Source organism: Leuciscus leuciscus (genome assembly GCF_965113295.1).
Source record: "Leuciscus leuciscus genome assembly, chromosome: 18".
NCBI lineage: Eukaryota > Metazoa > Chordata > Actinopteri > Cypriniformes > Leuciscidae > Leuciscus > Leuciscus leuciscus.
The window spans coordinates 38,329,731-38,401,819 of NC_138742.1; the positions used below are offsets into that span (position 1 = coordinate 38,329,731).

At 38.6% G+C, this 72,089-nt stretch overlaps 2 protein-coding genes and 1 long non-coding RNA gene across 4 annotated transcripts; 1 reads left to right on the forward strand and 2 right to left on the reverse strand.

Annotated features, from left to right (window-relative positions):
- Positions 1-21,711: 21,711 nt before the first annotated feature.
- On the reverse strand, positions 21,712-23,344 carry LOC309480395. Of its 2 annotated transcripts, XR_014199622.1 has the most exons (5): positions 23,198-23,344; positions 22,815-22,998; positions 22,518-22,682; positions 22,165-22,406; positions 21,713-21,935 (listed from the first exon to the last, which is right to left on the reverse strand). It is a non-coding gene; the product is annotated as an uncharacterized lncRNA (long non-coding RNA). The 2 variants fall into 2 exon arrangements; XR_014199621.1 differs by lacking the exon at positions 23,198-23,344 and having other exon boundaries at positions 21,712-21,935; positions 22,815-23,191.
- Positions 23,345-23,348: 4 nt separating this feature from the next.
- On the reverse strand, positions 23,349-43,104 carry LOC309480249 (uncharacterized protein; the record flags this gene model as incomplete). Its single annotated transcript, XM_082144661.1, has 8 exons — positions 43,001-43,104; positions 42,671-42,733; positions 24,815-24,883; positions 24,380-24,728; positions 24,000-24,285; positions 23,826-23,849; positions 23,509-23,718; positions 23,349-23,425 (listed from the first exon to the last, which is right to left on the reverse strand). The coding sequence occupies exons 4-8, from the start codon at positions 24,662-24,664 to the stop codon at positions 23,349-23,351; spliced, it is 882 nt and encodes a 293-aa protein (XP_082000787.1). The 5' UTR covers positions 24,665-24,728; positions 24,815-24,883; positions 42,671-42,733; positions 43,001-43,104.
- Positions 43,105-48,062: 4,958 nt separating this feature from the next.
- On the forward strand, positions 48,063-52,437 carry LOC309481290 (uncharacterized protein; the record flags this gene model as incomplete). Its single annotated transcript, XM_082146159.1, has 7 exons — positions 48,063-48,354; positions 48,464-48,541; positions 49,979-50,035; positions 50,143-50,193; positions 50,343-50,399; positions 50,825-50,881; positions 52,394-52,437. The coding sequence occupies exons 1-7, from the start codon at positions 48,159-48,161 to the stop codon at positions 52,435-52,437; spliced, it is 540 nt and encodes a 179-aa protein (XP_082002285.1). The 5' UTR covers positions 48,063-48,158.
- Positions 52,438-72,089: the final 19,652 nt, after the last annotated feature.

A 72,089-nucleotide genomic window follows, 5' to 3' on the forward strand; every position in this document is an offset into this window, starting at 1 on the left:
ACAAATTAAGCTAAGTACTTTATCGTCAGCCCCAAACTGCTACCAAATACTTGATGTAGAACTCAGTGGCTCTGCTACCCTCAAATGTTAGTCTGAAGCCATGTGAACTTAACACTCTGACGTTTTTCATTTGGGGTTGACACTAGCGATCTTTGGGGTCTCCAGAGTCCCCAGGCAACAACATGTAATTTTATAACAGAATAATAGTTTTTTGTTTTTTTTAACAAAAAGTCATTTGATTCTGTTTATTAATGTTTTTACTCCAAATTTGTGCAGTTTTGGAGGATCTATGATATATATTATATATAAATATTTAAAAATGCCTTTTTAAATAGGTTTTTATATAAAAACAGTTTATGTAAAATTCACTTTATAAAAGACCCAAATTTCAAAATTTCATTTATGTGGATAACATGGATAATTACACGGTTTTACAACAGATATGTACAGTTATATTATATATTGAGAACAAAAACATGACATGAACATCAAAATGCAATGAACTGAACAGCAATACAAATGAGCAAATAAAGGAGTAAGTGAGTGTGTGTGAGTGTGTGTGTGTGTGTGTGTGTGTGTGTGTGTGTGTGTGTGTGTGTGTTGAGTGTGAGTGTGAGTGTGTGTGTGTGTGTGTCTGTGTGTGTGTGTGTGTGTGTGTGTGAGTGTGTGTGAGAGAGTGTTCACATCGTCGATGTGTCAGCGTCACCAAATTTGGAAGATGTTCCTGGCTGGCATGTTCACTCTTTCCAGTATTGTACCTCACCTTCAAAATCTAAAGGACCCTGGTAATTTGCCATGATGCAAACAGCAGGACCACATCTGATTCACTGTGCCTGCCAAGGTGAGAGGAATTGGGCAATCCCAAATGTGGTACTCTTTTACTCGCCTTATTACCCGTTCCACAAGGATGCGGAGTCTGGCTATGGCCTGGGTTCTCTCTGTTTCCTCTCTGCTGAACTGGTCTCTGTGCTTGAAAGGGGGAATGATTAGTTTTGCCCCAACAACCTCCAATAGCTTTCCAATGAGGAAGCCCTTGTCTGCCATAACCTCATCACCTGGCTCCAGCAAGTTCAAGATTCCTGACTGCCTTGTCAACTCTTTATCAGATATAGAGCCAGTAAACAACTTTGATGCAAATGTGATTGCACCACAGGGTGCAACTCCAATCAAAGCTTTGAAGGTGGTATGGCTCTTGTAGGTTGAGAATGTTTCAGAGTGAAGGGTAATTGCCTCTGGGCTCTCACATCTGAACTCTGTGCAGTCAATAATTACCCTCACATTTGGGCAGTACTGCTGAAATTTCACAGGCATTGTTCGCGTCACCTGTTCACGGGTCATCCATATTTGAATGGATCCCAACACAAGGTATAAGTAGTTTGCCCATGTGATGATAATGCGACTCACAGTAGAAGTGCTCACTCCAAATAGCTCAGCTAAAACTCTCTCTCTAAAGGCCAATTTATACTTCTGCGTCGAGTGTACGCCGTAGTGTACGTCGTAGGGTACGCACGTAGGCGACGCCGTCGTGAGCATTTATACTTCTGCGAATGTCTGTGTTGCTCTGCAGTTACACCGCCGAAACGCTAGTTGGCGCGGGTGGGTTTTAATGTTCCAGTTCCACTGTGTTTACATTCCTCGCGGCTGTTTTGAGTTTAGGTTTCTACGAGCAATGGCGACTGAAGGAGTCATACAGATGGCTGTATTTCCGCACTTCTTCAAGCAATCTCTCGGTCACTTGGTCTGTTTCCATGGCTCTTCACTGATCTTCGGAATTTAAAAATGGCGGGCGGGCGGTGCAGAGTGCAGAAGATCATTCCGGAAATGCGTAGGAGGAAACGCGATGCTATCCAGCCGACCAATCACAGATCTTGCGGTCCGCGTCGCCGCGACGCGTAGTTACATTTTTGAGGAGGTGCGCGTCAGGGTACGGCGAAGGGTACGACGTATGGTACACGTCAATGCGTATGCTACGCCGTACCTTCTACGCGCACCCGACGCAGAAGTATAAATTGGCCTTAAGGCCGACAGCGACCCGCAAGCAAAACATGAAAAACTCATCAATGAGTTGCATCTTACGCTGGGGGCTTGGCTTCACGACCTCTTTCTCTGCAGTGGAAATTCCAATCCTCTTGGCTTTGGACCAGTACACGATCTTGGATGCAGAGGGCTCAATAGATCTCCAGAAAACCATAAATATGTTTTTGGATGAGAACCTTGTGAAATACCTGAAGTCTTCATCAGACACACACCATCTATCCAGCAAAGATCGGGAGATGGTAAGCCTTGACACCAGTTCTTCCAGCTCCTTTATTTTTCCCAGTGCCTCATCAAGAGCACCTAATTAAAGAGAACAAGAGAAAACTTATTTTTTTTGGTGTTAAACATGACACTTTATCATTAGAGAAAAAAAAAAAAAAACATATTAATTTGGTAAATTGCTATTACATGTTTATGCAATTATAGAACAGTTAGAACATCAATGTAAATTCTTTATTCACCCCAACAGCCTCACATACCATTATTTATTTATTTTTTAGGTCCGTTTAATCAATTGATCATATGGTCTTCATTTTTGCACATTTATTAATAACTAGAATTTTCTTTGCTCATGTATGTTCCCTGTCAATGTGCATAAGTGTTCCTGGTGGGGTGTTCCCCAATTCTGCACATTTTGCATGACTCATTAATTAAACACACGATGAGCTCATAGTCACGACTTCAGAAGAGGGAAGTAAGTTAGGATGTTTCCGATAGCACGTAAAGGCAGCATAAAATTACCAGTAAGTTAATAGCTATATTTTAAATCGTGGTATTGGGTTGCACTCCGCAGCAGACCCTGCAAATAATTACATACAACACATTCATCTTACTAACATGCTGCACTGTTAGCATAACTTGTACTATATGCTACAATAATTTTATAAATCTAATCTAACATATTGTATTGGATAACAACATGTTACACTCACCCGGGGGAGGGCGACTGTCGTAATCGTGCTCCTGCACCAGCAGCGCGGCATCAGCACTCTCCATTTCTGCTTCCTCCTGTACACAACAGACACCTCTTTTTGCCGTCCGTGTCTGGCGTAATTGAACTTCTCCCCAGTTGTTCCAAGCAAATCGGGAAGGCACGGCCTGCGGTGTAAGATAATTACGACCGGACTCTCTAACACGGACTTCATCCTCCGTGAAGTGCTTAGAACACAAAAAAGTGCTGCCTTTCCTGACTGTAAACGTCGGCCCCTCCTCTCTTCGTATAGCCCAAATCCAACGCCTTTTAAACATATCATCGCAAGGAAAGCTGTGGAACGATAAATACGGTTGTTTCTTTTTAGAGTTGCAACATAAAGGTGCGCAACAAGTCTGACTGCTTTTAGTCTCCGCCATTGTTCTCCGACTGCTACTGCTAGCGCTTTCACCGGAAATGAGTTTACCCTACTTCCGGTCTCGGCGGCCATTTTTGTGAAATAGGCCTATAATACTCCATATATGGAACATGAAGAAGAGACATAATCATGTGACCTTCAAGGACGTCACTGATAGCAGCTACACACAAAGCTAACACAGAGATCGCTGTAATATGCAGATACAGACGTTTTGAAGACAATAAACATGATTGCAAATGATATTTGATATTTGAGTGTTCTTCAAGCAATGCCAGGTATTTTTATAATAATAGATTATATTTATAATGTAATGCTAATCGATATAGACTTTATCATCGTGCATACTATAAATAATATATTTTCTTTCTGATTTTTTTTTATCTGAAGCCAAATTAGATCACAGAAGATTATTTAAAACAATCGACTTGCGTTATAAAATAAGTTTGAAGCACAAACATAGTTTTAATCTCATAAATGGTCGTGTATTGATGGTGTGCTAAGCTAACATGCTAGCTAGCTCAGGTGCACCTGTCACCTAGAAGTTATTCTTTTATGGGTTTTTTTTCTAAATAGTAATGCTTTTCTGAAATGTTTTAGTGCATTTGATACAGTTTCAAATATAAGTGAGAACTTTGATAAAATAAATTAGGGATTGAAACCCTATGAATAGCCTGTGAATAGCCAGTCGTTAGTAACTATAATGCAGACAAAAGATATGCATATTTAGATCCATAACCAGGCTGGAGAGGTGTGTGAATGTGTACTGGGGAGACTGAGACTGAATGGGGCTCGTTTGCACCACAAAACAATAGAGACAATAGACTGAATAGATGACTTAGATGATGACTAAACATCAGTAGCATTTTTAGAGTCTAATCAAAATAAAGTAATTTGACATGATCTTGAAAAACATTTAACCAAATACAGAGTTTTAGACTTATCATTTTCAGATTTTAAATATAACATGGTCACACATATGGCTTTAGCTGCAGTGCATTTCTAGATTGCTCCAGGGCCCACTTCAATTTTATTTTCATGAATATGTTTAATAAAAATAAATTTCTAATAACTTTACAAAACTTTGAAGCTATTTAAAAAATGTTTTTTTCATTATGACAATAATTAATTCTACATTTACAATAAACTACCAGGTGTCAGCTTTCAAATGAGATCATACTTGTGCTTTTAGTGCAAAGGGTTCATGAACTGTATCTGTTTCAGTTTGGGTATGTCATTTCTGGGGATTTTTCAAAAGTGGCGTTGCAGCTTAACAGGTTAAGCGTGAGAGAAGAGTGTGAGTTCCCATGAGTGTGTGAGTTCCGTCAAAGGAGAACAAACACTTAGTTCGTGGAGAGGCAGCGGATGCGAGGACGTTAGGTGCACCGGTGCGGCCTAGGAAAAATTTTAGTCGCACCCTTACAAAATTTGGTCGCACTCTAGAGCCCTGGCTTAGGAAAAGGCGCATTCAAGAGTCATCAGAGCCATTCGGACTGCCTACTAGTGTTAAACATAGGGAGACAGATTAATAACAGCAGTATTTAATCACTTAAATGCATTAATCATTTTAAAGGCAGCAACCTAGCTTCTTAGATTATCCTCAGTGAATTTAGATCACAACCATACATTCAGTGTACTGTTACTTCTGTAGCCGGAGCCATCAGCCCTGTTTTATGGTGGAGGCTAAAATGAGACAAAGTCACTGGTCCTAAAATAAACAAGTTCAAAACAGTATTATTTTAAAGACTTCTTTAAAGTCTTTCAGTTTTACTTTTAAAACATTTTAAGTACAAATTGCCCTTTGAATGGCAATGATTTCCTTTAACATCTCTGTGTCTATGATTTTCAACTGAAACACTGTGCTTTACACAGGCTCAGACAACAGCTTTCAGCTGACATTGAATGAGAGAGAGACTCTTGAGGCATTCAGGACTGATACACTGCATTCTCAAAAACTTTTAACTTCAGACTTTATCTACCATCTTAAGGCATCTTTTCCATAAATTACATGTATTGTAATTTAGACATTACAAATTTCCACCCAGAATGAGTCTCTGTTGCACTGAAACTGTGGCAGTTTCAGTCACAGCACATACCAGATTCAGATAAGCAAACCTGTTTTGGCCAATTCACAATCTTCTTTTGAACCCAAAACATCAGCTGTTAGCTCTTTTCATAGTCAACAACAAGCTTTTGTTTAATCAAATGCCTTTTTATACATTTTACATTTTGCAACTGTTAATCCTGTAACACTGCTTCTGCTTATTTTATCTTAAAGAAATAATAATATTCTAGTTCTTAATAACGTTTCAAATTTAATTTCAATTTTAGTTGTCAGGTTTTCAATTACCATAATTTAATACCTGACTTCAATGTTTTCTCTAGGAGTTTATCAATCTGCTTCTATGATTCATACTAACTTTTGAGGCTGCGCTCTCTGCTTGTCATACATTTTATGATTATCACTATAAATCATTCGTTAGATTTGTCTCTCTATATCATCTAAAACCTTATCAAAGCGTTTCATTCAAAACACAATCATCCTTTTAGTGACCGGTACTTTTAAAATATTTTGCAACTCATTTAGCTCATCTGTAATTTTACGTCAACCGGTACTTTTTATAGTTCTTTTCCTTTCAAAAGGAATTCCTTACACTTAATATCTTTCAATCTTCTTAACAACTTTCAAAAGTTTATCTATCAACTTTCTTTTCTCCCTCATTTACTTTTACAGTCATACAGTGGGCATTTTACAGTCACTGAATGACCTCGCTGACCGCAGTAAAACACTCTCTGTTATTCTACCTACAATCACTGTGATCTTTCTAACATCTCCACCCTACTTTACACCCCTGAAGCAGTGTGTTCTTATTCAGGAAATGCAAACAGAGCCACTGATAAGTTCTCTGCATTTTCCCCCACTGTCCCAGCTGCAAATTCAATTACAATAGCCGAATCATAATCTTCATCATATTAACATTGATCTACTTTCTAACCCATATCAACACAGACTTTTCTTTAAATTTGTGTTATTTTGGCACTTTCTTTGTTTGGAGCCAGTCAAGTTACTGTTTATTTTTCCAATCAGAATCAAACTTTTACAAAAACATAATCTGCAAATCTCTTTAAACTGAGAGCTTCAGAGCAGAGCTGCTTACAGCATTTGCTCTCTTTTGTATCAGGACTATTCAGTTACTCTTCATACAGTATAAAGAAATTTAGCATGTCATTAATTTCATTAACACTGGTTTGATAGCTTATTCTTCTATCAAATGGTTAGTATGCAGATTTAACTTAAAATTATCATTATTCCTCAGTCCCACTTATCTCTATTGTTTCACAGAAACCACAAAATTCCTCAAATCTTGTTCTCAGTCTCTAAATTACACAGACAGCTATCCTAGCCGCTTGCACCTTCAACTCTTGTTATAAAAAATATGGCAATCTATTCTTAAATAACCTTGTTTTCATAACATTAATACAATAAAGCATATTCACATCATTATTATTGGCAGAACATTAATTTTCATAAGCGACATGGAAAATCAAAATATTCTAAGCGGGTTTCACAAAGTTTCTGATTAACTTTAGTCACACGTGTCTAGGGAAATTATCTCCAACCCATAATAATTTCCTTTATAAATGTCCTTGTCTTTCAATGACTTAATTTCAACAAAATATCTGACTTTGTACATTATTGATTTCCAAAATCTTTGGACATAGCTGTCTTTACATCTATATAATTGTGTTATCATCAACAACACTGATTACAAATCACGTACATATTAACATCCGGAAGCTGGGTTGAACAAGCAAGCGCTGTTGCTATACTCCCAGCATAGCTGGACCCTTTAGGTTCAAAAGACAATGGTTGTCAAAATAAACATCATTTCAATAAAAATTTTATCTCTAAAATATAGAATTTATCCCGTTCTGCTTAATGAAACATTCCTTATCTTTATATCATGTTAATCCCTGTTAATCATACTCAATGCCTTATTTTTATCTAAAACTCACTTTTCATACCATTTCAACTTAATTTGACTTGATCAGGCGTTCATAAATAGTTCCATGAACTCTATCGTTCCCTACACAGTTCCTTCTGTATCTGTTCTGTTCTATCTGCAATCCAACAATTCACTGTTTGTAATTTTCATCAGGAAAAACATTCTATCTTTCCCTACATTCAAGTTCCATATCGACTCTGTTCTCCTTTATCTGCTTCTTTCCCATCCAACAATTCACTGTCCGTTCACAGTTTTACACTCATGAACAAACTACAACAACCCTTTCTGACTCTCATTCAATACCGTAGATAGTGCACACACATTTTCTTTCCAGAAAATCTAATTATTTCTGATTTGACAGAAAAATTGTATATTTTACTGTTAGATGACCCCATTTTTGGCTGAATCCCCTTTCTGGATTTAACTCTCTTGACACGTGTCTTACTAGTCCGTCAAACGTCTTCAACAGACCCGATTTTTTCACCCAAAATCGGCCAGGTTTTAGCAAATATGCTCTGTGATTATCTGTGATTATGGTTTTACTCAAAATCTTCTCATGAGCACTTTCTAGCGCTCGATTAACCCTCTGGGGACCAAGCTGTTTTTGGGGCCCTTGAGATGTTCTGACATGCTCTGACATTTGTGCTTTTTTCAGTTATTTATAAACATGTTAATGGCAAAGGTGTAAATTCACTCTATATAGCACAAACAGGCCTACCATAATATGCGAGCAACATGTATGTAGATGTTTGTATTTTTAAGAGAATAATGTTTATGCGTGGTTGTTTAAAAAAATAAAAATGAAAGTTGCTGAAATAAGACCACAAAACTCATACAAAATATGTGCCCACAAGACTTTTGACTAATGGATGTTGTCCCTTTCAGTTCTAGCTTCAAAATTATGTGAAAATAGTCTTGCTTTATCGTTCACAAAAAAAAATACATTGATTTAAATGGTGTAAAACAGGTTTTGCTTGGAAAGCCAATATGCGAGGGGGAGGAGTAGTTTACACCTTAGTCCCACCCACTCTGCATAATGACTCTGCATAATTAGCCATTCATTCAGGTGTGACACTGACTGAGCCACAATGAAAGGACAAAATATATATTTTGAAGAAGACTTATATTGACCATTTAAGATTTTGCTTACATCTATCTTGTAAATATGTTTTGCTATTTTATTAAAAAGGTTACAATTACAACAATAATTACAATTTCAGCAATATTTCTGCAAAAAAGTACTCTTTCTTTGTAAAAAAAAAAAAAAAAAGATTATAGGCCTACATTTTATCATATGTATTCATTAGTTTGAATATAGCCAACATTGGAACATCTTAGTCTATGACTTTATTTTTGACAAAATAGTATTTTATATATATGAGCAGAAAAGCTTATTTGATGTGACAGTATATTCTACAGTAAAAACTGTACCCAAATCTAGTCAACAAAATGTTGTCTTTCATACTTCGCCTGACTGTAACGCAGTAACTGTAACTGTAAAAGCAGTTTATTCTTTCACACACAGACGCGCGATTCATATTTAGGCTAAACAGTCTTTACAAATATGTACCCTTCATTCATCTCACAGAAACGCTATTCATATTATAGAAACGCGATTCATCTTTTTGTTTACATAAGCCTACAACGTTATTCCATAACGTTATTCCACATTAACACTTGAGAAAGGATAACTTAGCCTACCTCACTCCTCAGCGGGATCTGCTCCTCATATCAGCACGGAAAATTTTCTCCATAAGGTAGGCTATATTATGCCTCTTTGTTTACAGCTGATGTGGGGGCGTTTCACAGACTGAAATGGTTCTCAGAATTTGCGTTTGAATAGCACGCGCTCTCCGGGGCGTGGTCAAATTACTGTGAATCATCTCGTAATGAGCTCGACTGGAGTCGCTCTCTTTTTATACAGATTACAGAAGCTGATAATATTTGTTTTTTATATAAATTACTTCATTTAAAAGCTGCGATCTCAAGCTTTATGCCCGTGGGTCTGTTTGCCTGTTTGACTGAATTTTCGCGGAGTTATAGATAATTTTCGAACGCGTTTCAAATGGGAGTTTACTGACAGAGAGAAGGCAGAAATAGCATCATGTTAGTTTTTCTTTATTTGTCAAAAAGCAAAACACTTTATTTGTATTGTGAGTATACAGAAAAAAAATAGAAACTGAACAGGATCGATTGATGTATTACACGAAAATGAAAGATCAAAATTAACAGAGCATTTTGTGTTTATTTTTCATTGCTAAAAAAAAAAACGAGCAAAACGCGCGGGCGCGTTTTTGGTCCCCAGAGGGTTAATTCTGGTTTACAATTAATTAATCTGGTGTGGCTCTTCCGTCCACTTTTACCAGATTTTTGGGTTACAGAGATTTTGAGCAAAATTAATCAATCATCACCTGTGATTATCTGAATCACCAGTGGCACTTCCGTCCACCAACGAGCTGGGTTTGGTGGAAAACCGGTCTGAATCTGTCAGATCAGTTTCTCCCTCAAAAAACTCCCTCTGCTCGTACCAAAAGCAAACTCAGCCAACATGGTTCACGTTCACTCACAATTATCAAATTGCACCACACAAATAAAAAATAAAATAATTTAACTGTCTCTTACCCGAGATGCTTTTACTGCCTCCGAGTTCTTTCTGAATCCAGTGGGTTCCTCCTGGCCCTGATAGCAGTCTCTCAATTCGGCGAGGTAAGACTAAAGCCTTTTGTGCTTTAGGGTGATCAGTCCGTCAATCTGCTTTCTCAGGGCCAGAAGAAACCTCATGGATCCCACTTCTGACACCAATTTGTTGAGGCAAAAACAAATAACTAACAAAACAGCATCAGGCATAAGAGACATCAGGATTCAAATTGTCCTTAAAAGATATTTATTTCTTGCAAGAAATGTTCCCAGCTTCTTTATAGTGTTCTTTTTCAAAAGCTATCTCTTACAGCCCCCACTAAACAAAAGGCACAGAGGAACCCCTGTGGCTCCCCTAACCCCCTAATCTTCTCACCTCTGAGTCACACACACATCCTTGCAGCTGTACCAATATCATAAAAGAAACTCAAAATACAGCCAAAGAACGCATGGCATTCGTTTGTTAAATCATTGAAAATAAAATACAAAGAAAAGATGAATTTTTCCACAACACTATTTAACTTTACCATTGTATGGTTAGACTAGATCGAGCGCTGACTTTTTATGTTTGACTGAATTGTTTGCTTTATTTGTATAGCTTCTTGTAACTTTACCTTTTACTTATACTTTTATAATAGCTAATATTGATAAAACTGAAATTTAACAAAAAGAGACTGGGTTGAGTTTTGTCATTTTAAATTTTAATACAACGAATATGATCTGTAATGTTGTTTACTGCAACATCTGTTGTTTAGTACAAATGCACACATATTGCCTGGACCATATTAAAATGTTTAATATTTTTATATTATATTTAAAACGAAAAGAGGCAGGTTTATGTTTTATATTTCGTTTTGTTATAAATAGGCAAACGTTATGTGCAGTGAATATAATCAATACGTGTTGCCTGAACCACATTTGTGTGGCTATAATGTTTAAGATTTCTTTAAATGAAAACGAAAAGAGTTAGTGTGGTGTTTTATAACATATTTCGTTGCCTAAAATATACACAGAGATAACCGGAGTAGCAGAGCGAGCTGAGTGACGCGCGCTGCGTTAGAAGGTGGGCGGGGTTAGGATTTCCCAAGATTTTCCAAGATGGCGCCGCCCATACCCCCCATAAACGGCTTCAAACCCGTTCTTCAGAAAGTCTATTGGTGACGTCACAGACGCTTTGTCCATATTTTTTACAGTCTATGGCTCAAACATAGATATGTATAACCATAATGTTTAATATTTTGGAGCGCGCTGTGGGTTTGAATGTATCATATTTTGGAGCGCGCTGTGGGTTTGAATGTATCATATTTTGGAGCGCGCTGTGGGTTTGAATGTATCATATTTTGGAGCGCGCTGTGGGTTTGAATGTATCATATTTTGTGGCGATTGCGTTTGAAAGGAAAAATGCACCAAACATTAGGCTTTATGTTTTTACTATTATCTCATTTCATATCATCATAACGAATGGAAACATTTGAAGTAACATAAGATAATCAATATATTTTTCTATAGCATTGTTACTGAAATCTTTTGGAAGATTTATAGGCTGCTATAGGTTATTGTTATAATTATTTTATGCAGTACTGCGCATAGCTTATGCCTACAAGGCACAACAAACATGGTGTTCATTATATTATATATTGTTGGAAACATTGTGTGTGTGTGTGTGTGTGTGTGTGTGTGTGTGTGTGTGTGTGTGTGTATTCTGTGAATTTTAAAAAGCAATTTTAACCAGAAAAATCTAAAATGTATTCCCAAAATCGTGCAGGCCTAGTTTCTCTTGATACCAGTATGTTCACTTTTTTTTTCTTTTCTTTCAGGGACCAGATGCAACTGAGTCCTGCTGACTTCAACATTCACATGAGTCTCTGTACATGAACATGGTAAAGTGAAAATCAAACACCTTGGAAATGAAAGGTATGTACAATGTTTTTAGGAATGGCACAAAGGTCTCTGTCTTTGGATCATTGTTTTCAATGTGCTCTTTTGTCATTTGTATTTTTGGATTGTGTTGTGTTGTAAATAAATCCAAACAATCTAAAAGCCATTCTTTTTTAAATCTCCTCATTCTTTGTGCAAGGTTGCTCTGAATGACAGGGCCTGATCACTCCTAATAGGGCAGTTAGGGGAGTGTCTTTGTCTTTCTCAGGTGTTAAAAGCTTACATATTCATGAGATGATCACGCCTCTTCGCATATGGCTTTGTCACACAAAACACGTCTTAGAAATTTTAAATCAATATATTGTCTTATCTGAATGAGCAGTCAGGGTGATTTTCACATAGTTTTGGAGCAAACAGTCAGGGTGATTTTCACATAGTTTTGGAGCAAATATTCTAGGCTACGTCATACAATTTTCAAAAGTCTTGTGAAGAAATAATCAGTATGGGTTTCATGGCCTTATTTCAGTGACAATTTTTTGGGGGATATTTAATTTAATTTTATCAATCAATAAATTCCTCTTGAAACAAACTTTGTTGTATTATTTTAATTTAATACTGTGAAGCTGCTTTGATACAATCTGTATTGTGAAAAGCGCTATACAAATAAACTTGACTTGACAATTTTTGGGGGTATTTTCACAAACCACGCATAAATGTCATTATCTCAAAACTACAAACTTTTACATACATGCTGCTGATATATTATTGTAGCAGAGTTTGTGCTGAATACAGTGTAATAAGACTTTAGCCATGACAATGTCACAAGTAACAGAAATAAGCACAAATGTCAGAGCATGTCAGAACACCTCCAGGGCCAGAAAACAGCTCAGACCTCAGAGGGTTAATATTGTCTAATGTCTTTGTCAAAATAGTTTGATCATCAACATGTTTTAAATAACTGCAATTATGCACTAAAGTTGTGTCCTACAACATGCGCACAACCCTGTTACTGAAATCTGTGTAGTCCTGTTGAGGAAGATAAAAAACAGTTGAGTCACATGAGGAAATTACGTCATCAAGCCATTTGCTAACACCATGGCTAGAGCAAAGGTAAGGCTTTTCTTCTATTTTTCATTTGTTTGCAATCTTTTCAGCTTTGATTGAGTGTGCCTCTCTAACCAATGCAATCCTGTTTCCCATGAGCTGGTTTGAAGCACATTGGCTGATCTCAGCCCTCAGCTGGACGTTGAACGTGAAGAAGCTCAGCTAGGTAAGAGATCTGAAAGTTAACACTAAGATTTTAAAATCCATTCTATAACAAACAGGGAGGGTTCAGTTTAGGGTTAGGGTTAACACAACCCTTCTATCCCTAACCCTCGTTAAAAACTATTAAAAGTGCTGTTTCAGTGCTCTGACCAAGTTGGAAACCAGACTAAAACTTTTCATAAACTATTTTACTCTAAAAAACGTACTCGGTTACCTAACGTAACCTCTGTTCTCTCTAGAGAGGGAACGAGTATTGCGTAAGTTTAGCTTACGCTACGGGTAAAGTCATCTTTTCTCGAGATATGAAGCAAAAAATTATCCTTAATTTTTATATCTTGTCAACGCAGTGCGGCAGCAAGCAGACCTAGAGCGGGCAGTCTAGCGTGCTCATAGGCTGCTCTGCGGCAACTGCAGCAGCCTATCACTGAGCCCTTGGCGTGACGTCACGCCCAATGAGCGCGAGCAGCGCGCCTACGCGTCACGGCCCGAGGCGGGGCGTGGCAGAGGGTATAAATATGGGCTGAGAGGCTGCTTTCACTGGTTTTTGTCGCAGAAGCGAGTGAGCTCGTGGCGCGAGCACGGCGGGTTACGCAATACTCGTTCCCTCTCTAGAGAGAACAGAGGTTACGTTAGGTAACCGAGTACGTTCTCTTACGAGAGGTTCTCTCGTATTGCGTAAGTTTAGCTTACGCTACGGGAACTCCCTTGTCAACGCCGTGCGCGCCCGGCATCCACTGAATGAGTCTCAGGGAAGCCCGGGGAACACGAGAGTGTGAGCCAGGCGGCCAATGATATGGCTAGCGCAAGTACATAAGCACATAGTAGGGGTAACAGAACGGCGCGGCCGGTCTGACTAACCAACCCTTATATTGTACAGCTCAACCAGGAGGGCTAAATCAAACAGCAGTAGCCCGCGCACAGAAGTGGGCCGGCCTACGCGAGATTTAGACTGATAAAAGTTTAGCCTGCAGGGCGGGAACTTCTAGATTGTAAAATCTAATGAATGTAGACGGGGAGGCCCAGCCCGCCGCCGTACAAATGTCGTGAATAGAAATTCCGCTAGTCCAAGCCCATGACGAGGCCATGCCTCTAGTAGAGTGGGCTCTGATGCCCAAAGGGCATTGCAGGTCTTTAGACGCATAAGCAGCTGCAATAGCGTCCACTATCCATCTGGACAGAGTGTGTTTCGAGGCGGCGAGACCCTTGGTGCGCCCACCAAACGAAACGAAAAGCTGCTCCGAGCGCCTCATGGCGGCGGAGCGCGTAATGTAATTTCTCAGCGCTCTGACAGGGCAAAGGAGATTACTGTCAACTTCGCTGCCGGTAGCCGGCAAAGCTGAGAGAGAAATGACCTGTGCTCTGAAGGGTGTGCCCAACACTTTGGGGACATAACCGTGTCTCGGTTTGAGAATGACTTTAGAGTCATTAGGTCCGAACTCGAGACATGCCGCGTTAACTGATAACGCATGCAGGTCACCCACACGTTTGACTGAAGACAGGGCTATCAGAAAAACGGTTTTGAGCGTGAGGTATTTCATATCCACAGTTTCCATGGGTTCAAAGGGATGCGCTTTCATGGCCTCTAAGACCAGGGAAAGATCCCAAATAGGAACCGAGGGGGGTCGCGGGGGGTTCATCCTCCTAGCTCCTCTAAGGAAGCGGATAATGAACTCATTCCTCCCTAATGCGCGGCCCAGCGCCGAGTCGGAAAAAGCTGATATGGCCGCAACATATACTTTGAGCGTGGAGGGGGACCTGCCCATGTCCAACAGCTCTTGGAGGAAACAAAGCACACGCGACACCTCACATGTTTGTGGATCCAGCCCTTGGGCGGTGCACCATTTATTAAACACAGACCATTTAGATGTGTAGAGCCGTCTCGTAGAGGGAGCTCTAGACTGTGTGATCGTGTTCACAACCCCTATTGGCAAGTCAACGGGTAACCGTTGACTATCCATACATGCAGAGACCAGCGCTCTGGATGAGGATGCCAGATCGAGCCGCGGGCTTGAGAGAGAAGGTCTCTTCTCACCGGTATCGGCCAGGGGGGTGTGTCCGCCAGCCGTATTAGATCTGGGAACCAAGTTTGATTCTCCCAATACGGGGCTATGAGGAGCACCGTGTGGCGCGCTTCCCTGATTCTCCCGATGACTTGTGGCAGCAAAGAGACAGGGGGAAAAGCGTAAAGCGGGCCGCTGGGCCAGGTTTGGGCCAGCGCGTCCTCGCTCTTGGAAAAGAACCGTGGGCAGTGCGCGTTGTCTTTTGACGCAAAGAGGTCGACTTCCGCTCTGCCGAAACGGCGCCACAGCAACTGGACTGTTTGGGGATGCAAAGACCACTCCCCCAGGGGAACATTGTCCCTGGACAGTCTGTCTGGACCCTCGTTCAGGAGACCCGGCACATGCGCGGCTCTCAGCGAGCGCAGTGAGTGCTGAGTCCACACAAGGAGGCGTTCCGCCAGGGCGCAGAGTGTTTTGGATCTGACACCGCCCTGACGGTTCACATAGGCTACCACTGACATGTTGTCCGTGCGGACTAGTACATGGTGGCCCTGTAGGTATGGGAGGAAGTGCTTGAGCGCTTTCTCGACCGCCAGCATCTCCAGACAGTTTATATGAAGGTGACTCTCCTGGTCTGACCAAGGGCCATAGACCGGTCTGCCCTCTAATAGCGCTCCCCAACCTAGGTTGGACGCATCTGTCGAGACAACTTTCCGGTGCGAGACAACTCCCATCGTCACTCCCGTGCGATACCATTCGGCTGCTAGCCAGGGCTGCAGGGCTGAAACACAGCCATGATCCACTCTGACTCGTAAGCGGCCGGCCGTCCAGGCTCGGTGAGGCACTCGCGCTTTCAGCCAGCGTTGAAGCGGGCGCATGCGCAGTAAGCCCAGCTGGAGCACTGCTGCAGCTGAGGCCATATGCCCCAGGACTCGCTGGAATGTCCTCAGCGGAACCTGACTGCCCGTCTGGAAAGACGCGGCGAGATGTCGAATGCGGCGCGCGCGCTGCTCTGACAATCTGGCCGTCATAGCCACCGAGTCCAGTTCTATTCCGAGAAAGGAAGTCGACTGGCGGGGCAGTAATGAGCTCTTGGTCCAGTTGACCGAGAGACCCAAGCATTCCAGATGGCTGAGAAGCGCTGTTCTGTGAGACAAAAGCTCTGCCTCTGACTGCGCGAGGACTAGCCAGTCGTCCAGATAATTCAGTATCCGCATTCCTTGTCTCCTCAGGGGAGAGAGAGCCGCGTCCATGCACTTCGTAAATGTACGGGGTGCTAAAGATAGACCGAACGGCAGGACGGTGTACTGATATACCCGACCGTCGAAGGCGAATCTCAAGAATGGCCTGTGACGGGGTATTATCTGAATCTGAAAATATGCGTCCTTTAGATCGAGAGAGATGAACCAGTCTCCCGGGCGAATTTGCACGAGGATTTGTCTGGTTGTGATCATTTTGAACGGCCGTCTCATGAGAGCTTTGTTCAAATGTCTCAGATCTAAAATAGGTCTCAGCGCTCCGTCCTTCTTGGGTACGAGGAAATAACGGCTGTAAAAGCCCGACTCGCTCTGAGAAGGATGCACCTGTTCTATAGCCCCTTTGTGCAGCAGCTTTGCTATTTCTGCCTGAAGCAGATGCGCTACTTCTGTATTCACTCTCGTCTCTGTCCGTGCTAGAAAGCGCGGGGGACGGCGAGCGAATTGAAGCGAATAGCCGTGCATTATAGTATTCAGCACCCATTCTGACACGCCCTGGATAGCTTGCCATGCTTTCGCACACATAGCTAGGGGTCGAATGATCTCTGGGTTCGGATCGCCGCGCTGGGCGGGATGGGGAACCTCTATCAGAGAGGACGGGGCGGCGCGCGCGCTGCCGGTGCTCGAATATGGGGGCTCGCGAACAATGGTGACTGGCTGTACAGCACATAACGGCTCGGTCACTGGGGACGGGCACATTTTGATGCTAGAAACCCGTGGCGCGAGAGCGGCATGAGGTTTAACGTGTTTGATAGTAAGTGCGCGCGCTCGTGAGCGGGCACAGGGCTTACATATGCAACACGGCCAGTGTAAGGGAGCTTTAGAGGATCTGCGTCCCGGGATAACTGTGTGACAGAGCGGGCAGTGGGTAGGTGTGGGCACGGAAGAGCGGGCACATTCTCTACCTTTAGCACTCGAGCGGCGCGGGCCCGCTTTATGAGAGTGCGCTCTGTGAGCGTTACCGGGGAGATCGTGTTTGTGTGTAGTGGTGAGCACTGGGGCGTGGGCACAAATTCTACACTCATGACACCTTCGGCGTGAGCCGGAAAACCCGAAACCATACTCTTTATGAGATTTCTCTGGGTCGCCGTGAAAACGGCGTTTGTGTGCAGGCGAGAGAGTTGTATTACTGGCTCGTTGGCTGCGATGTAAGCTGCTGCAGTAGCCTTTTCTAAGGGGACTGGCAGAGCTGGGCGCTTTGATGGCGGTCCGGCCGCAGCGGGACTCAGCCATCTTTTCCTCCTTGCAGCCGCTAGGAGGACTTCGCGGGCTCAGGCTTGAGCGTCACCTTGGGCCGGGGTCCCCGGGGGGGAGGCGGTTTGTGACGGCTGGTTGAGCGCGACCTAGGGCGGCCGCCCTGTCGTCGCTGCGAAGACGGAGGCTGGGCAGAGCGCTGAGAAGAGTTCCGTGCAGGAGGCTGCTGAGAGCGGCCTGCAGAAGAGCTCGAGCGGCGGGGCAGGAAGAGATTCATCGCCTGCGACGCCTTCTGCACCTCCGAGAAGCGATCGCCGATCCCGGCGACCGCTGGGCCGAACAGGCTGGTGGGAGAGAGCGGTGCGTTGAGGAACACTGAACGCTCGGATTCGCTCATATCCGCCAACGTCAACCAAAGGTGCCTTTCGGTGACGGTGAGCGAGGCCATAGATCTCCCGATGGCTTGTGCAGCGGACTTTGTGGCGCCAAGGGAGAGGTCCGTCGCGCTACGCAGGTCCGTGAGAACGGCGCGATCCGGGCCTTTCTCGTCCAGCTCTCGGAGGAGATCGGCCTGGAGGATCTGGAGCACAGCCATGGAATGCAGGGCGGAAGCAGCCTGGCCGGCGGCGGAGAAGGCGCGGCCGACGAGTGCTGATGTGGTCCTGCAGGCCTTGGACGGCAGGGCAGACTTTGAGCGCCATCTGGCGGATGGCGGGCAAAGGTGCGTTGCCACAGCATCTTCCACCGGGGGAATTTGAGTATATCCCTTCTCGGCGGCCCCGTCCACTTGGGAGAGGGTCGAGGAGACCGGTGAGCGGAGTCTAGCGGAGAATGGGGCGTTCCACGACTTAGAGAGCTCAGTGTGGAGCTCAGGCAGGAAGGGTGCTGACCTAGAGGCAGGCGCTGGGCGGCGGCTAGGCAGAAAACACCCGTCAAGTCGGTTAGGCGCGGGCGCCCTCGGTGGGGACCAGTCGAGTCCCAATTGTTCAACCGCTTTGGTGAGGAGGCGGAGCAGTTCCGCGTCGACACTGGCGCGGGACCGGCTAGACTCCTGTGCAGAGGAGGTGGAGCGGAGAGATCCAGACCACTCCTCGCTGTCCGAGGCCAGGATAGAGCAGCTGTCCGTTAAAACAGCGTCGTCCGCTTCATCCCCCGAGGCGACGGCAGTGCGGGCGAAGGCCGGCCGCTGCGCGTCGGGAAGGGGGGGAGGAGATGGAGATAGCGAGGCTCACGGGAGGGGCTCCGGCGAGCGCTCAGCTGCTGCTGCGGGTTCCGGTGGCCTCTGAGAGCGGCGCTTCTTCTTGCGCGGCCCGGTGGAGGCAGACGGTGAGACAGCTGGAGCGTCGAACAAGGCGAGTCGAGCCCGCAGGGTCGACATCGGCAGTTCTTCGCACATTTCACAGCCGCCCGCCGCGAGGGCGAGGGCGGCGTGGTCCGGTCCCAGGCAGAGAGTGCAGATAACATGGCGGTCTCTGTCGCTGAGCGGAGCTTTACATGAAATACAATGCATTATTGAAAAGGATATGTTTCGCCGGATAGCGAAGCAGGCAGGGATAGCTGAAGGCGGCGAAGGCGGCCGGCTTCCTCAGGCAGAATCCTCGGCTTGCAAAGCGCTGGTTTCAACGGCGGCTTCCTCAGAGATCAGCGATGCCTAGAGCTTCGCTGAAGAGACAAAAATCAGTGAAAGCAGCCTCTCAGCCCATATTTATACCCTCTGCCACGCCCCGCCTCGGGCCGTGACGCGTAGGCGCGCTGCTCGCGCTCATTGGGCGTGACGTCACGCCAAGGGCTCAGTGATAGGCTGCTGCAGTTGCCGCAGAGCAGCCTATGAGCACGCTAGACTGCCCGCTCTAGGTCTGCTTGCTGCCGCACTGCGTTGACAAGATATAAAAATTAAGGATAATTTTTTACTTCATATCTCGAGAAAAGATGACTTTACCCGTAGCGTAAGCTAAACTTACGCAATACGAGAGAACCTCTCGTAAGAGAACTACTTTCTCTAAGACTTCAGATAGGATAGGCAGCTATAACATAACCAGACAACAGTCACAAAACACAAGGTCCAACAGTATCAAAGCCTTCCTTAGGCTAATGAGAGGGACAAATCATGGGTCAGATGTGCTAGGGAGGAGATTGATACGGGCTCTAACTGAGGCTCATAGGAAGAACATAGGGTCATGCTCAGAGGATGTGTTTGAAGAAGATGGAAGGGCAGACATTTGTTCAACAAAGATTTTAAGAAAAGAGTCACAAATTTACAGGGGTTTGTAAAGAACCTAAGGCCTGTGACATTATTAGAAACCATGTCAAAAATAAACTCAGTACTTGCATATTTTACAGTGCTGTACATTTCAGATACACACGTTGTCTGTGAGTCCAATACTGTCCCAATAAGGCGATCCTAATCCTAAAAGAACTTTTGATTGAAGTATGCTTTAAAGAGGCTACATGCGATTTTCTGAAATTTAAACTCGCGACTGACACCTGTGGCCAAAAAACGGAACTGCTCTTCCTTTCTGCTCGCTCTCGCAGCGCGCGCTCGTACGTGCACACTTCACAAGTCATCTGCTGCAAGGAGGTCAACATTATGTTTACTGAGGTAAGAACAGTCAAATACATATATTGTTTGAGATAAGTGTTCTCTTATCAAAACGTCAAACGTGTAGCTGACAAACTACACAAAAAATGAATACATTAAATAAATAAATAAATAAATAAATAAATAAATAAACCCATTTCACCTTTGGCCTACACGCTGATGAAGGGCGCACAGCCCGAAACTTTCGTAGAATATTAAAAACACAAATCTGAGCACTGTCCTTGACCACTTATTATACACAAGTAGCTTACTATCACCAAGTATGAAAGACACATATACATAATACTATTTAGCAATATTTATTGACTACATGTTAATGTCTTATTACGTGAAATAAAATGCATCACACTTTACATCTTCATTTACCTCTTATTTTGTGTGAAGATATAGAAACAACAAACAATATAATGTAGCTTTACATGGCTATATAATAAATAATGCATCAGTTTTATATAGCGCTTTTCTAGACACCCAAAAAGACTTTACATTACTGATGCACTATTCATTCACTCACTTTCATACTTGGTGATAATAAGCTTCTTATTTGTGTGTATATGTATATGTATATATATATATATATATATATATATATATGAAATTCTAAATCTTACCTTGCTGCATCATTTCTGTGAGCAATTGTGTACTTAGCTGAATGTCATACAGAAGATGAAATGAAACTTGGCTCTAATTACTACCCCTCCCTCCCTTCATAGGACAGTTCAGAGGAGATTGACCTTCCCATGGAGGACAGCACTGATGGGAGCAACAGCGACCATGTGGAGGGTGTAGGAAGGGGGAGCGCAAGACGGGGTGCAAGAGGAAGAAGAGGGAGTGCAAGAGGAAGAGGGAGGGGAAGAGGCAGGGGAAGAGGCAGAGGTGCAAGGACAGGGAGAGCCAGGGGGAGAGGAGCGCGCGCTCTCAGTGCGGAGGACAGACAGCGGGTCGTTGAGCTCATTGCTGCCAGAAATGCTGAGATGCAGGTTTGTCATATTTTACATGTACAAAATAAACACCAAAATCAACTTGTGTGGTCCCAAAAATGTTGTGGTTCTATCTTCAGGGAAAATTACAGCAATTAACCACTGAGAAAGATGAAGTCCTTCAGCTGGTTGTAGGTCGTCTGCCAGGTGTTTTCCTTTATGTGATGGAATTCAGACATGCAACACCAGGGCCAGCAATTCCAACCGGGGGTCAGCCAGCTTGGTGCACCTGCCACAACTGTAGTTTAATGCCTACAGATGTGGAAAACAAGTGCTGTAGACAGACTCCAACAAATTGCATCAGCAGAACTGTTCACATGGACCTGTACTGTCTAGATGAGGGCATCTTGCGCTTGGCACGCCAGACGTGGAATGACATTCTTGCACTGCATGACAGCCAAGACCCTGGGGCAGATAACAGGGAATATCGATACTCTGCCTACCGTCAGTTCACTGTGTGGCAACATGGACGTCTGGGTGCAGGTAATAGAGTTGTAATACCCAGCTGCTGTGTCTGGCGGATCAGAGACAGATACCCCGACCCTTTTGGAAATTATGTTGGATATAAAGAAGCCCCCTTCAGAGCAAATTAAAAAATGTGTACAATGACAACACAGTTTTACTGTAATCAATGGTTTATTGTAAATACTATGTATAAGACTGTTCAGAATAAAACATTTCAGTTGAGCCACTTGTCCTTTTGGATAATTTCCTTCAGGTTGCTGAGGACATGTCCTAGAAGACACAGACACATACAGAGCTGTGGTATAACATCAAAATGAAGAGCAAATTAACATACTTTTTGTCTGTGGCAAATAACAAAGACATAGAAATATAGTTTTAGCTGTAACAAGTCATAAGCTTGTCATATAAATGCCTAGACTAGAAAAACTAGACTTTATTGTTGCTGCATGATACCTGAAAACACACAACGTGCAGAGCTATGGGTAAGTGTCAGACCTACCTGTCCTCTGGAGATTTGTGCCTGAGCCAACTCTGCTGTAGGTGGGGGCACAATTCCAGGGAGAAGACCGAGGTTCCGTGGATCCTCTGGCCTTAGACTCCTCCTCCTTGGGAGTCCCCCTGTCGAGTGCAGTCGATTCTTCAAGATTTTGGCCTGGAGCTGAGGGATGTAACTGTAGTCTTTTTTGGTCCTCACTGTGTGGACACTAGCGCTGGGACTTCTTGCTATAAACCCGTTTGTAACTGAAAAACAACAGACGCCACATAAGTTGCCATAGCACACACACACACACACACACACACACACACCTTAGCACACCCAATAACAATTATTCATTCCAAACAGTGACTTACGAAATGTTGCCTTTACGGTCCACATAAGCTGGCCGGCTATTGTGGTGGTTATAATCTAATGCTGCAAGAAGAGTCTGCGCTTCGTAGACTGGTGGCGAGAACGAAAACCTCTTACTAGCATACATAAGAACGTGGTTTTGAAAGGATTCCAGCTTGGAAGTTGTCCTTGGGAATACAAAGTAAAATTACAAATAATTAGATTTCTGTCTAAGAAACCACAAATAAAACAATGAAAAAACATATTATAATTTCAACTCAATCCTGCAAAGAAACATTTGAACATTTTATTCATCTTACCGAAAGGTTAAAAACTTCTCCAAATCTTTCAGCCATCTCTTGTTGAGCACAATTTGGGACAGTGCCTCGTGTGCGGGAGAAGTAGGTAGAATGACCTCTTTCCTCAAGGTGTCATGATCAAGTGGTTCATGGAGACATCTGCCAAGGGCCCACTCATGCTCTCCACAGACATGGTGTAGTACACCTCGCCAGATAAACAAAAAAAAAAAAGAAAAAAGGTAAAAAAAAAAAAACTTCTACAACATGACAGAAATTTAAATGCCATTTACATCTTAGAACAGCATGGTGAAGGATAGCATAAACAGTTGAGGATAAGTCAGTCAAAGTCATTAGGTAAACATAAAAAATACTGTAGTGTACATATTTTGCTTCAACATACTAACCATGAACTCCTCTCGGTTTCTAGCCTTCTGACAAGAAAACCAAAAGTGGTTAACTATATCCTTCATCCACACAAGGATTTGTTTTTGGCCACTGATGATTCCAGCCTATAAAAGAAAAAATGTTTAGGAGAAATTGTTACAAACCTGTACTCTAAAGGTTCTTTGCTGCATGCCATACATTCAAAGAATGGATGACACCGCGGTCCTTGTACCTCCCCCTCTCGGGATCTGCAGTGAAACAACCAAACATGAGAAAAAAGAAAGAAATATACACTCAAATTTAATAACACAAGTGAACAATTTATTCTTACGCATCAAGGCAGCAATCTGCACATGTGCATCGGTGACTATTTCTTTGATGTCAAGCTCACTCATAAGACTGTCAAAAGTCTTTATGAATGCAACCTTCTCCATGGCCACACTCTTATGATCGGTCTGCCTCTTATCAACAGTGAGGACACTGATGATGTCCATGGTTTCTTGCTCCATTGCTGAATATGTGCAGTACTGTGCACAGTGGCCTTAGGTGCAAAGCAAAAACATGATTAAATGGAGTTATGGAAATAATACATACTGCTCCAGAGCTGTATGTAAGAGTACAGAGAGGCCACCGGCTTCTGTGACTTACCTGGAGAGTCCATCCTTCCGTCAGCTGTAACAGATAAGTGGAATGTAACCATATACACCTAATACTGACAATGCTTTTCATCTTATCTGAACAATGTCATTTATTATCAATATCCCCTGACTTATAAAATGTTACCCAAATCTTATGTGGCTGTTTGTTCTGTTCAGTACTTACCAAGGGCAACAACATTATCTTTATGGCGTAATCTGTCAATAACCACATTCCTCTTCTCCTCCCAAAACTCCTTCACTGCATCTACACAATAGGCATTTTGGATAGCGTAGAAGGTGCCGGGTGCCACTATTCCAATATTCATAAACTGGAAGAGGAGGGCGACCTTGGTGTAGTTATTTCCTGACAAAAGAATGTTGGTGGCCAACATGAAGTCTCCTCCTTGCATGCCATACTTCCGTAATGGCTGGCTGTTCCACACCCAGAGTTTGTGTCCATACGAGCAATACTATATGTGGGGAAAACATTGTATAGTTTAACCAGTTTAACCAAATTCTCTGACATGTAAAGTGCTCTTTGATTATTTTGGATCACATACTTACCCACTCTAAGCTAACTGCAGTACCCCGTGAACGCAAGCTGACTCGAAATGGTGGAATCCCTTCACAATCCTGACCTGTGCTCCTATCACTATAGTTACATTTACCTATTGGCAGTTGGAGAAAACTAACAAGTTTCATCAGATTTTCATGATACGTGATGGATGCAGGCTGATTGATGAGGTCACTTTCCACTCTGACTCCATCTGGCAGAGGAAAGATGGAATGTTCCGAGTGTTCTGTAACGTCTGGGTCTGCAGTTTGCTCCTCTGAGTCAAGTATGTCCATGACAGCTTCTTCCGACCCAATAAGAGGAAGCCTGTCGATCTCTTCCTGCAACTTACTGTGAGCACTGTGTATATAAAACAAATGTAAATAAATACACAATTTCCTTCATGTATTAAAAAGTAGTGATTCTCACATCACAACAGTTCTTACCGCACATATATGGGTGGCACATAATCAACATCAGATGGTTCGGATGTGATTTTATCCTGAAGTTCTATCCTGCAACAAAAAAACAAAGGAAATGATTAATTAACAAACCCATGAGAAGGAGAGTACTTGCACACCAAAAGAGAGGAGCTTGCTACCAGTGCGTAGAATCTGGAAGAAGCATAGGTGCCACACACTCCAAGTTCAAAAAAATTTTTTTTTTATATATATATACCCTTGTGAAAAAGAAGTGTGCTTAATTGTATTGAAAGTGTATTTTTTGTGTACTTAAAATAATAAGAGTATACTTTTTCAGAAGTGCACTTGCAGATAATATAATATAATATAATATAATTAAAATTAAAGACCACTTAAGTGTACTTAAAGGGAATACACTTTAATGACACTATTTATTAACACACGTAAGTGTACTTTTTACAAATGCACTTTGTAATAATATGTAATTAATTTTAACTTATAGTAAGTACACTTTCAAAACATTATTTATAAACACACTTAAGTGCACTTTTAAAAATGCACTTTGTAATAATGACTAATTAAGCTTAACTTAAAAAAGTACACTTTCATCACAATATTTATAAACACATTTAAGTGCATTTTTAAAATTGCACTTTGTAATAATGACTAAATAAGCTTAACTTAAAGAAAGTACACTTTCATCACAATATTTATAAACACACTTAAGTGCACTTTTAAAAATGCACTTTGTATTAATGCCTAATTAAGCTTAACTTAAAGGAAGTACACTTTCATCACAATATTTATAAACACACTTAAGTGCACTTTTAAAAATGCAATTTGTAATAATGACTAATTAAGCTTAACTTAAAGAAAGTACACTTTCATCATACTATTTATAAACACACTTAAGTGCCATTTTTAAAATGCACTTTGTAATAATATCTAATTAATTTTAACTTAAAGTAAGTACACTATCATCACAATATTTCTTAACACACTTGAGTACACTTTTTAAAAATGCACTTTGTATTAATGTCTAATTAAGTTTTATTTAAAGAAAGTACACTTTCATCATAATATTTATAAACACACTTAAGTGCACTTTTTACAAATGCAATTTTTAATACTGTCAAATTAAATGTTACTCAAAAAAGTACACTTTCATGACAATATATCTATATACACTTAAATGCCCTTTTTGAAATGCAATTTGTTATAATGTCTAATTAAGTTTTACTTAAAGAAAGTACACATTCATCACAATATTTCTAAACACATTTAAATGCACTTTTTTAAAAATGTTTACTTAAGTTTTACTTAAACATACATTTTAAATAATTATGATTTTATAGTGTTTTAAATATGTAGTTATGTTTATGTATTGACAAATATACTAAATAAAATAATCATTTTAATGGAAAACATGAAAAATAATTAATCTTTATTTCAACTCAAGTGTGTTGTCCAAAATTATTTTGTTACTGTATTTAAAATGTGTTTAGTCTATAATATACTGTGTGCATTAATGCATTTGAAATGTATTTTCCCTCTAAACTGCAATACATTTGTACATTTATACAGTATACTCCAATATACGTATGGTTGACATTTTTATCACCAGCTCCTGCTCTATGAACTCAATTAAAAGTGTCAGTTTTCTACATAATATTTGACAATAAAAAGTAATTTATGAGTTCTTTATATTAATGTATTGTACTATACATCTGTGAACAGAATACTTTTAATATGCATGTTGTTCTAAGTCAATTAAACACACATTTAATTGCATTAATTGCGAGCAAAGTTAAACAAATCAAAACAAAATTAATTTACATTAAATTCAGTTAAAATACATTTAATTTAAATTAGACGAGACTATAAAAAGGATTGACTTTTAGTAAGGTGAATGAGTCAAGTTTTGTGAACTCACAGAGTCTAACAACACAATGTGTTGTATATCTGTAAACAAAATCATTTCTAAATCATAAAGCACACGGCATAGCTGGTTGATATGTAATTTATTTTAATGATCTCAGTACTTGTGTTATAATACACTTATTCCTTTATTAGTTACATTGAGTATATACAGCACAATTTTACAAAGGATTGTTATAACAATTCTATTCAGTCAAAGAAACCATTTAGCTTAAGTCTTCATTCTCACGAAAAACATGTTTCTGATTGTGTAATTTAAATCTAGTTGTATGGTATTCTCACCCAATTCAGCTGTACTCTACAAACCCTTCAGTCCCTTTCTACATTATTTGGGAGAGGTATGACAAATGTGCAGTCCTGTAATTTTACCATTACACATTTTCTTTTAAATGAGTCAGTGTTCACAGCATACACATAACTGTTTTCAGACACCTCATACACAAACTTGGATAAGATATTCAATTGAATGTCCCTACACAATGGTCTTTTTGACTTCACAAGATTCTGCACGACTACACAGCATTTTTTTCCACCATCACTGTCTGAAGCACTGGTGACAGTTTCATAAGAAACTAAGCTCAAGACTTTACACAATGTCCCATCTTTTAATTCTGCAATAGAATTATTTCTTTTCTTTAATCTGCTGTTAGCTTCTGCATGATACAGTGCCTCACCGATTATGAAACGAGTGTAGGATGTACAGTTACACACTATACCACCATTCAATTCTTCTATGGCAAAGACGTGTGATGGACTTACAGTGTCAGAATGAGGACCAAACACAGTGACATTTCCAGTCAGATTTTTCGCTTTACAACTCATGGAATTACTATTTTGCAGTTGGGAGAAGAGGTCTTTTAGTTTATCGTCTGTGTTGACTAAACATTTGTCCACCCTTTTTCGCAGACTCTTCCATCTAAGGAATGTCTTCACTATTTGACCAGGGACATGAGTAGTCCCATTGAAGTACTTTAATAAAGTACCATTAAAAGACTCAAATGAAAACGTTGATGTTGCCCACAAGGGACCCCAGTTCTTAACACTGTCTGCAAGGTGTGTCAACAGGTGTACATTGAATGACACATTCTTAATACCATACAGCACCTCAAACTGAATCACACATTTCTTCAGTGCTATTTCTGCTGCACTGACTTCACAGAGTTTCACCTGCTGTTGAAGAAGTATATGCAAAGCAAAAACTAAAAGAAACAGGTGGTTCCAAAACTTCTTCTTTAGAACACCATTTAGAATAGGCAAAGAATAAAAAAGAGGAAATGACCGCCATTCTGATGCTTTCCAGTATTTCCTGTCTTGTATTGACCTGGGTGTTCTTGTTATCTCTACCGGAGGTTTTATAGCCAGCAGTTCTTGGTCAATCATGTCTGCTTTCGTGCCTATGTCCCACTCTTCGTTGTGATTGTTGGAATCCAGCCACAGAGTTGCCAATTGTCGAGTGACACCAAGACAAACACTGTGCTGATATTCTGGTACAAAACCATTAATTATCTGAAACTTTTCTAATCTCATCAATTCCGTTGGGCCTTTTACACCCTTGACTGGCAGTTGTACAGTAGCTGCCATAGCATGGTCATAATGTTCTGTTTCAGATCGGAGAAGAGGCTCTGGTCTTCTATATGGATAAGGACCTCCACCTATATGATAACAGAAATCACACCCATATTGTCCATTGAATTGTTTTGTGTTTCTTAGGAGTGGGCGGGCAACTGAGTCAGAGCTACATATTAGTGCATACACCTTGGAAATATGCTCTACATTTTTGGAGTCTTTCCAAATTAACCCTTCCCTCTCAAGAGAACACAGCTCATTCACAAAAGGGGTTAGCAGAACAGACATGACAGGTTTCTTTTCACCAAACCAAATGCATGGCACACAGATGTTGTTTTTTCTGTCTGCTGGCCCTAGTTCTATTACCTGACACTGAATGGGCCACACCTGATCATTTGAGCTTCTGAAAATTGGAATTCCATCACAATTCCACAGTAAGCTTATGTCACAATCACCTAATTGCCCATTTTCTCTCAATTTTCTATATTCAGCTCCACATTGTATATCATTTATTACATCTTTCTCAGCTGTAGTGTGCCTTGACAAAGTTAAACTTGGATTTTCAAGAATGTCTTTGAGCTGTGATGACAAGCTCAATACTAGAAAAAAGGAGCCCTTTTTCAGATTAGCATCTGCATCAAATGCTGCCTTACAGACAGCACAATGCATTGGGCTTTTCTCTCTTGTCCCTAAGTAGTTACAACATGACACACAGTAAAAATGAGGTTCATAATGACCAAACTCACCATATGATTTGTTAAACAGGTATACGGTTTCTGGTACCAATCCTGGAAAATGTTCATAAAAATATTTAGAAGATGTTCTAAGGCAACTCCTGTTAGATTATGTCGTAACACATATGACATCAACAGCAGCAAACTCTGGCCTTTAGTAAGAGATGATCCAGGATACAGCAACTCATCACCGTTATACGGCTCCTAAAAAGGACATGCACAGATTTTTAGGTAAATTATCTCATAAAAAAAAAATATCAATGTATATATATATATATATGTTTGTGTGTTATTGTTTTTTCTGGCTTACAGATTTTAATAATTATTTTGATTTTGCTGTGGGGCAGAATGGTTTGTTCATTTGATTTATAGTTACAGAAATTATGGATTTGATCAAACAATACCTTAAAATAGCCAATAAGACAATTCCAGAATATGATTTATAGTGTGTTTTTTTTTTTTTTTTTTGACAGTGTCTCTATAATCAATGCATTTACCTGTGATTTGCTGCTTTGAAACTCTACAACTCTATCTGGTAGTCTCTGGGTGGCATCAGACAGGGTCTCCTCATAGTGAAGCTCAGTTAAGGTTGTCTGTATGATAAAAAAACAAACAAATAAAACAAATGTCTGTTATATTTTTCCATTAACATAAAAACACCTAGGAAATACTATGCATAATCTACAAGACCACAGCAGCTTTTAATGACAATAATGGCAGTCTGGTGGTCAATGCTGATTTATAGTAGACCGTATCACTTTTTTTGGTATTTCAGTACATTAAAGGAACATTACAAAAGTACTTTAAAACAAAATAATTACTCATGAGTTGCCACTGAAGACATTTACAGAATTTACAGTTTCAAGAAAACATATGCATGCGAACTCCCACACACATGTTGGTTTCACTATATAACATCCACCAGTAAACGTACCCATAATGGATACTTGCAAAACACTATTTAATTAAATTCATGTTTTGGTTGATTTAGAAGCTTTTTTAAATGGTTATGACCAGTAATATGCGCTCGCAATATTGTTTATCATCATACTTCTATATATGTAAAGACATTTGTCCCTCAAAAGTGTAGTGACACAAATACACACACACAAATGACAATCATGTCACAATATCTGCAATGTGCTAATGTTACTATTCTAGTGTGTTTTGTAAATAATTTACAACTATAAACATGCATTGATGTGTATTTGTGTCACTGTAAACTGATGTGGTCCATCACATGTGTGTAACATTACCTGTGATGTGTTGCTTTCCAACGGCTCGGGATGCTCCTGCATAGGATCAATCTGGGAGCAATTCTCCTCATAGCTTGCATCAAGTAAGGTTGTCTGTATGATCGTATATATGGAAAAGTATATAAAATGTCAATAATGGTGTCCACTCTGATAATATGCTTGTGTTTCTCTCCTGTGGGTAAAAATCCAGCCAAAAGATTATACTAAATTGCTTCTGACGTCAACACATCTACCTTCACAAACAGAGCCGGATTAACGCAAAGGCAAACTAGGCACGTGCCTAGGGCCCGATTGGCGGGATGGGGCCCAGACAGAGGGACAAAAAAAAAAAAAAAAAAAAAAATTCAAATGTCCTATCTACAATTTATTTCAATATTTATTAATTAACTAAAAATAGTGACGATGTTTATCTTAACCATAGACTGTAACATTACTGCAGTTAAACCAATTAATGTGTCCGTTACAAAGCGGGTGCCGGCTTCTGAAAGTATGTGTAACGAACGCATCCATCAGGTGCTGCGAGGCAAAAGCCTAATAAGCACACAAAGAAGCACAGCTCATAATGCAGGTGTGTGAGTTGTCGTCATCTATTTTGGAGTGATTGCAATGTATTCTAAATATAAACTTGTACTGTAGATCAGCGTCATTTCTGGAAAAATCATTCACCGCTTTATTACGAGTTTAAAAGAGCGCGAGCGTCATTAACGTGCCCAGACGCGACGCTTTGAATTTGCGCGTAGCCTACAATGAATAAAAAAGCCAACACACTACAACATTTTTAAATGTTTCAAATAAAGGATCTCATATCTATGGGTCTATCTTCTAAATTCTGCTGATGATTAGATTATACCCTGACATTACGCCAATAATATCAGTTTATATATTTTTTTCTGCTCAGTAGCGATCGTGTCTTTCTCTTCCACTTGATTTGTGTATAGCATATTTAAGGTAGCAATGCAATATAAAAGCACTTATGCTCATCTACTGAAGTGGGATTCTGGAACTGTGAATAAATTGAATAAAACAGCAAAATAACAACAACAACAATAACATCTTCATTAAACAAAAAAGAGATTACCTAAAGTTTGATTAATATGTAGGCCTACACACAGTACCGGTAAAAGTCTGGACCCATTACTATTTTTAATGTTTTTTGAAAGAAGTTTATTATTATGCTCTACAAGCCTGCATTTATTTGATCAAAAATACAGAAAAAACAGGAATATTCAGCAAGGATGTGTTAAATATATAAAAAGTGATAGTGAAGACTTTTTTAAAACAACTTTTTAATAATCAAAAATCCTGAAAAAAAGTATCACAGGTTATAAAATAAATATTAAAGGAGAAGTTCACTTTTAAAATGAAAATTCTGTCATCATATACTCACCCTCATGTTGTTTCAAACCTGTATGAATTTCTTTCTTCTGCTGAACAGAAAGGAAGATATTTAGAAGAATGTCAGTAACCAGACAGTTTTTGGGTCCCATTGACTTCCATAGTATATTTTTTTTCCTACTATGGAAGTCAATGGGACCCAAAAACTGTCTGGTTACTGACATTCTTTTAAATATCTTCCTTTATGTTCAGCAGAAGAAAGAAATTCATACAGGTTTGAAACAACATGAGGGTGAGTATATGATGACAGAATTTTCATTTTAAAAGTGAACTTCTCCTTTAAGCACCATTTCTAACATTTGATAATAAATCAGAATATTATAAAGTTTTCTGAAGGATCACGTGACACTAAATTCAGCTTTGCATCACAGAAATATAAAGTATAGTAAAATAGAAAACCATTATTTTAAATTTTAATAATATTTCACTATATTATTTTTCTGTATTTTTGATCAAATAAATCCAGGCTTGATGAGCATAAGAGACTTCTTTCAAAACATTAAAAATAGTAATGTGTCCAAACTTATGTACTGTGTAAGTAAAAATATACTGCTTTTAAAATTAAATGTTGTATAAATAAAAAGGTTAGGAATCATATTTGTTTCAAGTGTTTTTTTATTGGGGGTGGGGGGCCTCCAACATGAATTTTGCCTAGGGCCTCCTAATGTCTAGAGCCGGCCCTGTTCACAAAATTAAACTAAAGATATGGATCCATTTTGTCTTTTTAAGATCTTACATGTATTACATATCAAAAGGTGAGACATCTGAGGATATTAAATAATTCTGTTAAACTACATCAGGGATTTTTTAAATTGGAAGCATACTCACCTGTAGAACTGGCTTTCTACATGAGGTAAGGGTAGCCTCATTGTGAAGTGACTGATTTAGGACCTCAGACAAAAATTAAATAACATTATTACATTGTATCATTGATTACCTAATATTGCATGTATAAGTTACATTTAAAACTTATTTGTGTTTATGTACATGTGTGTCTATAAACTTATTTTATTGCATTTTATAAATTAAAGTAACTTTTGCATTGTACCTGTTGCATAAAAATGTTTATGAAACAACAATAACAGCAAAAGTGGGCATATAAAAAAGAAACAAATTCTTACCTTTGACTGTGTGCAGAAAAGGTCTGGACATATGTTCTCTTTTTCTAAGAAATGTTTATAGGTCCTTCTATTTGAAAGCTGACATATTAAATGAGATATGTGTCAGTTACATTATAGCCTATCTCTTAAAATATCAAGTAATTGCATTTAGCCTTATAAAGGTAAACAATAATAGAACTAAAAAAAAAAAAAAACTTCATCAACAACGTCAATAATAATAATAATACAAATAATAATAATTACTTACCATTTTTTTTCTATACTTGTTTGCCCTCGGTTCAGGGTCATCGTTGCTTATATATGTTTTGTACTTCCTTTTTGTACTATTCATAATGGACTTCTAACTTAACGATTTGTAAATTCTCCTTTAATTATCTCTGCAACATTGGTCCAAATTTCCCGGTTAAATTTTGAATACAAACCAGCCAATGACGTGAAGGCGCACGAATGTCACATAATTGGTCCAGTTGAGAGTCACCATTAACGGCTAACTTTAACAAGTCAACGAAAATTTCTGTACATTTGCATCCTGGCTGGCGCATTTTAAGGTAAATATTACTAAAATATTCACATACGTTTTGATAAAACGATGAATGCAAAAGAAAATAACGTCCGTTATTCGATTTCTGTTGAGTTGTACATTAATTTACACTATATTTTCCTTAAACTAACGTTACTTCGACTTGATCAGCAACTTGTGACATTTATTGTGTGACCCTTTTAAAGGATTGACTGAAGATGAAAACTCAGAGGAAAGGAAAGGTTTGTCAAATGCTTTAATATTATATTTGTTTATGTATGCACCCCCTTATCCCCAATTATCCGTGTAACGTTAACGTTAATGATTTATGTGTAACTATTTAATGTGAAAAGACTTAAGAACTTGGCTAAAATCATATTCGACTAAAGTAACGTTACAGTTGATAACTAAATTTAAAACGTTTTTATGAGTGCTGAACTTTATATTGTGTTTCTGTTTTAAAATGTGTAACGTTACAATTTCCTTAAAGGAGTAGAAAATTAAATAAATTTGACTGATGCTTAATTAATTAATTTGTTACATTTATATAGCGCTTTTTCTGAGACCTCAAAGCGCTTTACATAGAAGGGGGGAATCTCCTCAACCACCACCAATGTGCAGCATCCACTTGGATGATGCGACGGCAGCCATATTGCGCCAGAACGCCCACCACACACCAGCTTACTGGTGGAGAGGAGACAGTGATGAAGGCAATCAGTATATGAGGATGATTATGAGGCCATGATGGACTTAAAAGATGGACTTATTATTTCTTAAAAGAAATTCCTTTATGGTTTTAGATGTCATAGTAGTAATATTTTGTATTGAAAAATATATATATTTGTAATAGTGCTGAACAAAATGTTTTTTTTTATGAATTAATTTAAAAAATCAGTACAGTTTTTATCTCTGCAGACAGACTTTGTTTTATCCCAACTTACAAGGAAGACATACAGATGTTAAATGTCATGAAGTAACTGTTAAGTGATTTAATAAATGTTAAGTGCACTAGTAATTCAGTAATCATATACTGTGTTCCAACTGTGTGATTCAAATACACTGATAAACTAACTTGTTAACTTCTTCTAATTGTAAAGGTTCTCTTTAAAACCTCACGCATGGAAACCGCTGGATTACGAGCTAATCCAAAGAAATCAGCAAAGGTATGTGCATTTGTGCATAAAGTTAATTTTAAATAAAAACATTATTCCAAAGCAATCTGGCATTGCCGAATTGTAAAGATTCTGAAATCTGCATTTTCTTAATAGGTCTTCAGAAACTTTTACTACAAGCAACAACCTTAGAGGTTCACCCTACTAAATTAGTCAGATGTAATTCGATACATTAAGTGACGTCGCATCTGACGCACAGAAGCCAATGGCACATGTTAGTATGCTTAGTGACACATCCTGAATTCATTGGCATGTGCCACTGACATGACACCCGAATGACACTGAGTGGCAGAACATGTCCCGTATGTTGTGACAACTCCACTAGTGACTGACAGATGAGCAGCTTTTCTGACATAATTGTGACACTAAATCCTAAATAAATAGCCTAATCTTGTCATAGATCGCACCTCTGTGGCTCTCTCCGCTCATCAAAGAACACCTTCACTGGAGTATTGAATTTCATTTCCCAGAAGCCCCGTACCTAGGTCTAATCACCTGCACAGGTGTTCCCAATTCCCCCCTCTTTATAAACTGCCTTCTGACTCTCACACATTGCGAAGTCTTGTTCTGCCCCGGCTAACATTACCAAGCATTTATTCTCTGTGTTTGATTCCCCGTGTTCTGACCTGTGACTGTTTACTGATTCCTGTTTCTTCGTCTGCTGCTTGCCCTGACCTTTGCCTGTTATCGTTTATGATTCTGGATATCTCTGCCTGGTATTGTTTATGATCTTGGATTTCCTTCAACATTGTCTACGCTGTTCTCTGATTACTGCCTGTTTGACTATTCTAATAAACATACTGCAAATGGATCTGAACGTCTCTGACTCTGCATCACAGAAGACTTCGCCATGTGTGAGAGTCAGAAGGCAGTTTATAAAGAGGGGAGAATTGGGAACACCTGTGCAGGTGATTAGACCTAGGTACGGGGCTTCTGGGAAATGAAGTTCAATACTCCGGTGAAGGTGTTCTTTGATGAGCGGAGAGAGCCACAGAGGTGCGATCTATGACAAATCTAGTGACATTTTAAATTAAACGCATTAAAGTCATTATTATTTGTTTTAAACATGTAATCGGTTCCACATCCGTTACTGTAAAACTTTAATTTAACATGCAGCATCATGTAAAAAATAAAGGTTTTCTGTGACTCAGTGTCATTCAGGTGTCATGTCAGTGTGTCGTGAAAATGTCAGTGGCACATGCCAGAGCCATAGAGAGAGAGAGTTGCGACACTCCCATAGACCTCCGTTGTAAATAATGGCGGCGCTTTTAACCGCCTACTTCCGGGATATGAAGATCGGAATAGTTCCAAACACTGTCATGTGGGCGTTGGACACCATTCACTTACATTGCTGCGCGTCGAGTTGTTCCAGAGTTAAGTTGCCGAAATATCGACCTCTTTTGAATTGTCAACTGTCTATATTGTATCAGAGGCCCTTTGCGATGCTTATACTGGTCTTCATTTGTACATGCACAGCGTAATTATTTATATTTTATGTTGGTTGTTTCAACCAATTTTCAAGCACTGCCTGCTAGCTAACGTTAGTTAGCTAGCGCGACTTCGTCAGCTAAGAGTTCGGTAATGAATCGCTACCACCTTTATAGCAACTTTTATTTAATTTAATTTTTTGGGATATACTAACTTTTCATTATGTTATTATTGTCTTGAGTGAAGCGGCTTGTGAGAACAATGCTGGACCTTTAGGATTGTTATGGCCATCACCAGTCCTGTCTGTTTCATGGATCACCTGCCCCTGGTTTTTGTTTTTCTTGTTCACACACACAAGCACACATTTTTGTTGTCTGTCATTGTTTAATAAAAAATATTTTATTTGAAAACCTTCATTTGTATCAGCCATGCTTAAATTCGTTTTTAATCTGTTATAGTTTTGATAATGCGTATGGCTTAATCTTAAAATAATATTCTTAGTCTTAACATGATCATGTTTCACGTTGTGGTCCTGGGGGTGGCCACTTTCATCAGAAGAAGTGAGCTAGCTTCTAAGCGAATTCTGAACGGACCGCCACGGCAGACCTCTTTGCGTGATCACGAAGGTAGGCTAATGGCTGAATCAAAATTTATAAGCAAATCACGGGAATCAATAGCCTAATACAGCCCAGTTGTGCTAAAATAAATATCATGAGACGTCCATCATCAGATGAATGATATGGAAAAGTTAAGTTAGAGCCGCTAAAGCCAGTGCTACTACCCATGCGAACATGAACACTAAGCTTTTCCCTCCAAAAATATAGCTTAAAACTTATCTCCAAATGCAAAACTTACATTAACAAAATGCAATAATGCAATAACAGCTGAAAAAGTACTTGGGTGTGTGTTTTATTTTATATTTACCGTTCAATAATGCAATCGCTGCTGTCTGTCCCATAGAAGAACATGACAGCCAGCGTACGTTTTGGAACTATTGGGGCTTACATGAACCACGTGACAGCCATAGCGGCGACATCAAAGAGTGTCGCAACTCTCTCTCTCTATGGCTCTGGCACATGCCAATGAAATCCGGTGTCACTAAGCATAGCAACATGTGCCATTGGCTTCTGTACATCAGATGCCACATCACTTAATGTTAATACCGCTACTTGTTACCTCTCTAGTCAACTAAAATATAAATAAATCCATCTCTTTTGATTAATAGACAGACAATATCCTTTTAAAATCTTTTGTTTGTTTACTATAGGCTATATATATATATTTTTTGTTTAATGTTATTATTCTTTTTTACAGGCACTTGAACTGACGGATTCAAACACAAAGCAACCGCAACAGAGAGACTTAACAAGAGCTGTAATTTTTTATTATTTTTATTATTATTAAACTTAATTTAACCAGACGAATGTAAGAGACTTGTATCACAGGATTATGTCACAATGATAGAGATTAACCGTTTCCATACAATGGCTGTAGATGGTGCTTTAACTTAAAACTTGAAAAAGGGACAAAGAAGTATGACAACTTTTGCATTTCTGGATGAAGGACATTCTTATGTTGATTGTAGTCACAAAAATCTTACTTTGTAGTGATAGATTGTTTTGAAATCTTGACCTTGTCCTGTGCTAAGACCCTAACAAAACAGGCAGCCACTCATATGGTTGATGCCCTGAAGGAGGACCTGAGAAAACAAAAAGTACCTGATCCTAACACGGCCCCACCACTTTATGAGTCTGACACAGACTCTGACGCAACAGCCATTGATGCAGAATCCTCTCCGATGCAGGAACCACTCAGAAATGTAAGTGTTGCAATAAATAATATAAAAATAATTATTTTATATTAAACACAATCCTGAAATCTTTTCTCTTACAGCTTGAAACAGAAAGTGAAGATGATAGCACATCAAAAAGAGACACCAAAGCTTGACAATGAAATTCTCAGTGCATTGAAAGGTATTTATGATGAAGTTTAATTTGTTTTATAGTTGACGAAGCACAGGAGTTATATATAATGTTAACCATGTTTGTATCACTAGAGTTGCCAAAGGTGGTAAAAACACTAAAAGATATAGTGGCGGGCATGATGGTGGCTCCAGCCGCATCAAGTGAAGTGCATCATGGAGAATTTGTATCACCACCAGCAGAAATGGTATGGATACAACATTTCTCATGTTAACATATTAAACATTAACACATACTTTATTCTTAAATGTTAAATACATTATCGACAATATTGTGAACAAGGAATATAAACTCAGCATAAAAAAGAAAATTACCTTTTTAAATGTTAGCACAAAGGGCCGTCTTACAGGGATAGTTCACCCAAAAATGAACTTTAGCCCATGATTTACTCACCTAGAATGACATGATTAAGTCATCCTAGGTGTATATGGCATTCTTCTTTCAGATGAATACAATCACAGTTATATTAAAAAAAATCTCCTGGCTCTTCAAAGGTATAGTGAGATTCAATGTGTATATTTTTTGGGATGTCCATCAAAGTGCATCTATCCATGATAAAAGTGCACCACAGGGGGTTAATTAAGGCCTTCTGAAGTGAAGTGATGTGTTCGTTTAAGAAAAATATCCATATTTAAAACTTTATCAATTAAAATAACTAGCTTCCGGCCATACACAAGTCGACTTGCAGCAATAGAGTATATAACTCAGATTGTATTAATCTGAAAGAAGAATGTCATATATACCTAGGATGGGTTCAGAGTGATTAAATCATGGGATCATTTTCATTTTTGGCTGAACTATACCTTTAAGTTATAACTGGTAGTGTCTTCAAGGGATAGTTCACCCCAAAATGGAAGTTCGTTCATGATTTCCTCAGCCTTCAGTTGTTACAAACCTGTATACATTTCTTAAATTCTGCCAAACAGAAAGGAATATATGAGTGATTTGGAATAACATGAGAATAAGGAAATCATGACAGAATTAAAATTTTTGTGTGAACTATCCCTTAAATGTTTCACAGTTGCATGTTTATTAATTGTTTCTAAGTTATTGAAAAAGCAAAACATTCTTTACATTATATACCAAAAAGAGATATGTAAATGTACTTAAAATATTTTTAGCAAATTATCCTTAATTTTTTGCAGTTTCCTAAAAAGGCATTTTTCTTTTTTAGCGAGTGTATACTGTATAATATAGCCACTGTTAATGTCATTGATGCGCGCACACACACTTCTGACACAATTGTTTTGTTTTTTACTGTTATCTAAATAGATGTCCCTAGGTGAAGGAATCACCATTCCAAAAAGGGCATTCGAGAGATTGTCTAAGACCAAAATGTCAGTATTTACCCAGGAGCTGGCTGTTGTCATGTTTGGACACGATGTTCTGGCGACATCAAGTCTAACTGGCAAAAAAAACACCAAAACAGCACTGGACTCCATCAAAGTGAATGCGCTCATTGGTATGTTTGCAGAGGTGTCAAAATTATTCACATTCATTACTGAGGTAGAAATATAGATACTAGGGTTTAAAAAGACTTCTGTAGAAGTTGAAGTATCAACTTTTTAGCTTTTTACTCAAGTAAAAGCGTAATAGTACTGGTTTCAAAACTACTTAAAGTATAAAAGTAAAAGTAATGTAAGGAAAAAATGCCATTAAGGACAAAAACTTAGGCCGTGCCACAGGGGCCTATAGTGCACCACCCTACCTTATCAAAAAACATTCTTCTAAAGGCCATAATGATTATAATGTTATATTAAACTGTTAATGTTGAAAAATGTGTACTTCGTTACTTGACACCTCTGTATGTTTGTGGTTTCCTTGATTTAAACATAATATGGCAGCTACACAGAATAAATGGTACCTGAAAAAATTGTGCTTCATGTGATGTTAGCATTTAAATGATTTTATTTGAATTCAGCATGTTAACTCCTTCACCGCCAGCTTTTTAATTAAAAGTTAAAACCTCCACCTGAATTTGACAATTTTTACCCAACTTTCATGGCCCCCACAATATTTTGTTTAAATAACAGTGATTATCATATTCAATAAAATGTTTTTATTTTTGTGATTACAGATGCTGTGATTGCTCGTTTTGAAGGGACCACTCATTCTCAAGTCAGGGCTGTACTTCGACAGAAGTGCAACAATGAGGGTTATGCAAAAAAAATTCAGGAAAGTGGTGTCTTTAAAGGCGATACGAATTAAATGACCATTAGACTGAAGTGACCTACCAAAGAGTTTGTTCATGCAGTTCTTTCTTGTTGTCTGTTAAAATGTTAAAAAATGATAACTTTTTTGAGTTAATTTTTTTCTAAGGGATTTAATTATGCAATTGTCACACCACTGTATGGACGAGGACACAGAGATAATGGTAACAAAGGTTTATTTAGACACTGTATGCAGCTCCGGATAGCAAGGGAGCACAAAAGGTCAAACTCAGGGAATATAACGTTGAACTTAGAGTCTTTAGTATGCATGGAACAGATATAGTCACTCAGGGCAATGAGCTGGGATACAGGAAGCTTCGCCGGTGGAGACAAACAGAACGGGTCTTGATCTTGAGGTTATCCAGGTAATAGCTGATCACTGATACAGACAGAGAACACACAGAGTTATGGGAAGTCTGAACTTGAGAATACTTGCGGGATCACAGAGACACTTGGGAATAACGCTGGGGAGTCACAGACGTCTGAAGACGAGACCGGACAGTGAACTGTGGTGTGACTGGGGTTTATATCCAGAGTGAGCGTGGCATGTGAAGTGATGAGTTGCAGGTGCAGATAATCAGAATTCGGGTGAGTGTGATCGAGACCAGGTGTGTTGAGTTGACGCTGGCTGAGGTGTGCTGAGTGGATCCGTGACAGCAATATTGATACTTGTTTGATTCTAATTTTACAATATTAAACTAAGGGCGCTTTCACACTGGCAGTTTAGTGCGGACCGGGACACGGTTCGCATGAAAAATCGTTAATGTGAACGCTGTCATCGGACCCGGGTGCGCACTAGAGTACCGAACCCGAGACTACCTGGAGGAGGTGGTCTGAGCTCGGTTGCTCCCGAACCGTGGTGCGGTTCGCGTTAATGTGCAAGCAACACGGACTCGGGTGCGCGCTTGTTCAGGAAGTATAGTATCCCGCGCATGCGTATCACTGTCGATATCATTGTTTGATTGCGTTTGCGATGACGTAAGATCACTGCAAACGCACCTGGGTTCGATACAACTAATTGAGTGTGAAACCACACCAACGCTGCGGGGGGCGCCGGGAACTAGCGCACTCGGGTTCGGACCGCAGCAAACGAACCCAGTGGAAAAACGCCCTAAGAGTTTCCTCATCATTTTTTTTTCTTCTAATTTATTTATGTTTGTTTCAACATATACAACTCATTATTCATTCATTAAATGTACTTTTGCAAAACAAAAAATTTGAATCATAATTATTTGAATACCAAACTGTTTTATTGTCAGTGTAAGCATTGTGGTTTTGATTGCATTTCATTTTATATATTTACATTTATTTAGCAAATATGTATTTGTGTTTGAAACATTACATTTAATTAATAAAGTTAATATACATTAACTTATGTTTTATTTCACATTAATTTCTTGTCAGTAGATTGAGCAGTGCACTTTAAGTATATTTTAGAAACACTAGAAGCAATTATGAAAGTAAATATAAAGTTTTTAAAGACCCACTTTATTTGTTGCAAAAAAACACTCTTAATGTCAACTTATTGTTTTTTATTTCAACTTAATATGTGATACATTTGAAATAAATTACACTTAATGTGCATTCAGTGCACCGAAAATATTGCATTTAATTCACACAAGTTTATTGTTGACTGACATCAAAGTATATTTTAAATTACATTAATTGCATGTCATTATATTGTGTAGTGCACTTTCAGTATATTGTAAATACACTAGAAACCATTATGAAAGTAGATATAAAGTTGTATTAAAGTACCAATTAAGTTGTTCCAAAAAATCACTCTTAATGGCAACTTATTGCATTTTATTTCAACTTAATATATGATATATTTGAAATTAATTGCACTTAATGTGCATTAAGTGCGCCGAAAAGATGGCATTTAATTCACACTTAAGTGTATTGAAAACTGACATTAAAGTATATTTTAAATCACATTAATTGCGTGTCATTATATTTTGTAGTGCACTTTAAGTATATTTTAAAAACACTAGAAGCAATTAAGAAAGTATATATAAAGTTGTAATAAAGTACCAATTAAGTTGTTCCAAAAAATCACTCTTAATGGCAACTTATTACATTTTATTTCAACTTAATATATGATATATTTGAAATTAATTACACTTAATGTGCATTAAGTGCGCCGAAAAGATGGCATTTAATTCACACTTAAGTGTATATATTTAAAGTATATTATTTATGTAATAAGTACACTTTATAAAAGTACACTTAAGTGCACTTTTTTTTTCACAAGGGTATATATATATATATTACAGTTATTGAGCGATTAACGTTTCGGTTTTTACTTTTCCATAAGCCTTCTGTGATCTGAATAAGGTTTATGGCCGAAACATTATTGCTCAATAATTATAATTTTTTTACACTAAACTTCGTAATTAACAAACCCAATCATTATTAACATTACAGGACTGTAAATAAAATGAAGATCATTGGCAACTTACACACTATTCTCAAGGCTGTTGGCTACTTATTACAAAACAATAAGCTATAATAACAGCACATTGTATATTACAAATCTATGGCAACAACACATCTACCTTTCTTCCAAAGGTCCCACCTCCTCTTCCAGTGGTTGTACTCCATCTATTTCAAAGCTGACCCTGTTGACACAACATTATGGCGTGAATATCCTTTCATGGCTGAAACACGCATAACAGAGTTTGATGAAACGGTAATCTGTGTGTGTTGCTTTATAAAGCACACAAAGGTCACAACAAGGAGCTTCAAGAAATTCACAATCTGAATTCTACCTGAAAAGGCTCACTCGTCCCATCACCAACTATTTCAAACATGTTTTACAAAATAGTGACAGACATCTTTGCAAAGAACTATTTTTGACATTTAGTACATTTTACACAAAACCATACCTGGCTGATCCCCCTGTAGTGACTGTTGTAGGTATGTGTGGTAATCCTAATTTAATCGGTGTTGATGTTGACGGCGCCTTTCCTTTTGCCACTCCAGTTTTCTTATAGCTGCAAGTACATAACAATTGCAAAGAGGGTGTGAGATCTAACAGCATTTACAAGTGAACTGAAAACGTTTCGGTTACCTAACGTAACCTCTGTTCTCTCTAGAAGAGGGAACGAGTATTGCGGGAAAAGTCATCTTTCTCGAGATATGAAGCCAAAAAATTATCCTTAATTTTTAAAATCTTGTCAGCCTAGAGCAGGCTAACTAGCGTGATCATTGGCTGCCCTGCCGCAACTGCAGCAGCCTACCAGTGATCCTGGCGTGACTTCACGCCCAATGGGGGCGCTCAGCGCCCCCACGCGTCACGGCCCGTAAGAGGGGCGTGTCTTAGCTTATAAAAGGAGGCTCGGGGGCTGCTTTCTCTGATTTTTGTCTCTTCAGCGAAGCTCTCCGCATCGCTGGACTCTGAGGAAGCCGCCGTCGAATCTAGCGACCTGCAAGCCGAGGATTCGCCTGAGGAAGCCGGCCGTCTTCACCGCCTTCAGCATCCCTGCCTGCTTCGCTATCCGGCGATTATATCCTTTCATTGCATACGTTAAAATGCCTTGCATTTCCTGTAAAGCTCCGCTCAGCGACAGAGAACGCCACGTTATCTGCGCTCCCTGCCTGGGACCGGACCACGCAGCCATCGCCCTCTCTTCGGGCGGCTGCGAACTGTGCGAAGAACTATCGTCTGGGGGGGGGGTTGGGTAGCTGTCAATCAACCCTGACCTGACAGCGAGGTCATGATGGATGATCGTCACGACGACAGGATGAAGAGGCTGAGACAGCATCATGATGCATGTTTTCGGAGGTACGAACAGGCACAGCAAGAAAAAACACAGGTAAGACATGTTTCAACATTTTACTGCAAGTATTTGAGCTGTTGATGCTTTATGCAGTTTTGATATCATAAACAGATTATTCTTTGAATCATTTATTCAGGTGTTTGCACTGTTTGGCACACAGACATATTTTTAGATAATTCCTGTTACCATACAGACTAAACAATTAATAATTTCATTAAGATTTTAGTTCTAATCTGATTAGAGCTGCCAGAAAATATTATCCTCATCATTGAGTCATCTGAAAGTAATAACTTAGTCAGTAAATTGCTAGAAAACCCGACCTGTTTGTTTTCTCAGAAGAACAAAACATTTAATCATTGAAAAGGAAAAAATAGTGCTTGAACCTTGTGTGTATTGATCAGATCAGTGTAATGTCAGGTTAACTCTGAGTGAAGCTGGTTTGTAATGGAGAAACACAGTATGTGTCAGTCTAATTTACTTTATCTGATAGGTTTAGGTCTACTTCAGGCCAAACTGATTTTTCTTAGCATTTTAACTGACCTTTTAGGCTAATTTGTTAGAGCAATTAGCCAAAATATCCTGGATTAAACACATTCACTCAAGTTACAATATCTTTATGGATACTAGTAATTTGTAATGCTTTTCAGTTTCATCAACTATGTACAATTCATAAATTCAAGTATACCATTGCAATTTTAATTAATTGATGACTTTATTAGTGGTGATCTTGCTTAATGATAATTGTTTGTTTCACAGATAATAGAAGCAAAGAACAATAATGAGACCAACGACATGACGGTGAGTAATTATTTACAGAATTTTAATTTTTGGGTGAACTTACCCTTTAATACAATGCACTCCATTGCACCAACAACTCAATAATAAACACAAAGTAGGATTGCATGACATTGCACACATGTATGAAATGAAATCGATGTTAAATTGACATGCAAATAGTAAAGTCGAAGTTATAGACAGAAAATGTTATTCCTGCTGTGCTCTAATTTATAGTTTAAATTTGAGATTTATTAGTACAAGTAATAAAGGGTCCCCAGGGACAGAGCAAAGGCATGTGCATAATTTACTTTTCCTATTACCTAAAATTGTCCTTACCACTTTTTGTTATTAATTCCATATGTGTAAAACCAACTGTATCCCATGTGCAAGAAAAAATTGAAAAATATGGATGTCAGTGACAGTTTATTACATAGTGGTTGTACTTACAGGCATCAGAGGGCGATCCAGTTAAACGGAGAAAGAGAGAGCAACATAGTACAGGCCAAACAGAGAGAGGAGAAGGAGATGACCAGGTAAGCGTTTCAACTGGGATTTCATTGAGCTGTAATGGTGTCTAATAGAGCCACAATATGGATGTCAGTGACAGTTTATTACATAGTGGTTGTACTTACAGGCATCAGAGAGCGATCCAGTTAAACGGAGAAAGAGAGAGCAACATAGTACAGGCCGAACAGAGAGAGGAGAAGGAGATGACCAGGTAAGCGTTTCAACTGGGATTTCATTGAGCTGTAATGGTGTCTAATAGAGCCACAATATGGATGTCAGTGACAGTTTATTACATAGTGGTTGTACTTACAGGCATCAGAGAGCGATCCAGTTAAACCGAGACTTCTGAATGACCAAAACAGCATTTCAGATGCTTTGCAACAAGATGTTTCCGCTGGTTAGTACAGTTGTGCTGTTGCGTCGCGCAAAGTCACATGATTTTTTTTTATGCGCATCAAGGAATTTATTCGGTAAATGCATTTCCATTGTAGTTTATGCGCATGTTTTCGTATCGGATAGAAAATGTATCCAACTCAAACGAGCGCATACGTTTTTTATGCGCATTTTTAGAATTTATGCGCATCTTGCCATTTCCATTTAGCAGTTTTTGATGCGATATCGCAAAATGTGCATAAAAATAGGTGGATGGAAACATAGCTATTGAGAAATTCTCTTTTTATTTATCGAAACATCTCAAAGCATACCATTGTTTTAACAGAATAGTATCAGTTAGGCTGGCCTTAAATCTATAGTATAGTCGTTCACAACATGACTGCAGAGAACATGATCTTGGAAATATCCAATGTAGATTTCATAGTCTCAAATTTTAGAGCACCCCAATTAAAAATTTAGTTTTTTGTTTTTTTTAAATCAGCCAATTATCATGACTTTTTTTAATGTAAAAACCAACACAAGTGGACCTACGACAACAATATAAAAAAATTAAAAAAGTCAGTTCATGATCCCTTTTAAAACAACATTTAAGTCAACATGACATTTTTAGAGAGATAAAATTAACAATTAAACAAAGGAGTTTTGTTCATTTCATTGTAGGATCAACTGATGACTTGGGCGGCCTATCCATTAAAAGTAGTGGGTTGTGTGCTAGAGATCTGTTGTTCCTACAATTCTTCAGTATTGCAGAAAGATAAGACTGGAACTGGCCTGAAGTTTCCAACTGATTGGATTAGATGTTCCAAACTAAAACAATTGCACATTGTTTGTTTTGACAGAGTCTCAGTAGTACTGATGAATCAGAGTCAGACGGGGATAATGGAAGTGAATACATACCTACATCACCCTCCTCGGACAGTGAAGACTGGAGCGATGAAGGTCCAGATTTTCCAAAAGACAGAGAAATGAAAGTAAACAAGATCAACACTAGTTTTGCTCAAGATGAGCTCGACGTTGACTCTGGTGATGATCTGGAACATGCAACAGATGAAGGAAATGATGAGAAAGAAGAGGGTTTTACAAAAATAACAGTAAAGAAATGCCAGAAAGGAGATAGAAGGATATGGGACAAGAAACATTTCTGTATTTATTGTAAAAAAAAAAAAAAAGTAAAATAGCACGCCATTTAGAGCGAAAGCACCACAAAGAAGAGGATGTTGCTAAGGCAATATGCTTCCCCAAAAAATCTAAGAAACGCCGTCTGTTGTTAGATCAGCTTCGATATAAAGGTGACTACAACCATAATGTTAACATCTTGCAGACATGGAGGATGTTAGGGATGAGGATGACAAGGAAATGGTGAATTAGTGACTTATAGACAACCTTCTGAAGAAGCAAACCCTCATGAATACTTGCCCTGCAATTATTGTTACGTTTTTTTCAGAAAACGTGAGCTTTGGAAACATGAGCTTTCATGCAAAACACGAAATGATCTCCCTCGGGAAAACTCCCGCAAAAGAAAAAGAGTCCAAGCTGCAGCTTCCCGTCTCATCCCTATAAAAGTAAATGCAACACAAAGATGTTGTAAAATCATTGGCAGGATGATGCATGACGAGGTGTCTCTTGAGGTAAAATCGGACGAACTTATTTGTGAGTACGGTGACAGATTATTGGAGAAGCATGGGAGCGATCCATCTAAAGATGGCTATGTTAGTCAAAAAATGAGAGAACTGGGGAGATTTGTGATTGCTGCAAAGTCTCTGAAACCAAATGTGAAAACTGATATCTTAATTCCACCAATGTTTAAGTTGGCTGTTGATGCAGCAAAAAAGGCATCTGGTTACACTAACTCAAAGTACCGCTATGATAGACCATCTCTCGGTGTAAAACTCGGACACTCTCTTAAGACAGTTGGTGATATACTTATAGGCAATTATGTAAAAGCAGAAAATGAGGTTGCTGCGTACAGAGTCAGGAGTTTTCTGGGTTTAGTGAGTTGGAACCACTATGTCTCACACCGTGCTAGGACAAACCTAGAGGAAAACAAATGGAACAAGAAAGAAATGATTCCTCTAACTGAAGACATAATTACACTTCAAAAATATTTGAAGTCCACTGAAGAAAATGCCAGAGACTGATACAGGGTCCTGATCCTAAAGCATACAGCATGCTAAGTGAAACTCTTCTTTCCCAAATCATACTTTTTAACCGAAGGCGCCAAGGCGAGGCAGCTAAAATGCTACTTCAGACTTATGAGAGCAAAAATACAGATACACTTAATGAGGATGTTATGTAGTGCCTTTCAAAATTAGAAAAGGACCTGAGTAAGGACTTCACTAGAGTTGTTATAAGAGGCAAAAGAGGCAGAAAAGTACCAGTGCTTCTCACCAGAGAGATGACAAGATCACTTGACTTCCTGATTGAGCACAGGACTCAAGAAAATAACATTTCTGAGACAAACAAATATGTCTTTGCAAGACAAAATTCAGACTGCTTAAGAAAATTTGCAAATGAATGTAATGCAAAACATCCTGAGACCTTGACCTCTACCCAACTGAGAAAACACATCGCAACCCTCTGTCAAATAATGAACTTGAAGGACCATGAAATGGATCAGGTTGCAAAATTTATGGGACATGACATCCGTATTCATAGAGAATACTATCGCCTAACGGAGAACACGCTTCAACTTGCTAAAAAAAGCAAATTTCTCATGGCCATTGAATGTGGAACAACAGTTTATAAAGGAAAATCTCTAGACGAGATTGACTTGGGATTAGAGGGTGAGCATCTAACACTGGAAAGTTGTAACAATTTACACTAACTGGGAATTTGGAAAGAACATGTGACTTGTACTATATAAAACCTTTCTCTTCTGTGTTTTCATTACAGTCGCTTTGTCTGAGAAACGTAAACAAGGCTGCACTTCAGACCATGTTATGATGGAGACGTCTGAGCAAGAAGAAGATGGTAAGAAAGTCATTATAGGAGAGGTTAGGTTCAAGTTAAAATGTACCCTTTTATCAGGTTAATGCTTTGAAAGGAGCAGTCATTTATAAAGTAGTGGTGCGTCCCAGTTTGCATACTATCCGCCCTAAATAGTATTCAAAAATAGAATTAGTATGTCCCAAAACATCCCAGAAGTGAGATGACCAGAGACAATGTTATTGGATTACAGCATGTGTCATTTGCCGGTGAGAAAACTTTACAGTACAGTGAGTAACGGTACTATAATAACCGACGTAAACAACTGTTTAAAAGCGTAATTAGATCCAGCGAATTTTCCGTTGTGTGACTAAAGACCAAAACATGTCAGTATAAAATTGCTTGCATGACAGCGTTTCCACAATAAGAAAAAAGAAACAAATTACAAACAAAACCAACAAAAAATACAACAGAACAAAAATACTAATGAAATAAACAGTGCTTTAAGTTTTTCAGGATGAAGCTAGTAACAGTAGTATTCAGACAAGTAGGCCTAATAGCCAAGAAGTGTAATGCCTAAAACAACACTGCTGTATACATTAAATATAGTTGGCTATAGTGTTACAAGGTTGTTCAGGAAGTACAGTGCTCAGCGTAAATGAGTACACCCCCTTTAAAAAGCAACATTTTAAACAATATCTCAATCAATACAATAACAATCTCCAGACTGTTTTATATGTTTTACTCATAAAATGAAAGTAAGGTTAATAATATAACTTGGAGAACAACATTTTCAGTTTTACTCAAATTAGGGTGATGCAAAAATGAGTACACCCCACTGAAAGTCCCTGGAGCAAAGCTACATTTTAGACTACAAATGTCTAATTTGAGAAGAATTGAACCACAGGTCAGTCTAATTATTCCTGTCCAGCAGACAGTTGACTTTAAAAGGGTGTTACTTAAAGAAAACCCCTTCCCATTTCATGCTGTCAGCAATAGCACCACATGGAAGAGAAATGTCACAAGGCAAATAATGTCTTTACAACAGAAAGGTGAAGGCTACATGAAGATCAGCAAGGATTTACTTATCAGTCAGAATACTGTAGCAAAAGTGGTACAAAAATGTAAAAAAAAAAAGATGGAACTCCAACCATCTCACAGAGACGTCCAGGTCGTCCAAAGAAGTTCAAAGAAAAGAAGTCCAAAGGTCGTCGACAGGAGCGTTTTCTGATGAGAAGGGTTGAAGAAAATCGGCATGCAAGTTCACTGCAGTTATCTAAAGACTTTTATGTTATAAGTTAAACGGATGTTATATAAAACTTGTCTTGTCAATACTTTGGAAATAGTTTTTGTGTTCACTGAGATTGTTTAAAATGTTACTTTTCAAAGGGGATGTAGTCATTTACGCTGAGCACTGTAAAGAGTTAATACAGATGTAACTCAAAATAAATGTCTCATAATGTTAATTTCTCTCTGTTACAGAGTTATCCAGAAGTCAGAAGAAGAGGCCTGATCCTGAGGAGTCTTGTGATTCAGACGGTAAGTAGTGTGATCATCTACTGCAGACTTTCTGGCATGCAGTGTACAGTAGGTTATGACTTAGTTTGTGTATATATAATTGGCGGTCTCTTCTCTTTACACACAAGGCCCTGACACACACACAGGCACTAAAGCAAAGGGATCATCCTTTAGAAATGGTAAGCTTGTTTGTTACAAGGTTGTTCAGGAAGTAAAAAGTGTTAGCTGTGATAATTGACTGCTTTTTTTAGCTGACATTAAAAGGTTTTTTCAATACAGATGTAACTCAAAATAAATGTCTCATAATGTTAATTTCTCTCTGTTACAGAGTTATCCAGAAGTCAGAAGAAGAGGCCTGTACCTGAGGAGTCTTGTGATTCAGACGGTAAGTAGTGTGATCATCTACTGCACAGACTTGTGTATATACAATGATATATACAACATTATGTATATATACAAGTACATCTCAGTAAATTAGAATGTGGTGGAAAAGTTCATTTATTTTAGTAATTCAACTCAAATTGTGGAACTTGTATTAAATAAATTCAATGCACACAGACTGAATTACTTTAAAGAGCATATTGCAGGTAAAAAAATTCTAAATTAATATATAACCTTATGTTAAAATGTGAGCCAAAATCATCACAATTAAAAGAACCAAAGACTTAAAGTACTTCAGTCTGTATGCATTGAATTTGTTTAATACACAAGTTCCACAATTTGAGTTGAATTACTGAAATAAATGAACACATGCTAATTTATTAAGAAGCACCTGTATATCATTGGCTGTCTCTTCTCTTCACCCACAAGGCCCTGACACTTACATAAAGACCAAAATGAAGAGATCCTCTAAGACTGACAGAAATGGTAAGCTTCTTTGTTGACAATGAATAACCACCTTATACACCCTAGCAACTGCTTGGAAATACCCTAGTAACCGCCTACAAAATATCCTAGCTGGCCAGCCGTGTGCATGTACTATTAGGAGTGCCTTAACCTCTTGGCCATACTGCCCTTGGGCCATTACAAGTCAAGTCATCTTCATTTATATAGCTTTTTTTATAACACAGATTGTTTTATAACGCAGACATTTAGGGAACAGAGATTGTTTTTGCTCTACAAGAAAGTTATTGTTCACCTTAAAGGATTAGCTCACCCCAAAAAGAAAATGTCCTGATCATTTACTCACCCCAATGCCATCCAAGATGTTCATGTCTTTCTTCCTTAAGAGGAAAAGAAATTAACTTTTTGTGAGGAAAACATTTCAGGATTTTTATCCTTACAATGGATTTCAATTGATATTAACATGTTGAAGTCCAAATCAACCCAGTTTTAAGGTCTTTGAAGAGCTCCAAACGGCTTTTGCACGCTCTCAGCTGTAGATTAGAGTCTCATCTAGCCAAACTATTTGTCATTTTCAAAAAAAATAAATAGACATTTATATTCTTTTATGCCAGTTATTACGTCACCACTTTGGAAAGGTCACAGAGACGTAGGCGGAAGTACCGCCCCCACGGCCGAGGGCGGGGCTGAGTGGGGTTGTGCACCTGAGACCGCAGTGACGGATTGATTGACAGCTACTATCAGACTGATGAAGAGTGACTGTAGTGACTCCAGTAGCTTTGCATCTGAGCGGTCATAATTTTTTCCGGGATTATTATTACTATATCGCTATTATTATTCTTCCCAGCGTCGCGAGACAACATAAAGTACATGAATCTGATTAAACTCCATGCGTGTTGTTGAGTTGATGTAGGCGCCTCAGATCATTTGTGTTTTAGAGCGCTCTCTCATGTTCACGTTAGCAGATAAGTTGCCATGTGAACGACTGACATCTCTTTCTCTACATAAACAAAGACTATTTGTTTTCGTTTCCAGAGAAAAAAACCCCAGCAAAATGCGCAGGCGTGTGGTCGACCGCAGAGCTTTCACTTTAGGAACATAAAGAACATAAATTGTGATTAAAAATATATGCTCACTCACATCAAGATGCGCTGCGGTAACGTTAGTGGACTCCATGCAGGGCACACACAAGTAAGGACCATATAAACAATAACCTGACACAAAGACATAAATATGTCATTTAACAAACAGTACAATTTCAACGATCCTTCTCCAAGCTTGTAGTAAACATGAGGCATTACTTCCGCCCATGTCTCTAGTCTTAGATTTCGACTTTAAAATTTGTTGGTCTCAATTGAAGTCCATTGTTAGCATAAAAATCCTGAAATGTTTTCCTCAAAAATGTAAAACTTAATTTGTTTTCCACTGAAGAAAGAAAGACATGAACATCTTGGATGGCATTGGGATGGCAAATTATCAGGAAATGTTCATTATGGGAAGTTTGTGAATAATTTCAAACTTTTAGTGCTTCTGTAGCCATTCAGGATGTACACAGGATGTACAGGGTTTTGGTGGCCTGAGAACGCAAACTTTAAAATGTGACCGTTATAATCTGTGTGTAAACTTCAGAAACGTGTATCTGTGGAGACGTGACAGCATTTACATGTGTATTATGCGTTTAGTTTAGATATGTCCATTTTAATGTGTATGTGTGCAGATGCATAGTTTTTCTTTACAAAGTGACCTCACCAAATTAAGTCGTTTCTGTGGAATCATTTTGATAATGTTTTGATCTGTACTAAGGGAAAGGGAAGGTTGATCCTTCAGGGGAGAGTCTAGTTGACATGGTCTCTGCTGACACTTCGAGTCGAGTTCAGAACGCATGATTTTAGGCCTGATTTTCGCTCGCCGACAGGTTTCTCTTAATCGCCGACAAATGCCTGAAATCATAGGCAAATCGGTGCTCGTTCACGCAGTGTGAATGATAAAAGACACGATCAGAGATAATCGCAGACGAGTCGCCAACGCACGTGAGATATTTGACATGTTAAATATCTGGAGCTGTCGGAGATTCACAATCGGACTACTCTGAAAATCATGCAGTGTGAACTCGGCATTAGGGATCCTTGCAGTCGTGTCTAGGCACAGATCCTTCATCTGATCTGGATACAGCTCCAATCCGGCTGATTTCAGTAAACCTCGGGATAAACAGATATTAGCGTGGATGCTATTCTTCTTATGATGTCACGAGTAGGGATGGCTCACGATTTTTGAATATTTGATTAGTTGATTATTTATAGAATATCAAATATGCTGAGTGATTAATGTCTTTAAAAATCCCAGTTTTTGGTGCTGATGCGGTGGTGACGTGTAACTCTGCCAATAACACACGTAAAAGCTGTCAATCCACTCTCAGAGAACAGAACACCACACTGTTAACCCTTGCTGTAAAAAAAGGCGTAATTCAGACAGTATCATACCATTTTCCATTAAAACAGTAATATACCCTAGAAAACAAAAATAGCCTACAGGAATATACTGTAAATGAACAGTGCTCAAAATCGACACTCAGAGGCTGTTTTCCCAATCACACCCTATACCCTCATTCACTATTCCCTACATTAGTTCACTAATATAGTCCACTTGACAGAGTGAATGAAAAGAAGTGAGTGAATTGAGAAACTGATGAACACCTGATAAGCAGAATCACTGAAGGACAGAGAAACAAGAACAGAAACACAAGAACTACAACTGACTTCCAGCCACTGAGTGTGAAACCAGTTTACAAACCAGTTTACGATTATTTATTTCATACATGTACAAAAGTTCTTGTTGAGAATTAACAAAGATTTAGTTAATAATAAAATTTGTTGTCACCATGATGAAGATCAGTATTTGCTTTAGTTGGTCTCTTGTCCCTTGACTTCTTACTTTTCATCTCTCTCTGGCTGCTGTAACAGTGAGTTTATAGAACACATTTGTTATGGCAAGAAAAAGTCAAGAGGAAGATGATCAGGTGTTTTTATTCTTTTGTGATGATGTCACAATCATCTTGGACTATCTGATTTTCAGATTATTCCTGTATATATTCATTGAAATTATGGGTATGTCATATTTAGCATAAATCTGTGTATCTACAAAATGAAATCAATATTTCTATAATCAGGTCTTCTGAAAAATAACAATCATATAGTGCATTCAATTTTGTTTTACTCCTGCTTGACTCAGACACACACAGACATCAACAATCAGCACATGAATCTCAACAATGGTGAAAAGTTTCATGTCGCAATGCATGCTGGGTTCCAGGATAATATAAAACTCCCAGCATGCACTGCTGCATGAATAATAAAAAAAAGAAGAAATATTGCCACCATTGTTGAGATTAATGTGCTAAATTGTGATATCTCTGTGTTTCTAAAACATAGTGTAGCTCTATTTTTTTTTGGTTTCTGCATGATGTGTTAAAAAAAGAGTCATAGTAATTTATTGCTGTAGTTTCACAGTAGTGCTAATGTAACACTTTTGATCGAGGATAAAACTCTGAATGAATAAGAACTAATTCCTTAGTGAATGAACAGGCAATATGATGATTTTGTCATAATAAGCATTACAACCACAATCATTCATAAACTGTGTGCGCACAAATGTGACTTGCAAAAACACAGCTCAAGCAGCAAAAGAAAAATGAATGTTTTAGCATCAACATCCCAACTAAAGCAAGCACTGATCTCTATAATGGTAACTTCAAACAAACATTTTCAATAACAACTTCTGTATGACAGACATAAAGTCATACTGGTTAATAATAAGTGTAATAATGTGTAATGGCTGGAAGTCAGTCGTAGTTATTGTGTTTCTCTATTTTCTGTTCTTGTGTTTCTCTTTTCTTCAGTGATTCTGCTTATTAACAGCAGGTGTTCATCACTAATGCTCAACAATCACTTACATATTCCCTTAATTATCTCACTGCAGCACTGTCTCAATGTTACTTTTTACTCATTGTAGAGTGGATTTCCTGTGGGGTTGAAAGGGTTAACAGTGTAAGATAAAAAGACACACCCACAAAATGTATTTTAACAGTAATAAACTGTAAGTTATAAAACAGGTTTATACTGGCAACACTGTTGCCAGTAGTTTACTGTAAAATTAATTTGTTGGGTCACCATTGTGCTGAAGAGTAGAGCTTGTGCTTCAGTCCAGGAGAAGATCTACAAACATTGATGATATACTGCATGTTGCTTTATTTAACAGACAGTGACTGTATAGTTGCTGGTCCAGTGGAAATCTTTTTATGTACAATAGTTTTTTAGTGGTCTCAAATGAAAGAAGTTCACAGTTTTACTTTGCTCACATTATTAATGCATTATAAATTTTAGTTAATACATTTAAATGACAGTTGGTCAATTTAAGGCAGTCGGTTTCTGCAAGTGTAATTAGTTCATTTGAATTAGAATTTAGTGCATTTTTACAGAAACAAACTAGACTACAGTAAAGAACTGTACAATTAACAGTATTTTACTGGCAACAGTGTTGCCAGTATTTTACTGTAAAAAAACCCGGTAAGGTCTAACAGTGCACATTATCCCTCACACACACATTGTGTCACAGTTTTTACTTACTGTAACGATATCGGGCGAAGCGCGCTGTCTGGCCAGCGATCTCATCTCGAGCAGCTCAGAGAGCGAGGATTAGATATCCGATGAAAGCCAAAAAGCCCAAAGTTATTGACTGTCTGCATCTGTATCGCAGTCCTGTTTGGTGAGGTGATATTCAATTAATCATGGATAATAGATGAACTAGTTTTATATTTTATTATGTTCATGCTCATTTTTGAAATATAAATACATACAGTTTATGAAGTGAAATGCTATAGCCTTATGAGCAGTTGATATATGGTAATCATCAGACTGTTATGTTAATTTAGTGCCGTCATTCGGTTGTTTATTATATTAATATGTTTCAGCACGTTACAGTCATTAAATGGATTGAGTTAAGATAGCCTATACCGTAATTAATGAAACAGTTTGTTATCATGCAGATGGACAGCATGAATGGTTGCTCTCGCTCTCTGTTTATGTGTGTCTCTTATACATGCCAGCTTGTGTGAATGGGGGGTGGGTTGCGATTTTCAAATAATAATCTAATAATTCCCAGCAATCATTGAATATTATTTTTGCTTGAAATGCCTATCCCTAGTCACGAGTACATGGGGTGTTATGGGAATTGTACCCGGTGTAACCTATTGTATCAACTTTTTACATGATGTGAAATATGGAAATTGATTGTTTTATGTGTGTTCCTATGATTCCATGATTTGTTGACTTTGATGGAACGATGTGTCTTTCTGTTTATTTAGGTTCTGCTGCGCAGAAGATGGTTAAAAGAAGGCCTTGGAGTGATGCCGAAAAAAAAGCAGTTTGGCGGCAACTTGGAAGTTGCATAACTTTATTGAGAGTCCCGGGGAAAGACAAATGCATCGAGTGCATTGATGCAGAGCCAGCACTTAATAGGAGACATTGGAGAGACATTAAAAATCATGTTCACAATACCATCCAAACCAGAAAGAAGAGGACGTCGCTGAATTAACTTGCATTTGTGAAGGCAAGTTGTTTTGACTTTTATTCATTCTCAGGATATGAATTCTTGATATATCAGCAATTACATTTCCACTAGTAAACACTATAATTCTTGATTTCTGTAATTGTATTTTCACTAGTGAAATCTCACCATAGGCTGACATTCAAATTCAGTATCAGTATCAGAAATACTGATTGTTGATTTCAGGAATTACTTTGTTACTAGTGAAAATGTATTTTCTTGATATCTGCAATTTAATCACTACTAGCAACAATGTTCATTTCTGATTTCATGAACGTCATTGTTTACTAGTAAGAAATACATTTTATATATCTAAAAATTACACTTCTAATTATTAATATCAGAAATACATTTTCAGATATCAGAAATGAACATTGTCACTAGTAGCAATTAAATTAATATTTTTCACTAGTAACAAAGTAATTCCTGAAATCAACAATTAGTATTTCTGATATCAAGAACTGAATTTGAATGTCAGCCTATGGTGGGATTTCACTAGTGAAAATACAATTACAGAAATCAAGAATTATAGTGTTTACTAGTGGAAATGTAATTGCTGATATATCAAGAATTCATATACTGAGAATGAATAAAAGTCAAAACAACTTGCCTTCACAAATGCAAGTTAATTCAGCGACGTCCTCTTCTTTCTGGTTTGGATGGTATTGTGAACATGATTTTTAATGTCTCTCCAATGTCTCCTATTAAGTGCTGGCTCTGCATCAATGCACTCGATGCATTTGTCTTTCCCCGGGACTCTCAATAAAGTTATGCAACTTCCAAGTTGCCGCCAAACTGCTTTTTTTTCGGCATCACTCCAAGGCCTTCTTTTAACCTTTAGTAAGTCTTTACTTGTGGAAATGTAATTGTTGATATAAAAAATTAGCATTTTTATTAGAGAAAATTTAACTATCAAGAATTCATATCCTGAGAATGAATAAAAGTCAAATCAGCTTCAGGTTATTAAACGCTGTATTGTATTAATGAGATTATCAGTCCACAGTTAGCACAAGAGTTATTGCAGTTGAGTTTGTGGATGATGTAAAGAAGCATAAATATGTAATGTGAAAAAATACATTTTCTACTGATTTATAATTGTGGAGTTTGTCTAGTATGGCTTACAATAGTTCACAACAAAATGGGTAGTTCATTCAACTGCTCTAATGATAAAACTGAAGCTGACCGTGTCTGTGGTCACCTGAGTGGCATCAGTCATCAGAGTTAATTGGAACAGCTGCTTTTTTCTTGTCACTTTTGTCTGATTTGAATAATTATAAGTTATTTATATTATAAGTTTGAGCTGAAATAACCCATATACATGTTGACAGGCTTAAGTGTATAATATTAGATAGATTAAAACACTTGAAAAGACAGAATAAACCTTTATTTTATGCATATAATGAAACCAGCATAATTTACTCTCCAAATTGTAACAAAACAGCCCATTAGGATTTTGCTAACAATAACAATAATAATTAGGAAAATAAAAGAACATTTGTGGATGATCACATCAATCTTTAAGAATCCAAATTAAAATGTCACTCCGTTTCTAAACTTAATTTAAAACAGATTAAATCTTGACAAATCCAAGAGTCCTTTCCACTTGATTCCACTATAACAGAAATAAATAATAATTAGAACATGTTACTTTCATAAAGATTTCTTTAAAGCTTGTTTCTGCCACAGATTAAAACATTTTAAAAGATAATTTGTTTTCTCAGAATTTGCGAGATATAACGTCAGAATTGAGTTAAAAACTCGTAATTAACTTTAAATGTTTTATTCTGTGGCGGAAACGAGCTTCCGTTATTATAATTGTTATTATTATCATTATCGTGTTCTAAAGTAGGCTATAACTTCTAAGATAAAAGTACTTACCTTTGTGACCACGTTGTTTTTTCCACAGTTCAATGTCTCCGACGCACAATCATCCGTCCATTTTAATTATGCAGAAATCATTCTCAAAATATCCCTTAAGGCGAAAATACTACAGTAAAAGTATAAGGTTAATGTTGACTTCCGTCCATTAGAGGCGCTAAGTGTCATGTAATCTGCCCAGCAACCGGCTCGGTCCTCACAGCGCCGCCAACTTCACCAGTTCAGTGAGTGTCGTGTGTGAGAACATTTGAGCTGATAGTGTGGCTGTATACACCCCTCTAGTGGTCAAACGATTTTTTTCAGCCTTATAGTGTCAGCAGAAATCAGGGTCCTCACAACACGCTATGTGGTCATGGTCCTCACAAGGATAGCTAAACAAGTAGCTAGCAAAGGTGTCAACATTTGTTAGAATGGGGTTCCTGAAAGTGGTCTTAGTGGTGTCGGCGATAAGATGGCGGTGTGAGTAAGACGGCAGATACCTCTCTCCACTTAAAACATCACTCACTTAACTTTATTTACCTACTGATTGCACTCTAACCAAAATTGGGAATTGAATAAAGGTATTTTGCAAAAATGCCCAAACCTTCAAAACAACTGCCCAAAGATCGCGACGTTTTAGAGGACTATAGTGCTACCAGCCGGCTAGGTAGCACTGGCGTAGGTGCTAAAGCTAACGCTAGCCCTGAAGGATCTCCTCTTTTGATGTCTGAGGTTCTGCTAAAGAGTATTTCTGCGGCGGTTGCAGAGGAGGGACAGCGTATCCTACGGTCTGTAAACGAGTCGCTTGGGAAACTTGAGATCAAAGTGGACAACATGTTGAAGTGCATTGATGATGTTGCGGCTACGACAGCGGCACTTGTTGTAAACCAAACCGAGGCTGAAACGCGCATCTCCCAGCTGGAGGATGACATCGCTCCGATAAAAGATCGACTGGATGCGTTGGAGAAAGCGAACAAGGATCTGAAAGACAAAGTATCTGAACTGGAATGTAGACATAGACGGAAGAACATCAGGCTGTTAAATCTGAAGGAGTCTACCGAAGGGAGTGACCCGCTCGCGTTTTTCGAGGCGTTTATTCCCAAACTCCTGCAGTTACCTGTTCAGTATATATCTATTGACCGTGCCCATCGGGGCTTTGGAGTACCTAAAGAGGATCGCCCACGTGCTGTGGTCATCAAACTCCAACACTCCAGAGACGTCTTGAAGATAAGGGCAGCAGTGAAACGCCTTGGGAATCTCCAGTATGAGGGTCGGCCACTGCGTATTGTCCCAGATGTACCTCCAGACGTTCGGGCTGCAAGACGTGCGTTCAACACGATATGTGCCGAACTTATTAGAAGGAACATACGCTTCAGGATGGCTTATCCAGCTACCCTGTATTTTAAGGCAAACGAAGCGCAGAAGTCATTCAAGGACCCAAACAAGGCCGAAGCTTTTCTCTCAACCCTCACTTGATTGGTAAAGTAGCCTCTACTTTATTAACATGACTATGAGTGCTTATTGCCCCATTAAAGTTCATTACGGACAATTATGCCAAATGGGGTACAGTGGGTGATATACAATATGTTACATCCTAAACGGAGAGTTGGTAACTGAACTTTGTGAATGTTTGGATGGATGTCCAACTTTTTTACTGTTTTGTTTATTTTCATGTTTTTTTGTTTGTTTTGTTTTGTTTTGTTTTTTCTTATACACTGGGTGCCTCAATAAAAAAGAAGAGTATGGTACTAGGTTTTCTGTATGGAATGTATTTCTGCAACCAAAATCATAATCTTAGTATAAAACAATGGGAGTGATAGATATAAATTGTAGTACTGAATATGAGAAATTTGAACACTACTTCTGTTCCTCTACCAATATAAGCTGTGATTATTACAACCCTGAAGATCTGAAACAAAATAATGACTTTTCCTTTTCTTTAATGCATTTAAATATTAGAAGTCTTAGTAAGCATTATGACGATCTCGTTGCATTTCTTGCTAGCACAGGAAAAAGTTTTGATATCATTGGTTGTAGTGAAACTTGGATGAGTGAGCAAACCCTTTTAGATATTTATCAATTAGATGGATACTCATTGTATTGTATTAATAGGGAGGGTAGAATTGGAGGAGGGGTATGCTTATATGTAAATTCTCATTACTCTGTTAAGGAGCGTCATGATTTGACAGTTGATGATGGTCACACTGATTCATTATTCCTAGAAGTTAAAATGGCGAGTGGTGCATGTATCATTATTGGAGTAATTTACCGACCACCAAACTCTGACTATGAAACATTCAGAAACCACCTTGATAATCTCCTTTTCAGTATAAATCAGATGAGCAAAAACAGTATTATTATGGGTGATTTTAATATTGACATTTCTAAAGAAGATATCAAGGGAACTGATTTTTTAAATACCCTCCACTCCTTATCATTCTATCCTACTATTGATAAACACACACGTGTTACAGAGAGAAGTATGTCTACAATTGACAATATTATAACAAATTTGCAAAATACTGGTTGTAAATCGGGTGTAATATTTTCTGACATCTCTGATCATTACCCTGTTGTGTTTTTTACTAACTGCATAAAAAGAGTATCCGATCCATGTACTAAAAGGAAGTTAAAAGTTCTTAATAATAAAACACTTGCAAACCTAACTCAACACCTCCAAAGTAAAAGCTGGGATGAAATATACAATGCCATAGACCCCAATTTTGCTTATAATTTCTTAATTGATGGAATAACTGACGCTATTAACATGACTATTCCTGAAAAGATAATCAAACATAAAAAGGAAACTCATCCATGGATCACCAAAGGAATCCTAAAGTCTATCCAAAAGAAGGATAAACTTTACAAACAATACAGGAAGAATCCGAATAACAATAACAAAACCTTATAAACACGTTATAAAAATAAATTAACTAGGTTAATACGAGACAGCAAAGCGAGTTACTTCACTGATTGTCTCAAAACTGCCTCGGGGGATCAGAAGAAATCTTGGAAGGTGTTGAATGAGATACTTGGCCGCAGTAATAAATCCACAGTCATCCCTGACACCGTTCTGCAAACTCAACCTAATAATTATACAATACAAGATTCACTACCAGACTTGTTTAATAGACATTTTGCCTCTGTTGGAAAGAATTTGTCTCAACAATTTGGTCCACCTGGGGGTGCCAATTATAAAACATTCTTGAGGAATAATTATCCCAGTTCGTGCTATTTTAGACCTAGTTGTAAACTGGAAGTTACTAACATTATTAATAAACTTAAATGCTCTCATACAGCTGGTGCTGATGGAATCTGTAGTATGATCATCAAAACCATAGTGAATGAAATAGCTGAGCCACTCGCCTATATAATTAATTTATCATTACAGCATGGCATAGTTCCTAAACAAACTAAGGTGGCAAAGATAATACCAATATACAAATCTGGGGATAAAAGTGATTTTCAAAACTATAGACCCATATCAATCCTGCCAACGTTGTCTAAAGTATTAGAAAGGGTGGTTTATTCACGACTTGTAGATTACTTAAACATAACATACTAGAATCCTCACAATATGGCTTTAGGAAGAATAGCAGCACAAGTATGGCTATTTTAGATCTTGTAGAGAAAATAACTGATGCTTTTGAAAGGAAAGAGGCTGGTATTGGGATCTTTCTCGACCTTTCAAAAGCATTCGACATTTCAAAACTGTCGCACTACGGGGTCAGGGGTGTGGCTCTTCAGTGGTTCAGGGACTATGTTTATGGAAGACGGCAATATGTAAACTTAAATGGTATTGACTCTGGATTGCAAAATATAGTATTCGGGGTTCCCCAGGGATCTATTCTGGGACCTCTCTTGTTCATTGTTTACATTAATGATTTTGTACATTGTTCCAGTGATGTTCATAAAATACTCTTCGCTGATGACACAAATCTATTTGTATCTCACAAATATTTGTGTCATCTTGAAAAACTCTTAAATGATAGACTTGTAGATATTGACACCTGGTTTAAATGTAACAAACTATCACTAAACATTAGTAAAACCTTTTATATTGTTTTTCGACCAAGTAGTCATAAGTACAGTGATTGTGATATTAATTTAAGTATAGATGGTAGAGCTATTCAAAGAGTGGATGCAATAAAATTTCTTGGAATACATATTGATCAGTTCATAAACTTTAAGGAACATATTAATGAGCTAGTTAAAAAACTATCTAAAATTGTGGGCTTGTTCTTTAAAGTGAGACACGTGCTCCCATTAGACGTGCTCTTGTCTTTGTATAGGACTCTGTTTGAGCCTCATTTGGCTTATTGTAATATTATTTGGAATAATACTTATCCTTCTTATACTGAGAAACTCTTGATATTACAAAAGAAAGCTATAAGAGCTATTACATGGTCCACACGTAACTCTCATACAAATGCTCTCTTCCATAGACACGGCCTACTAAAGCTTCCTGAAAGTAACTTTTATCATAATGCATGTACAATGTACAATGTTGTCAACAGGTTAAACATCCGATTGTGTGAGCTCATTCCATTATACACACCTTCTCACACATACCACACTAGACAAAAGCTGCTCTTAAAAGGTAAATGTAGGAACCGAACAAGTGCTAGGTTTACTTTATGTTACAGTGGTCCACAATTATGGAATGAGCTGGATACTAATTTAAAACAATCTGTTTCATTATTTATATTTAAAAAGAAATTAAAGCAACAACTATTGGAGAGATATAACCCCGAGGGACTTACGGCTGAGATCTAACCCCCTTTCTCTTGGTACATGGATCTATTTAAATTGAGGTACAAAAGTACAGTGACTGTCTTTTTTCTTCTTCTTTTTTTTTTTTTTTTTCTCTTTTTTTCTTTCTTTGTTTCTGCTTGAGGTAACTATATTCTAAACACCCATAATTTAAAGAATGGTTGTCCTGGCATAAAAGTTGGACCAGTCACACAATCTTTGACAGGTGGGTGGGGTGGTATTGGTGGTGGGATGGACCCCTATTTATAAGCTATTGCTTCTTGGGAGTTCATTTTTTCACAATAGAACACAATTGTTTTTCCGGAACAGCTGTTGGTCAAGCTACCTTGAACTATGGTGGGTACTAGTTGTAGCTGCAGTTGAAATGTAATGTGTTTTGTACTGTAAATTTTACACTCCTTCGAAAATGTAGCTGTGTAACTGAGTAACTATTTCAATTGCTTGACACCATTGGCAAGATATGGACTGAAATGGTAGTGATGTCATCCGACCCGGGGTGCAGTTAAAGATTCCTTTTGTCCATTCTCTTGTGTTTTTTCGAAGTTGGCTATAAGCTCTTGTAGATCATCTTGTACAACAGTATCCAGCTTGAGTTGGCATGTGCAATCATAATTGTTTGTAACTTAAGTTATTTGTATTGTGATGAATGATATATTATCATATTTTGTGTGGGCAAAGTATGTAGTCCTGGCAGCAGGGAAAGTAATATATTTTGTAACTTGTTACTCTGTGATTGCTACCCCCAAAAACTGTTCTGATGTAGTAACAAATGCAATGTGTAAAATTGTGGAAATAAACTAAACTAAACTAAACTAAACTAAACTAAGTATGTGTGTGTGTGTGTGTGTGTGTGTGTGTGTGTGTGTGTGTGTGTGTGTGTGTGTGTGTGTGTGTGTGTGTGTGTGTGTGTTGGCTCGGCCCTCCCTCATGCAGTTTAATTGGTTGACATTGCGTGTATGATTGACAGGAACAGAATGTGAGGCTGATCATACAGTTGAAACAAATGTGTGTGCACCTTTAGGCCTATATAATAATTTTTTTTGTTGGTCTTTGAATTAGTCAATGATTTTAAATACATTTAAAAAATTTAAAAAATCATTCATTATTTCATCATTAGCCTGCCCTACATAATGATTTAATTTCTTCAGATATGCGAGCCAGCTTCCGACGTTCACCTACAAGAGCCGGCTCTTAGATCCGGCTCATTCGCGAACGACCCATCACTAGCGAGAACTCTCTCTGAACTGCACGCGACACACACACACACACACACACACACACGTCCAGCTACAATAATCATTTTAATTTGAAACAGCAACCCAGAATATTTGTCACAAGCATTGATTAAAACAATGATGACAATAATCACATGAAACCCCCCCCCCCCCCCCCCCCCCCAAAAAAAACCTTAAATTCTGGACCTTTGGCAGTGAGGGGGGGTTCGTTCGAACCACCCGAACCCCCCCTTGCCTATGGGCTTGTAACCATTTACAAATCAACAGGAACTCTACGCAGGTGAGTATCTAAACAAACACTTCTCAATCACTGTAATTAATGAACTGATTCTCAATTAAATTCTAGGTTTTCTTTCAGGTATTTCACAATTAATTCTCTTAATCACTCTTTCTCCTCTCTGTATTCTGTCTCTGTTTTCCGATCTGCGTTGCTCACAGGGGGCGGAGTCAGCGCTGCTGCCTGGTTTTTCTGATTGGATGCCTACAGATGGTAACCAACCAGAATGCCTATTACCGCCGCTCCAGCCTCCGCGGCAATATTGTGCAAAACAGCAGCAATTGCTGCATTTTTTCAATTGCCGTAAGTGGGGTTAATGTCAATTAACTGTAAGGATGAAATACTACAACTATGGTAAACAGAATAGAACATTTTATAAGGCCAGAAAAATATAACAAGTTAAAAATAGAGACGATTATAACCTGTAGGCTATTTCATATTGTGGACTAGACGTCGGTGAGCGACACGCCTATTCCACGGGGAGCAGTGCGATAAAAACACACACACACACACACACACACACACACACACACACACACACACACACACACACACACACACACACACACACACACACACACACACACACAACACACAAAAACAAATTTGATACCAAAAATAACAAACAAAATTAAATGATGTGCAATGAAGCTGATTATTTGTACTATTCTATTGAAGAACGAGACGAATGTAGAGCGCTTCTCCCTCGTGTGAGCGAACACACATTGGGAACGTTTGGCCATTTCTCAACCAGTAAAGTCATGGCCGAGTGGTAGAATCTCGATCTTTTAAATGACACGGGTTCAAATCCCGAACCAACTTGGACTACTGAATTTTTTATATTAGCCTATTAATGCATTTTATAGCCTATTATTGATGCAGAGAGATTTGTCTAGTTCTACAACTCTGTTACACCATAGTTTTTTGCTTATATTTATAAAATAAAATTACCACGCATTTCCATTTTACACTAAGGAACAAATATTATACAATGACTTTACTTCTGTAGCCTATAATAATTCCAATCGTAATTTCAAAAGCAGTTCTGTTAAAAAAATTGTTTAATGCTAATTCAATAGACCACATAAAATATATATAAAATAAAGATATGCAAGAGGCACGTTTAAACGACAAACAATATAATCAGAACCAGTATTCTGTCACGTTCATGGTTCCAGTGGCAGTAATGCATGCACGGCTTTTCAAAATGTCACAAAGCGTTTTGAGATAGTTTTTGAATGAAATATTGAAGTTTGTAATTAAGTGTTTTGGCACACCACGATGCGTGGCGCTATGCATTGTTCTAAAGCCAGGTTTTATTCTGGCATGTTGAATTAGTGTTCGACAGACGCGGCGGGGCGTTCATTTGGATTTATTTTTCTCTTAACAGCTAAAATAACTTAATAGGCTACTCTGTAGTTTTTCGGTCATACAGATAAGAGTAGAGTAGCCTACATCGTTCAAAACTGTAAAATGTATTCATATTAGGCTAACGACAAAAGTTTGTCTGCATGTCGTCTCTGTCTCCGGGAACTGCGCGTCACAAAAATGAACCGAAAGCCACTTGCCTCAGCTCAGTCACGATACGAAATCGGCTATCTAAAGCCTGTCTATATGTCTAAAGCCTGATTATGTAATCCATATGAAACCGAGAGGTACAGATGATCTACTCAAAAATGTTTAGCTATCATGTTAGCGCTTCCCAATAAGGAAAGGACAAGGAAAGGGTGAAAATCTCGCTCTAATTAAATCTAGGCTAAATCGGCCTTAATTAAATAGCAAAAACAGATCAAATACATGTATTTGTCAATGCTGTGATATTGTTTCATTTAAGTTCATTATTCTATAAATGTTATTTAGTTTAACAGCAGCACGAAGCTGTGGGTCAAGATTTATTTGAATAATAAAAAAAATGTTAAAAAAAATTTTTCACAAATCGCACCCTGTTTGTAAGGATTCAAAGATCCCTGTGGAATTTAATATTGAGTTGAAAATTTTGTTCATGACAACAAATGAACTTGCGTTTGAAGATTGTATTTAGGCTAGTTTTGCTTGTTGGAAAAAGCTGGCCCAAACTGAAGTATAGCGTTTTAATTCTTCAATTATTGAAATAGGCCTAATTAAATATTTAGTAATAAACATTTATGACAAAAATATTACTACATAGCCTAAATGATTTAATTCCTTCATTATCAACACTTGAATAGCCTATTGCTAATGTCTAGAATAGTCTAGTGTGAATTGACAAAACTCTTTGTTTTAAGTCAGTCTCAAACTCAGATAGCCTGTGGGGGGTTTGGAGAAGGCAGTATAGTGGCTTTATCGTGGGGGTGCAGGACAAGAGGTGTTAATGTTCTATCTTTCATATGGAGAGTGTCGGATAGCCAGCCTGATGAGCAGGCAAAGGCAACATTATTTTAAGGATAAATCTCAAAAGGCCCTATATCTTATTAAATTATAAATATTGTAGTTTTATTTATTCTATTTAAAGGTTTTCCACACACAATTTCAATTTAGCAGATACAGAGCTCTTTAATTCGCGATCAACCTCGTTTTATTGTAAGGTGAATTCAGCCAGGCATGCTGTGTATCTTTGAAGCAACAAAGACTATTTGTTACAGTTTTTTCTTTCGTGATTTGTGTGGATGACACGGTCACCGTGATTTTGCCAAGTAAGATGTGTTCCTGGATCAACAAATTTTGTTGATCCTGGATCAACATTTAATCAACCAATCACAAGCCTCTGATGTCATCAGTGTGTGCCAACCAAATCCAATCGGTCCATTTTGAACGTTCCCTCCTCTCTTCCCTAGGCTGACTGACAAAAGGTAAGTTATTTTGTCTGTCCTCTTTCTTTGACCCTTTCTGCAACTAAAAATCTGACTTTGTAAATGTATTTATTCACTAAAAAATCCTGAAATAGAACACTTAAATGGCCTAATGTAAAGCAACTCTGAACATACATACAAAAGCCATGTGCTGTTTAGCTAATAGCTAAGCTTACTTTAACCCCTAAAAATCTCCTTTCTCTCATACCTTTACACACTCATACACATTTAATATTTAATAAAATGTTATAATAATGTTTAAAAATTTCAATAAATTCCAGGGCCCGTACTCATAAAGAATCTTAATGCAAAGAGTAGCTCCTAGTAACAAAATTCTAAGAAAATTCTTAGAAATGTGGGCGTTTACTCTTAAAATTAAAGAAAAAATCCTAGTAAAGAAAAAAGTAATTCAGAAAGCATCTTAACCCTTAATAGAGGTCTTAAGGTCAAAATTGTTAGGAGCACAGACGAGGACTTTTAAGAGGCTTAAGAGTTTCTTTAGCAGAGGAGAAAATGGCAGAAAGACGAAGAGGGAGAAGAAATGTGTTGCAGACAATGGATGACAGTGAGTTAATAAGACGCTATAGATGAGATCGTGCAGGGATCATGTTTGTGACTGATCTTATTAGAGACACGCTAACATCTCCGACACAGCGCAGAAATGCCATAGCGCCAGAAATGAAAGTAATCACTACATTACGATATTTGGCAACTGGGAAAATTCCATGTTTGATACATTAAAACCAACATTCAAACCACCACTTAAATAGACATGCCAGCAATCAGTGTAATTGGCTTAGAATGCTAAAAATTGTTCCACTCTTTCCAATCAAATACCTTATAGGAAATTAACTGCATGGTAAATAAAAAAGAAAAGGATTTATATACACATATATAATGTGTGTGTGTGTGTGTGTGTGTGTGTGTGTGTGTGTGTGTGTGTGTGTGTGTGAGAACGGTCAAATAGGAAAAATTACGCATGTAAGTTCAAAGTGAAGGCTTAGAATAGACCCTATACTTAAAATCACTTTTTTTTTTCCTTCTTGGACAACCAACCAATCACAGTCTTCAAAAGATTGTGTCATACATAGCAACGGGGTCAACCCCGCCTCCTTACTAAGATGAAAGTTTTTGTCTTTTCCTTACTCAGAGTTGCTCTCAGATCGGTCCCAGAAATACCCCTCTTCCACATGGCCAAGCGACCAACCGCTGCAGTTGTGCAGTGCATGTATATGTTTCTGCGTTAGGGTGCTCAGTTTGATGCGCAGCGCTTCTGTGTTGTACGTCACACGCATCACACACATGACCAGCGTCGGCCAATAGTGAGCCTACGTGGTGACGTGCAACACAGAAGCGCTGCACTGTTACACTACGTGAACTCACTCAGGCCCATGGAGAAGATAATGAATAGTGGAATAAAGTCGTTAGTTTTGTTTGTTGTGTTCCGAAGATGAACGAAAGTCTTACAGGGTTGGAACAACTTAATTTTCATTTTTGGGTGAACTATCCCTTTAAAGGAGTCATGAACTGGATTGTTTTATTATTTTACAATGTTGCCTGGGGTGCCCTTATAATGTTAGTATGATTTTTACATCAAAAATTGTCATAATTTATAAATAAAAGCCATTTTTCCAAGCCTGATTTCAGCCTCAGATTTGAACGCTCTGTTTTAAGGGGCGTGTCTGCTGTGAGACTGCAGTGCAAATGCCCACTGCTGTGATTGGCTGACATGCTCGCATATGAAATAGCTAGTATTACATGAACTCTCTCGAAAACTTTTACTACGTTTTTACTATTACAGCTATCGAGATTAACAAATCGTGAAAAGTATCGTTTAAAGCATTAAATTTAAATCTATTCCATCACATGAAAGGTTGCAGCATGATGAGCACTGACTGAGCAGATGACAGACAGTCTGTTGATCGCGTCGATTCGCGTGAATAAAGATCTTATCATTGCAACGCAATTTTTGTAAAATGTTTAGCACAGACACCTAAGCCAGTGGGAAGGGTTGTAGGAACCGCGTCATTAAAAATGAATTTAATCCACTGGTCCCTGATAGCTTGGTCCGTTCTTGGGAGAGAAAAAACATTTCCATGTTGATTCTGGCAGTCAACAACAGAGCAACTCACGTGTGCACCACGTTTCTGCATCTTTCACGGTCGAGTGCGTACTTCGAATCAGAATTCATGGCGGCGCTCGACTGAATATGAGGGGGAGAGGGGCAGGGCGGGCTTCCTGCAGCATAGAGACAGAGCGTATTTAGGCCACGCCCACACCCGGGGGGAAAACAGTGCAACCGTCTCCATTGACTTTGCATTGCGAGAGTCTGCCTCCTTGTCATTTCTTGCTTCTAACAAAAGACAGAAAAATGCCTAAAAGCTGCTGTGTGACAAGGTGTACAGCAAACAAGCTAAAAAAAAAAACAGAAATACGTTTTTATTAGCTCTCGACCCCAAAAAACGAGTGTTTTAGGACATAAAAGTGGATACAGGCAGTTGAGACAGAGCGTCACGTGTCTCATTACTCTGATAACTAACGTACGCCACTGGAGGAGACCGTGATCGACAACACATGATAGTTTATCTTACAGAAATATAATATATAAAACTGACATTTGGATATTTGACTCACCAGTGACCAAATATTTAACTTACTGCACACGTGGTGTATTTTTAGTGCATACTGAGTGTCAGGATCCCACAATTTACCCATTCGTTCCAGCCTGTATCCACTTTTATGTCCTCAAACGCTCGTTTTTTGGGGTCGACAGCTTATGAAAACTTATTTCTGGGTTTCTTAGCTTGTTTGCTGTACACCTTGTCACATAGCAGCTTTTAGGCATAATTCTGTCTTTTGTTAGAAGCAAGAAATGACAAGGAGGCAGCCTCTCGCAATGCAAAGTCAATGGAGACGATTGCACTGTTTTCCCCCTGGGTGGGCGTGGTCTTCAGATTATGACGCGTTGCGCTCTGTCTCTTCTGCAGTGTCCATATATGGTATATCCTGCGCCGACTTGACGTCAAGTCGGCGCAGAAATTAACATCACGTATTTGAGTGCATGTGCACGTGGGCTGGTTGACGAACCCAGGGGTAAACAAACGCTTCACTTTTAAATATCGGCTTCCCGGCCAGTGTATAATCGTTAGGCAATCATAAAATACATTTTTTCTCCTGGAAAAGTGAAAATTACAGGTCATGACTCCTTTAAGATAATCTCTGACCATCATTGTTATTGCATTTTTTTTTCATAAATAAGTGAAAAGTGACTATGGTTTTAATACATACAGGTTGAATTAAGGTAATGTTTTGTTTAAAGACCTATTTTACATTTACATTTATGCATTTGGCAGACGCTTTTATCCAAAGCGACTTACATTGCATTATCCTATACATTTATACATAGGTATGTGCAATCCCCTGGGATCGAACCCACAATCTTGCGTTGTTAACGCAATGCTCTTACCACTGAGCTACAGGAAAGCTGTAGATTTTAATCAGATTCACAGCCAATGTCCTTTCTCAGGGCGACTCTCAGACCTGCTGCCAAACTGAACTCATCCAGCTCTTCAGCTGTGGAGGTGCACAACATTATGCATCATGTAACCGAATTATTCTCTAATTGATCTTTCTGCATCTTCCTACACTCGTGTGTACCAAGTGGATATACATTTTTGTAACTTTTTATATATTCATTGGTAATAATTTATATTATTTATATTATTTATATATATTTATATTAGAATTAGGCACTATTAGTTCATATTAATGCATTGACTATAAGTTACCTAACAATGAGCAACACATTTGTTACAGTACTGTGTTACACATAATGTTAGTTAATAAAATACATTTACATTTAGTCATTTAGCAGACGCTTTTATCCAAAGCGACTTACAAATTAGGACTAATTTAAGCGAGTCATCATAAAGAGGCAAAAAACAACAACAACACAAGAAGTGCTCAAAATACGAAGTTCAGGTATTATTCAGAGTAGCATAAGCCTGATAAGTGATGTTTCAAAGGGAAATTTTTTTTTAAATTATTTTTTTTTATTTTTTTTATGAGGTTAAGTGCTCACGGAAGAGATGGGTTTTTAGCTGTCTTTTGAATGTTGTCAGGGATTCTACATTCCGGATGAGGGTGGGGAGAGCGTTCCACCAGCATGGAACTGTGAATGAGAATGTTCTGGAAAGTGATTTTGTGGCTTTCTGTGATGGATCCACGAGACGTCGCTCGTTGACCGATCGTAGGTGTCTGGTAGGGATGTAGACCCGTAGGAGTGAGTGAAAGTAGGAGGGAGCTGAGCCTGTGATGGATCTGTAAGCAAGCGTCAATGCCTTGAACTTGATGCGAGCAGCGAGAGGTAGCCAGTGTAGAGAGATGAACAGAGGAGTGACGTGGGCCCTTTTGGGCTCGTTGAAGACAAGACGAGCTGCAGCATTCTGGATCATCTGTAGGGGTTTGATTGCACATGCTGGAAGTCCAGCCAGAAGGGCATTGCAGTAGTCAAGCCTAGAGATGACCAGGGCCTGGACGAGAAGTTGTGTTGCATGCTCAGTTAGGAAAGGCCTGATCTTCCTGATGTTGTGCAGTGCAAACCTGCAAGATCGAGCTGTCTTTGAAATGTGGTCTGTGAAGGTCAGCTGGTCATCAAACGT